This window comes from Lotus japonicus, chromosome 4 (genome assembly GCF_012489685.1).
Source record: "Lotus japonicus ecotype B-129 chromosome 4, LjGifu_v1.2".
Classification (NCBI taxonomy): domain Eukaryota; kingdom Viridiplantae; phylum Streptophyta; class Magnoliopsida; order Fabales; family Fabaceae; genus Lotus; species Lotus japonicus.
In genome coordinates this window covers 61845205-61906152 of record NC_080044.1, presented here as the reverse complement: position 1 = coordinate 61906152, position 60948 = coordinate 61845205, and the positions used below count along the sequence as shown (strand labels likewise).

At 37.5% G+C, this 60948-nt stretch overlaps 5 protein-coding genes and 1 long non-coding RNA gene across 11 annotated transcripts; 4 read left to right on the top strand and 2 right to left on the bottom strand.

Moving 5' to 3' along the window:
• The first annotated feature begins 16323 nt into the window (after nt 1-16323).
• LOC130713370 (uncharacterized) lies at nt 16324-22170 on the top strand. Its single transcript, XR_009010917.1, has 3 exons — nt 16324-20471; nt 21195-21261; nt 21352-22170. It is a non-coding gene; the product is annotated as an uncharacterized LOC130713370 (long non-coding RNA).
• Nucleotides 22171-35730: 13560 nt separating this feature from the next.
• LOC130712145 (ethylene-responsive transcription factor ERN3-like) lies at nt 35731-36621 on the bottom strand. Its single transcript, XM_057561985.1, has one exon. It carries the CDS (start codon nt 36571-36573, stop codon nt 35875-35877), a length of 699 nt encoding a protein of 232 aa, XP_057417968.1. The 5' UTR covers nt 36574-36621; the 3' UTR covers nt 35731-35874.
• A 4699-nt stretch (nt 36622-41320) lies between these two features.
• LOC130710786 (uncharacterized) lies at nt 41321-45743 on the bottom strand. 6 transcript variants are annotated; one of them, XM_057560144.1, is made up of 8 exons: nt 45333-45743; nt 44102-44180; nt 43741-43860; nt 43337-43651; nt 43151-43256; nt 42333-43061; nt 42129-42165; nt 41321-41693 (listed from the first exon to the last, which is right to left on the bottom strand). In XM_057560144.1, exons 3-6 carry the CDS (start codon nt 43821-43823, stop codon nt 42336-42338), a joined length of 1230 nt encoding a protein of 409 aa, XP_057416127.1. In that variant the 5' UTR covers nt 43824-43860; nt 44102-44180; nt 45333-45743; the 3' UTR covers nt 41321-41693; nt 42129-42165; nt 42333-42335. The 6 variants fall into 6 exon arrangements, with proteins under 6 accessions (XP_057416127.1, XP_057416131.1, XP_057416129.1 ...); XM_057560148.1 differs by having other exon boundaries at nt 43741-43777; XM_057560146.1 differs by having other exon boundaries at nt 43741-43923; nt 44051-44180; nt 45333-45742.
• A 2361-nt stretch (nt 45744-48104) lies between these two features.
• Nucleotides 48105-51847, top strand: LOC130710812 (calcium sensing receptor, chloroplastic). Its single transcript, XM_057560183.1, has 6 exons — nt 48105-49082; nt 49194-49439; nt 50250-50442; nt 50576-50717; nt 51040-51171; nt 51532-51847. The coding sequence occupies exons 1-6, from the start codon at nt 48870-48872 to the stop codon at nt 51764-51766; spliced, it is 1161 nt and encodes a 386-aa protein (XP_057416166.1). The 5' UTR covers nt 48105-48869; the 3' UTR covers nt 51767-51847.
• A 968-nt stretch (nt 51848-52815) lies between these two features.
• LOC130710813 (protein CHAPERONE-LIKE PROTEIN OF POR1, chloroplastic) lies at nt 52816-57089 on the top strand. Its single transcript, XM_057560184.1, has 5 exons — nt 52816-53029; nt 53158-53234; nt 55415-55797; nt 56513-56589; nt 56675-57089. Exons 1-5 carry the CDS (start codon nt 52971-52973, stop codon nt 56823-56825), a joined length of 747 nt encoding a protein of 248 aa, XP_057416167.1. The 5' UTR covers nt 52816-52970; the 3' UTR covers nt 56826-57089.
• A 1927-nt stretch (nt 57090-59016) lies between these two features.
• Nucleotides 59017-59838, top strand: LOC130713114 (putative F-box protein At1g67623). Its single transcript, XM_057562914.1, has one exon. It carries the CDS (start codon nt 59017-59019, stop codon nt 59836-59838), a length of 822 nt encoding a protein of 273 aa, XP_057418897.1.
• The last annotated feature ends 1110 nt before the right edge of the window (nt 59839-60948 follow it).

The window sequence follows — 60948 nt, the reverse complement described above, 5'->3', positions numbered from 1 at the left end:
ATATCACTTCTATCTGTAAAGTACAATAAAATTGTTATATCAAAAGAATAAATCCAAAACATCAATTTGATAAACAAGGAAAAACAACACAAATAAAAAAGACAAGTACACTCATAAGAAATTCTACGAAAAAAAAACAATTTAAAAAACATGAATTAACACTTGGAAAAAAAACCTAATTATCACCAAAAAAATATTATTTTTTCTCCTTTTCATATGAATAAATAATTTTAAAAAAACATAAAAAACACAATACAATAATAAAGAATGTCCCCGTGCAACGCACGGGTAAAAAGTACTAGTGAAATAATATTTTTTCAATTTTAAATATTAATTTAACTTGGGATTATTTTTTAGTATTAATATATATATATATATATATATATATATATATATATATATATATATATATAAAACATGGTATACAAAAGTGTAATAAATGTGATACTTTTATAGGTTGATAGAAACCGAATTTAAAATTTCAGGTTGATTATTTCTTTTGTTGGCTTATTTTAATTTGAATTTCATTGAAGATTTAGTTGACTAATTTCAAGCTGGATTTTGAATGATATATAATAAGCACTAAAAGTATTTAAATGTACTAATTTATTTCATATATAATTACTTATAACTCTTCTAAAGTTTTAACATAATGAATCAAGGTTTCAAAAAAACATAATGAATTGGTTGGCTCTCAAATTTAACAAAAAATAAAAAATTCAAAATTCAAATTCAAATTCAAAACTTTATATAATTTGTAATTTATAGAGAAATCTCAACAATCATGAATCTTCAATTCTACGTGCCTTTTGAAATAGAAATTCATTCCTTTTCAACACATATTTATTATATAGATAGGGACTTTAACGTCATTTTATCAATCTTATACACATTTTTTTCCTCATGTTCTCCTTTTCTATGTTAAAATAACACTCAGTCCTTATCTTTTTTTTTTCAATTGCATTGTACACTTCGTTCTCTTACCCATGAGATAATGTGTTATATCTTCTAAATTTATATTTTCCCAGGTCCGCTACTTCTCTAGAGAAAGCAAAAATTTGTGCAAGTGCATTTGTGTTCTTCTTTTATTCTCTTTATCATAATATAATTAATAGTGTTATCTTTTTTCCACGATTTCATCTGATCTTCCTCTGTTCTGATTTTTTTTTCCGTATAGGTCTTCTACTTCTCCAGAGAAAGTACTCATCATTTGCGCAGGCATGTGTGCATTTCTTCTCTTTACTTTCTTGTGATATACTATGTGCTATCTTTTTCTTCATGATTCATTTTTCTATTTTCTTATTTTTTAACACGCCATGCATAATATTGTGAACGATGATTTCCATTAAATTATGCATGATTTGGTATTTGTTATAATTTATGTGGATTTCTTTTCTTCTATCTTCTATATTTTCCCATACTTTCACTTTGCTTTTGGTATTTTCCTCAGTCATTTTAGAGGCAAGGGGATCGATATAAGGGATCGCTCAGTCAAATGTTCCGAGATATTGAGGATGAGCATGTATTGAGACAAGTTCAAAGGAAGACATGAGGATGTTTTATTTCAACAAAGGAATGATGAGTTAGGCCAATGACAAACCTATCAAAGGATAATATTCAAGAGCTCCAAGATAGAAAGACATACACAAAATGAATCTGAAATGTGATCCAATTTTTTGTGAATTAAAACAAATTTTCATTTTATATTTTATATTTTTCACATAAAGGTTTAACTTTGATCCATACTTTTACACGTTTAAAGATCAATCACTTTGTAATTTTAATAATTTCCTTTTTACAAGAAAGAAGATTTAGTAACTCAGACGATCATTTTCTTAATTTGCTCAAAGCATTAACCTGCTAGATTTACAAATGTTTTCTAAGCAATATGCTTTGATGCACAGTTTGATTCTTATCTTTTGTATGCGGAAGGCGTGAAAAAATAACTTAAAAAAGTAAAATATGCAGCGGTCGTTGCATTTAGAACAAACAAATATTATTAATTTAATTTTTAGATCACCATTTCAATAATTTTATGGGTATATATATGTGTGTGTATATATATATATATATATATTAAATTAATGTATACTTTTTGTCCCTAATGAAAAATGAATTTTAAAGATATTAGTGATCTTAATATAAATATTAAATGCATTTTATATAATTTTTTTGTTACAAGCATTTTATATAATTCGTTTGCTTCATTATCTACGAGTACTTTTTAAAAATAATATTAAATATTTTATAAATTGATAATTATGAAAACAATAACAACAAATTGATCATTCTAAACCATTGATGTCACAATTTTTTTGGTTATAAAAATGGTAGAAGGAAGATAAAGTACCTCAAAACTATCGGGTAAGGCGCCAGTTGCATGCTGAGGAGGCCAGCAGCGGCTCACTCCTAGAAGGAGCGCTGAGGGATCTCCCTTAGGAGGGTTACTGCCAACTGGGACCTATGAGGAGGTGGAAGTTAAACTCGAAGCCAGATGTGTCGACCCATGTTGGCTTGATGTCACATTTTTTATTTTTTTATAAGGGTCACATTTTTTGGTATTATGGTTTTAAAATAAAACATCTTTTGTAAAATTTCTATTTGTCTCAATTGACATTAATATATATTTTTTTAAATCAATGTATAAAATTCATTAAATAATCTATTATATATATTTACCACACATTTATATATTTATGTAATTAAAAATTGTACAAAATTGCATAAATATAATATTACATAAATTGTAAATATTATATATATATATATAGTAAAGTAACTCGTGCAATGCACGGGTGATTCCGCTAGTTCAAATAGTAGTAGTGTCCCTGATTCTTCCCACAGTTAAATAGAAAATGAATGGAGTAATTACACAGATCAGTTAAGCTTCGGTCGGGTTTTGCTCAGCATCTTCAATATCTTTCTTACGCATTGGGCTCCATTTGCTATTGAAAAAAGCAAAGTAAAAGCAGCAACAACACAAACACCGATACCACTATAATGGCTACTTGATAATCTGAAATTTTTTACGAAGTTTATAAGTAATAAAATATTTAAACGCAATGCATTTTTTAGAACAAAACAATGCTCTTATCATTTTAAAATGTTTATTATGTAAAGTTATGCACACAGCTCATTAAACTGAAACGCCATATAATCAGACATTTTGAAAAAAATCTCTTTTCAAAAAGAAAAATCAAAAAGTTAAATGAAGGTTAGAAATGTTTTTATAAATTTAAACACCATCAATCATATTATTCACAAGTGAACAAATTAGAATTGGAATGTGAATGGATATTATTTTTTAAAGTTAGTAAATTGATAAATTAGATGAAATGAAATGAAAGATATATATGAAACATATACTCCCTCCGGTCCTATTTATAAGCAACAAAAAAAAAATTCACATAGTTTAAGAAATGTAGTTAAACTAGGTAAAATGCATTAAATATGTCTTGAATCAAAATAAACTTCCAAAATTACCCTTTGTTATTAATGTTGGAAAGTGAGAAAGAGAGAGAATAATTAATGAGACACATTTTACAAGTTAGAATTAATAAGGGCATCATTGGAAAAAAATAATTAATATAGCTCAAACTTTCATTTGGTTCTTATAAAAAGGACCAAGATTTTTCTTCTCTTTCATGCTTATAAATAGGACCGGAGGGAGTACCTTTTAATTTCATTGTCTTTGACGGATTTGATCGGTTTGAATGTGTTCGATAGTAACTCGATAAAATTACTCATTCCGTTCCTTATTAACGGTCTACTTTGAAGAATTTTTCTTGTTCTTATATAACTGTCCACTTAGAGTTTTAAGAGAGCATTAATTGATATTAATCTAAGAAATACCCTTACATAAACAATAAATGAAGAAAGATAAAATACATTCTAAAGGGTGATATAAGAAAACAAATAATACTTTTATAAAAATCAACACAATTAATTACTTTCCATAATTTGTGTGAACCTTCTCTTCCTGGACAGATAAATAGTGTTCTGGGAATGAACATTGAGGAAAGGTGTAGTACCTAAGGGTAGAGAGATTGTGCTAGAGAGAGGGAGTGAGAGAGAGAATGCTGAATTTCATGTGTTATTTCATCAAATGAGCCAAAAGTCCCTTACACTTGATAACTACCTCCTATTTATAAAGCTTGGGTACTACCTATTGGGCCAATTGGGCCTCCGAGGTCAAGGCCCATCTAAAGGCCAGGGCCGCCTCAGGGCGGGATACATGCTGGGCGTTGCCCCTCTAGGGGCTCGCCCAGTCCACTAGTCCACAAGACACCGAGCTCGAGGTACGAGAGCTAAGTGTGTCTTTTAAATGCTTTTACATATGTCTTACGGCACACCGGAATCTGCACTGCCAACATGGCTTGAGGAAAGAGAAATAAACTATATCGCCAACATGGCGTGAGCAAAAGGAAACTAGCATTTTCAATTACCCAGTCCACTGGCTTGACGAGCAACCCGAGCTGGCAAGTCCACAAGCCCACAAGCGGCGAGAACGATTACTTCGTACTGGCGATAAGTTGGAGCAAGTGTATGATCGTTCGCCGGCGGGAAAGGTGGCAGGCATGGGTCGTGTGCTGATCGTTCAATCATTGACTGGCGGTAGCCCCGGCGAGCGACTGAACTTTGTTGTTGGTGTCCCCTGTCAGGCGATGGTGTTTGATCTTTATAGTGGCGAGGCTTTTCGCGCTTTCCCTTATTTTAAAACCCTTTCAAATCCCTATCTGCCCCACGTGACTGCCCCACGCGACGCGTCGGTTACATCAATTTCCCTCTTTCTCCGGAACCGTCACCTCACCTTTCATAACCATCCCATCGTGCGCAGTAACTCCCCATTACACGCGACCCACCTTCCCAAAACCATCATGACTTCTAACCTTCCACACGCGTCCAACACGCGTCACCCTTCCAGACTCCCTCCTTTCCCTATAAAAACCCTTCTTCCCCACAATCATCCCTTTCCGAAACCCCTCTTCACCTCCCTAATCGCTTACCAGACTCCTTCTGCCAACTTCCGTTCCGGGGCCATCGCTTATCACCCCTTCCGCTACCCACTCTTCACATCTTACTCCGGTGAGTCCCACTGTCCTTATCTCTACATCATACACATACTCATCTTTTCCTTTCTTTCACTTCGCTGCCTTCTAAAAATGGCTTCAAACCCTACCTCCCCTAATCACTCCTCTTCCTCCTCCGAAAGCGACCCTGATTCCACCGCCGCCGGTGGCCTCCGTTTAGAGGTTCAGGAGATCCCAGCTTACCGACTAAAAACCTACGCCACTCTGCCCCTTCCAGTCCAAGTAGCCCCTAAACACGAGGCTATAGATCAACCTTCCATCTTCCAAGATAGCGATCCCATTGTGCAATTCATGAACTCCCTGGGTGGCTTGTCCAAAGACGATGAGTTTAACGCCAAACTCAGGATCTGGATTTGCAGTCCCAGGGATCGCCCCTGGCTTCACAAGCCAGACGGCGACGTAAAGAGATCCCATTTTTTCTTTGCGTATGAATACATGTTTAGCGAGCTTGGAATCAGGCTTCCTTTTTCGCCCTTTGTCCAAACCGTCCTCCGCGACATCAACGCGGCTCCCTGTCAACTCCACCCTAACGCCTGGGCCTTCATTCGGTGTTTTGAAATCTTAAGCGCCGCTGTCGGCATCGCCCCATCTCCCACCAGTTTCTTCTACCTCTACGACGTCGACCCCAAGTCCATCAAAAACAAAGGATGGATTTCCTTGAAGGCCCGAGCCGGCCGGAAGTGTTTGCATCCTCACAAAAGTAACGCGAAGTCCTCCTTCGCACGAAAGTACTTCCGTGTGGCGGTTCATCCCGCCTACCCAGAGGCATTCACCCTCAGAGACGGAACCGCCCTCTTTCCTCTTTACTGGACGGAGAAGCCCAATGGGATCACCGATCCTTCAGAGGAATCCTTGTCCGCCAACGACAAAGCCTTTCTTAATCTCCTTGCCCCACTTCCCATCCTTGACTGCACAACAGTCCTTGAGGGCGCTGACCTCTCAAGAACTCCCAAATACTTAGGTTGCCCATAGCTCACTTTTATTTTTATTGTTGACATTTCCTTTCTCGACTCCTATGTTGTCACTGATCGTGTTTTTTTTTTATTGTTACAGAAGATATGAATTTTACGAACGCCGAGCTCCTGAAGGCCCGCGAGAGGAGAATGGCTCGCTTTTCCCCAAAATTTAACACTGAGGGCGACGTGAAAAAACGGGGCGGTGCTGAGAACCAAGCCGAGAGCACCAAGGCTCCCAAAAGGAGAAGATTGGTCAAAGCCTCCCCCAGCGCCGGCACATCCAACCCTGGCGCTCAGCCCACCACTGCTGCTGCGCCTAAAGGCAAAAATGTCACTGAAGCCTCCGTCGCCGCGGCTATCGAGCCAACCACCGTACCAACTTCTACTCCTGCCACCGCCGGTGCGACCGCTGCTGTTGTCGCTGAGTCCTCTGTTGGCGCCACAGCCGCCTCCGTCGGTGCGACAACCACCAACATTTCTCAATCCTCAGCTGCCGAGGAACTCACCGGCGTCAACGCCACAAAAGCTGCTGCGTCTTCCGACACTCCTATTGGGGAGAAGGAAAAAGAAAATGAAACCCCGAAGTCTCCCTCTCGCCGAGATGCGCCTCCTAGCCCGCCCTCAACACATGATGCGGGCTCCGTGCCTTCCCCGCCTCACCAAGGGGAAAAATCCTGTCCTGGCGCTGCCACTACCTCTGAAGCGGCTCAAATTGAACAAGCCCCTGCTCCCGAGGTCGGTTCTTCAAGCTATTATAATATGCTCCCCCACGCCATTGAACCCTCAGAATTCTTACTTGCTGGTCTTAACCGTGACGCCATAGAAAAAGAAGTTTTGAGTCGGGGCCTTAAGGACACCAAGGAGGAGACTCTTGCTTGCCTCCTACGCGCTGGGTGCATCTTTGCCCATGCGTTTGAGAAGTTCAATGCCGCCACCGTTGAAGCTGAGCGGTTGAAGGCCGAAAGTGCTAAGCATCAAGAAGCCGCCGCCGCTTGGGAAAAGCGTTTCGACAAACTGGCGACGCAGGCAGGAAAAGACAAAGCCTATGCCGACAAGATGATTGGCACGGCGGGAATTAAAATCGGCGAGCTGGAGGATCAGCTGGCGCTGATGAAGGAAGAAGCAGATGAGCTTGATGCAAGCCTTCAAGCTTGCAGAAAGGAAAAAGAGCAAGCCGAGAAGGACTTGATCGCCCGAGGCGAGGCGCTGATTGCTAAGGAGTCAGAGCTTGCCATAATGCGCGCTGAGCTGGAGTTAGCGAAGAAGGCGTTGACGGAGCAAGAGAAAAGGGCAAGGTCTGACATGGAGGCGGTGATGCAGGCTACGTCCGAGGAGATCAAGAAAGCGACCGAAACTCATGCCGAGGCCCTCGCCACGAAAGATGCTGAGATTGCTTCCCAACTGGCAAAGATCAAAATGCTAGAGGACGAGCTGGCGATGGAGAAGGCCAAATCCACTGAGGCGAGGGAACAAGCCGCTGACATCGCCCTTGACAACCGCGAGCGCGGTTTCTACCTCGCCAAAGATCAAGCCCAACATTTGTACCCGAACTTTGACTTTAGCGCCATGGGAGTAATGAAAGAGATAACCGCCGCAGGACTGGTTGGTCCCGACGATCCTCCCCTGATTGACCAAAACCTCTGGACAGCGACTGAAGAAGAAGAGGAAGAAGAAGAACAGGAGAAAGAAAACAATGAATAATGTAATTTTAACATTACTTTTATCTTTTACTGTCACCTTGTAGTGTACTTTTCCGTCATTCGTCTATGTTTAAGCAACCCTTCGCCATAGCTTTTTATATCGCCATTGGATATTTTGTAAGTCATATTGGAATGCTTCCGCCGTACACTTTTTAGTCGCTGCCGTCTTATGGCTTAAAAAATTTAAGAATAAGTCTCATAGTTCAACCCCTCAACACGCCAGAGTAGTAAAATACTCAACATCCTGAGTGACCAAGCACTCGCCTTCCACCCTATTCCTTCGCCGACCATATATCTTGCGCTATTTTTCACGCGTCATATGATTGAATTACGCCTAACGATTTCGTGCCTTAATTTTAACTAGGACTTGTTGCTTGGTATTCCACCACCAAGACTTTAGACGTTTTCCCCAATAGGAAGAAACGGCCTCCATTCTCGAGGACTTCGCCCGGGGCTTTGCCCGCTCGGGGCTTACAATGCTTGGATCCCAATGGCCATTTGGGGGTCCCAAGACTTTTGCCTAGTTAACGGCGCTCGTCGTATTCTGGCGAGACTTACCCAGCACATCGTTTACGGGATCGGCGATCACGTCAGACTTTCCGGAGGGTGATTCCCAGGCGTCAAAGGCCATTTGTGGAATCGCCACAACCTTCAGGGTTCCAGCAAGCCCCTTTGGGGATCAAGCTTGTCCCACCTAGTGATCGCCGTAATTCTTTATGTCGATCGGCAATTCCGATCGTCAGGGAATCCCTGGAATTTTTGGACACGAGTTTCGTGAATTTTCGTTTTATTTTATTGATGGAGCGCCTCATTAAAAAACTCCTTTCGGAGAAAAAGAGCACGCCTTGTTATTGCAATGCATTGGAGAATTTGAAAACACTTCGGAAAATCTTAAAGATATCTGGCTCCGGCGATTCCGCCTTGTTCACTTTCTCGCCTGTGATCAACTATAAAAGTAGCGCAAGCTCAAACCATTGAACGATCGAGGTAACCGCCTCCCATCAAGCTCTTCTAAGTGATAGGCCCCATTACCAAGAACTTTAATAATGCGGTAGGGCCCTTCCCAGTTAGGAGTAAGCTTGTTCCCCGGGGCTCCCGATCGCCACTTGAGGACCAGGTCGCCGACCTGCATATCTCGGACGCGAACCCTGCTGTTGAACTTTGCCGCCACGCGCTGCTTCATCGCTGTTTCCCGAATGTGCGCCTCGTCGCGCGTTTCCGACAAAAGGTCCAGCTCCACCGCCATGTTGGCCTGATTTTCCCCTTCAAAACCTGGTCGAGTCCGCCATGTAAAGTTGTCAATCTCCACCGGCAACATGGCATCTACCCCGTAGGTCATTCTAAAGGGGGTTTCCCTTGTAGTAGATTGCTCGGTGGTGTTGTACGACCACAGCACCGCCGGAAGTTCATCCAACCAAGCTTCCTTAGCCTCCGCAAGCCGTCGTCTTAGTCCTCGTAGGATTACCCTGTTTGCAGATTCCACCTGCCCGTTCGTCTGCGGATGCTCAACAGAGGCGAACCTCATATGTATGCCCATTTCCCTGCAGAACTCCCTTGTTTGGCTGCTTGAAAACTGGGTCCCGTTGTCAGATCTTGCGCTATTTTTCACGCGTCATATGATTGAATTACGCCTAACGATTTCGTGCCTTAATTTTAACTAGGACTTGTTGCTTGGTATTCCACCACCAAGACTTTAGACGTGCTCAACAGAGGCGAACCTCATCTGTATGCCCATTTCCCTGCAGAACTCCCTTGTTTGGCTGCTTGAAAACTGGGTCCCGTTGTCAGATACGATCGCCCTTGGGATCCCGAACCTGCAAACAATACGCTTCCAGTAGAAATTGACTATCTTTGCAGAAGTAATCTTGGCCAAGGGTTCAGCCTCAATCCACTTAGTGAAGTAGTCCACCGCCACCAATATAAACTTCATTTGTGCCCTGGCGGTCGGAAAAGGTCCGACTAAGTCCACACCCCACATGGCGAAAGGCCACGGGGCGCTCATCGTTACCAACTCTTTTGGCGGTGCCTTAGACAAATCCGCGAACACTTGACATTCCTTGCACTGCTTCACGAAGTCCATACAATCTTTCCTGAGGGTGGGCCAGTAAAAACCCGCCCTCAACACTTTGCAAGCCAAAGACCTTCCCCCGATGTGGCTCGCGCACACTCCTTCATGTACCTCAGACATTATCGCTTCGTACTTCTTTGGCGGTACGCATTTCAACAATGGCGTTGAGAAACCACGGCGATACAAGTGTCCGTCAATGAGAGTATAGTGACTCGCCTCCCGCTGCTGTTTACTCGCCCCTCGCCCCGGGGATCAAGATTTTCATCCGAAGCTTCGATTTCATAACATCTATGACCAACCAACGCACTCTTCTTGCCGTACAAGTTAAGGCAATTATTGTAACACTCCCTCGCCATCTTCTGGTCCACCTTCAGCTTTCCCACCTTTCCACTGCTTAGCGGATACTTGACCGCCAAATGGGCTGTTGAAATTACAGCACAAAGGCGATTCAATGTATTTCGCCCAATGATGACATTGTAAGATGCCACCACCTGGAGAACCAGATACCTTACCTTCAAAACCCTAGCACACTCATCTTCCCCGAATATTGTGTCTAGATCAATGTATCCCCGCACCATTACTTGTTCCCCCGCGAAACCTACCAAGGTTCCCGCATATGGAGTCAGATCATTGTCAGTTAGTCCCAACTTATCAAATGCATCACCATAGATAATATCAGCCGAACTACCCTGATCCAGGAGTACCCTTCTAACGTTGAAACTGTTTATCCTTAACTGCACCACAATCGGGTCGTCCTTATGAGGCTTTATCCCCTCAAAGTCCGCCATCGAAATTGTTATGTCAGGGTGTACGAATCCAAAAGCGACCTCATGAACGGAATTAACAGCACGAACATGGCGCTTACGCGCCGCATGAGTGTCGCCACCGCCGCCAAATCCCCCGGCGATGGTGTTGATGGTCCCGACGGGCGGGCCTGAGTGTTGAGCGAACGTGTCATCAGCCCCTTTTGTGGCGATAGCCGCTGATTCTTGCTTTTTCTTGCCCTTAGTGTCCGCTCGCTCCTCCTCCCGCTTGTGCGCTTTGTTTTGATCGCCACCGTTGCGCCACTGGCCTTGACGATTTCCTTGATATCCCGCCCGAATCAACTTATCAATCTCCCGCTGCAAAGTCCAACAGTCATCCGTATCATGCCCGGCGGACCGGTGGAACTCGCACCACTTCTTGGGATTGGCGTCCCGTGGCTGATACTTTGGGGCCTCCGGTTCATCCACTAGATTTGCGTCCCTCGCCCCTTGGAGCATATCCGATAAATCTGTGTTCATCACCATATCAGTTTCCTCCCGCTGGCGATGAGACTTAGATTGCCAAGGCCGACGTTGTTCATAATCATCGCGCCGTGGATACAACTGTTCCTTGGTCGGTTTGAATACCGACTTCCCCTTACCTGGTCTCTGCTGTTTGCCATCCCCCTTATCTTCGCCGCTCCTATCTTTTTTCACGCGCTTGGGCGACGTGTCGCCCTTTTCCAACTTCGCGCGCTTTCTTTTGAAAGCGTCGTCCTCCTCGTCGAGAATATAAGTGCTGGCACGAGCACGCATCTCTCCCATCGAGCGCGCCGGCTTACGTGTCAATTTGCTGTTCAACCCTCCCGGCAGCAAACCGTTTTTAAATGCTAAAGCACAAGCTCGAGGCTCCTCATCCTCTACCTTTACCGACGCCGCGCTATACCTTGCCATGTACTCTTTCAGTGACTCCCCTTCCTGCTGGCGAATATTGTATAGGTCATTGATCGTCACCGGCTGATTCTTATTTGCCGAGAATTGCACTAGAAACTTGGATGAGAAGTCTCTGAAATTTGAAATCGATCCACGCGGCAAAGTTGTGAACCACGCCATCGCCGTCGATTTGAACGTCGATGGAAACATCCTGCACTTCACCGCATCTGACGCCGCAATTATCACCATTTTCGTATTAAAATACAGAAGATGATCTTTCGGATCGGAATCTCCGCTGTAAGAATCCAGAACTAACGTTTTCATGTTATCCGGAATCGCCACACTCTCGACATCTTCCGAGAACGGACGGAACTCAGCCACGGAATCTGCTTCTCTGCTTCCATCATCTCGCTGCTCGCGACGGTAGAAATCTAACTGAGCCTGTAGATGCTCATTCCGCTGCTGGATGTTGCCAATGCTGCGCATCAAATGGCGCCATTGCTCCTGCGTCACCGCCGGTTGTTGTTCCGGAGCAGGTGAATTCCCTGGTGAGCGCTCCAGAGATCCCACCTGTGAAGGCGATGGAGGAGGCGGCGGTGATGGAGGAGGAGAGGGCGACTGTACTCCTGTCGTTCGTACCGGAGAATCCAGGTCCACACGATGAGGCCGCCGAGGCGGCGAAATCCGCTGTCGCATTGGTGAATGATGTTGCCTCCGGCGTCGAGTCTCCATCCAAACCAGAAACGATGCAAACTCGATCGGAAGACCAACACTAGTCACAGAATCAAAATCAGAAAACCAGAGAATTGCCTAATCACAATCAGAGGTAACTTCATGCACAATCAATCCACGTGAATGGGAGTAGAAAGTTTACGGTCCCCACAGACGGCGCCAAATGTTCTGGGAATGAACATTGAGGAAAGGTGTAGTACCTAAGGGTAGAGAGATTGTGCTAGAGAGAGGGAGTGAGAGAGAAAATGCTGAATTTCATGTGTTATTTCATCAAATGAGCCAAAAGTCCCTTACACTTGATAACTACCTCCTATTTATAGAGCTTGGGTACTACCTATTGGGCCAATTGGGCCTCCGAGGTCAAGGCCCATCTAAAGGCCAGGGCCCCGCCTCAGGGCGGGATACATGCTGGGCGTTGCCCCTCTAGGGGCTCGCCCAGTCCAAATAGGAATGGAGGAAGTATGTTTACTTCCTTCTCTTTGTAAGTTAGGCTTTGTTTGGTTGGGTGGAAGGAAAGTGGGATGGAAAGAAAACACGGAAACCGATGGATGAATTAACTCAACTCTCAAGAATTTGGACCCTGATTTTAAAGATTGGTCTCAATAATTTTTTACACGCATCATTCATGAAGAGTTATCATGGTTCATGCTTTATCACGAACTAGAATTTTCTACCCGTGCGTTGCACGGCAAATTTTACTATTGTATTTGAACATGAGAAAAAGGTTGATGCACCGACGGTATAAAGTTTTTTTTACACCGTCAACCAATCAGATTTTAAGGATGTGACACGTCAATTAATGAAATGAAATAAAAAGAGATTTTCTCACATTCTTGAAATCTGATTGGTTAACGTTGTAAAAAAACTTTACACCATCAGTGCATAGAAATTAAACTCTTTGAACATTAATCAATACTATATATTGATATAAAAATTTGAGATGCTAAGAATGAAAGTACAATCATCATAAGAATATAGATAATTCAAAAACATAAATTGAGTCACTCGACTATAGTAATTTAAACTCATACAACCATTTAACAAATATAAAGGTTCCGAAATAAAGAATTTAATTGGCCAAAATCATCATATTTGCACATAATATTATTTTCATGTTCATTTATTCCCGTGCAGTTTGTAACCATATAATTTAAACATAAATAAATATCAACAAATTAACATTTTCTAATCTATGGACGATATTTTTTCATTATCAAATTATCATATTTTTATATATATTAATTTCTAAAATTAGCTTGAAAAGTGAACGGAACTGAATTATATTAAATAAAATCTTTGACTTAAATATAAAATAAAATAAAATTATTTACATGTAAAATGTTAGTCCCAGTAGTTTATACATGAACAAATATATTGAATATCAATGATTCCTAATTTCATCATTAAATTATCGTACATTATAAATATCTATACATATTTAATTCTATAATTATTTAAAAAATTAAGAAAAATTAGTAATACATTTTTTTTTGATAAGCAGAAAAATTAGTAATACATACTCTCTCTGTTCTAAAATGGTTGTTGTTTTAACTTTTTACATTAGCCCGAGCTACAGGTGGAATTTAGACAATCTCCAAGTAATCCCTCAATAAATACTTCTATCCTTTTTTATATATAATTCCCCCATGCTAACAATTTAATATTAATTACTATCTAACTAACATACAATGGCCTACAAATGCTAAAATTCTTATAAAAGTGGTCAGAAGCCCAGAAGATACACATTCTAAAAAAAGGCATTACAGTAAAAATTAAGCAACAAAAACAACGCAATTAGCATTCAAAATAAGTTGCACTGATAAAGAAGACACATAACAGTTGAAACCAAGTGCATCTACCTGATATGAATCATCGGAAGAGTTATAGATTGAGGAAATTTTCTACTTTTATTACCTATAACAGTTGTTGCTGAAGTGTTTCCAACTTGTGTCATGCTTCATAGAAATGTTTAAAGATTCAGCACCCATAAACACTAATCTTAGAGACAGAACAAAAGCTCAAAAAATCAATCAGCTGAAAAGTAACTCATGCTTCTTCATAATTCAGTGCAGAATGAATAAATAAAATGAAATCTAATACTCAGTAAATTAAATTATAGGTAATCAAAGTAAGATCATCTGTTAGGTTTTTTAATTTTAAATTATTCTGGGAATGAAAGGGTAAATTGAACAAAAAGTAAAGAAGAAAGACCAATAAATACAAAATGAATAAGAAGAAAATGGGGAAAGGTTTCTCCAGCCTTAAAAAAAACACCTAGAAAGAACCAATTGTTCCCAAAATGACCTAAATGTCCGATATGACATCTATCCGAACACAAAGTTATAGCAAACTCAGCAAACTATGAGTTCTACAGAGAGATAGAGAGATGAAAAGGAATCAAATGAAGAAAACTCTGGAAAATAAAAGGGGGAGGGGAGGGAAGAGGGGATTACTTCCGAAGAGCCTAGATCATGAGATCGCCGACCTTGGAGAGTAAGTACTCCACTGCATTTGAAACGCCAGTCAGAGAGGAAGCCGAAGGGGGCGGTGGCAGGGCGGATCGCAAGTTCTGGCTCGGGTTGGGACTTGGGAGCAGAAGAAGTTGAAGAAGGAGGACTCGAGTTCCTCAGAGTGGTAGAGAGACCTAGGTGAGGAAGGAGAGCGCGAAGGAGATGAGACCTGTGAAGCAAGACTGGGAAATTTGAGTTGGTAGTGAGAATGAGAATAATAAAACAATAAATATAGATAGTAAATTTGAAATTTGAAAACTTTTGGAGATGCAGATGAAACCTCGACCACCGAAAAAGTTTAGAGATTTGGTTCCCAATGTGTCATCTTGGGGAGATTTGAATAAGGATTCTTGAGGAAGGATGTTGATGGCGGCGCAGGGTATATGATTGGTCAGAAATATGATAATGGTGGCCATTGATGGAAGAGATTAATTGGAATGGTGAAAATATAATTATGAAGGCTTGCATGTTTTTGTGGTATGTGTGAAGCATTTAAAAAAGGAATTGGAAGATGCACTCTTTGGGAGAGAGAATGAGTTCTTAATAATTAAGGAAGATAGTGGGAGAGAGAATGATGTGTGGAGCTTGATAAAAAAACAGAAAAAAGAAGGAAATGTCATGTGTACAGTAAAAAGGAGAGAAGAGCTTGTAGAATGCCATGTAGAATTCCACTAAGTCTAAGATTGCATGAGAGAGCAGAATGCTTATGGTTGCGACACATCAGCATTTGGTCCTTTGAACATTTGCTCTTTTAATAGTATTATTGATTCGCACTATTCAAAACATTTATAGTATAATTTTCAATATCCCTGAAATGAATACTTCGTGACATGTGAAAAAAAAAATGTTCAAGCCAATTTACACCCTTTTATGAGAGAATAGAGATTGTGTAAAATTCTTCAACATGTGCATTCAATTGATTTATGTGGGCGTGGCATAATGTAACCGAAAAATTCAATTGATTTATGTGACATAATCTAAGTGAATGTTAGTGTAAAACTCGTTTATATTGTGCATATCTTTTTTTAAACATTTTGCCGTGCAAGTTGCTTGAGCATCTTCACATCTTTCTTTTTCATAATTCTTGAGTTCTATGTAACATAATGTGAGTTGACATTAGTGCAAAAAAAAATTTAAACGATTCCGTAGGATAGTTTAAGGAGTTATGATATGTACACACCTTTTCACATCTTTTTTACCTTCATTTTCTATCTATTTCTCTTTTTTTATCAATCAAATCACATATCACATCGTTACTTTCTCTTTCCTTTCTTTCTATCTCTCTCTTCTTCCACTTCTCCACATCTCAAAAGTGAGGTGTGAAGATATAATTATTCATAGTTTAAGTGGTAGAAGTTGAGGGACATATGAGTTGGGAGGTTCAGAGATCAATTTTTGGCTGATGAAATTTATCTTTCCGATGTAAAAAAAAAATTAACTGAAAGTTTATATCAATTAATCTATTTTATGCTTATAAAAAAATCTATTTTTTATAATTTATACACTTGTGTTTTGCCGTGCAAGCCACGTCAGCATCTACACCTATTTATTCGCCAATATTTATAGTGTATAAAATTTAATTGGTCCAGCGTGACGAAGGGCATATGATTTGAGTTTGGAAAACAAGGGTAAAATAGTAGTTTCAGTGCTACGAAAGAAAAGAAAAGAAAAACCTAAAATGCAGAATGATTGGGCTTGAAAAGTCACTGTGGATCTGTGACTCATTCACAGTGAAGAGAGAGAGAAATCAAATACCCTTGCGGCAATGTTGATGACTCCATAGATTCCTGGTTCATATAAGATACTCTCTCTCTCTTTTTCTCTTCATCAGATTCTTCTGTTTTCGCTATTTGTACTATTTTTCAGATCAATGTTGTGTTGCGTGCGTGGATTGTGAATTTTGTGACGGAAGAGAAGTAACTGCCATTACACTTTCTGTTTCTGTTCAGATCTGTGTTTTCCGCATCATCGATTCGTCTTTGCTGTTTATAGCTTTCTGTTTCTTACATTTTTCTGTGATAATCTATTTCGGGTTGTGGTTTTCGATTATTTTAATTTAAGAGAGGCGACAAAGTCGCTGGACGCAGCGGTTCATCGATCTCTTCCTGAATTTGGCTGTGGAAGAACACAAAACAAGAATCGGTCGATAAACCTCTGCATCCAGCGCTCATCTCGCCTCTCTCTCTCTCTTTTGATGGTTTCATGTTTAATTCCTCTTGTTTTCATATATAGATTAATTCTCTGGTTTTCGATAAAGCTGATCTAGATGCATCTGGTTGTTGTGGCTTACTTGTGAATTGCGATTTAGTAATTATTTTCCATCCATTTCTATGATGCGTATTGCTGGTGAGGCTTAGTGAATGAATTCACCTTCCAATAGAATGAGAATGCCTCTAGTGTTGCAGGTGCTGTCAATTTCCCGATTTGGGATAAAGGGGATAAAAAAGTCTTTAGGAATATTTCGATAAGGACGGACCAATTCCCTTAAAAATGTTGTGTATTCGATTCTCGTTGCGACGTTGCCTCATGCTCATATGGAGTGCGTTGGTACTTGGTAGACGATCTGTAGGTACTTTGTAAGCGAACTATGATCTTGAGAGCATGTCCTAACCCAAGGTGGTGACCTGACACGCCTCTTTTCTTCACCAATTTTTTTTTGTCTTGAGGAATATTTTGGTGTTTCCTTTTATTTTCTTTCCTTTTTATTACTCTATCTTCACTGTTCTTACTCTTATGTTTAATCACTCTAAAATTGAAGTGTCCTTGGTTTTTCTTCTAAACCTATTTGCCCCAAATAGGAATGCTTCCTGCTAGCCTCAAATCTCCACCTTTATGTAAAGTAATGATAATCTTGCTTGTTGGTTTTCATTTTGTTTTGGTGCAGAATTAGTATAATTTGTTTGTTCTGGTTTTAATCCATCAATTTTTAGTGCTCCTATGGAATTTCAGATCTTAGTATTCATGGCATAATTAATGGTTGTTGTGATTATAGTTCCTACTGTCCACTCTTGAAAAAACTCATGTTTTGGTTGTTTGGACTTTGTTTGTGGATCAGATACTTAAAATGGTCATGCAGATGCAGTCACCTTTCCATTGATTCTGATTCCCCAAATACATGTTTCACATGTTATGGAACAAAACGGGAAGAAATGTCCACATTCATTTATAAATTTCTGAGTGTCTTTATTAAGGAACTGGAGCTTCTTTTTCAAGATGCTCAAGGGCAGTACTATAAATGTGTCATTTTCATTTCTTCACCGTATGGGTTAAAGGTCTCTGCTTGTTTCTTTCTTGTTATGGAAAAAGGTATCTCTGTGATGTAGGCTTCTAATTGGTATGCCACACACTGCACGCTACCTAGTTTTACTGCATCTAGGTCTTGGCTAGCTGAATGAAAGTCATTTAATGGTGACGGTCGCAGTGGTTAGGAATGGTTCAAAGTGGCTGTGTGAACTCCTGAGGTTGAAAGTTTCATCATTAAGAAACACATTTTTAAAGAGACTTTTGACCTTTAGCACACCGGATCGAATAGGATTATTTCAATGGAGGATTACCTAAAAGGGTGTCCCAACTTGCAAGAGAATCAATCATGTAGCTGATGCTCATAGGAATGTGGTATCGAATAAGTTCTTGTATACATGTTAGAATGAAAATGGAAGTAAAGCAGGGTAGGTACTTAAGACAAATCGGGCCGTTATGTCTGCCATATATTTGGATTCTAAAAGAGCATGTACATATTAAGCAGAGGAATAATATTGTGAAGCTCATCTATTTAAGGATATCCTTACATTTTATTCCTGGGTTCGTATTCCCCAATTCAAAGTTTTTAGTTTTCTGATGCTCTGCCTTAAAAGAAAAAGTTTTTCTATATTGGTAGAACTTTAATACATGTGCTCTTACATCCTATTTCCATTCACTCTCTTTCTATCCCTTTTTCCTTTTTCTGTCATATAACTCATGAGGTCATGCTTGTTTGCAATTTTTAAAGACTTTTATTTTCTGTTTTTTAAAAACTGAAAAATTAAAAAATTAGTTTGTGTATTTAAGAACTGTTTTTGATTAAAAAAAAAGAACTGCTTCTAAGAACAGTTTATTTTTTATTTTTAAAACTAAAATCTTTAAAATCAGCTAATCAGCCAAAATAAAATTTAAATTGATATCAATGTGATATGGTCTTGTGTGTTTTAAGAAAATCTTATGGTCTTATGGATGGAAATTATTAGATTTGACTCTAAAGTCCTAGAGTGATTATATTTTAGTAAGTAATCACAATTATATATAGTGATTATGTATTTTGAAAAGTTAATAAAACAACTTAATCGAAAGTTGTAATTTTTTTATAGGCAAATGTTAGTTGTTAATGTTAGTAAATTAGTCATCTTCAGGGTTTAAACCATGAACCTTTCACCCTGCATTCTACCCACCTCTTATGTCCATAACTCTTTCTCGAGTATCATTTAAGCTATCATTTAGGGACTCGAAAGTTGTAATTAACTAATTATTTACTTTAAAGTGAGAGACTCTTTTTTAGAGTAGCTGGACCCGCTTTAGGCCTTGATTCTATGGATATTGTTTAATTTCATGATCGCACGCTAATCGCGTCTTCTTGGATTGGGCAATGTATAAGTCCAAGGCTGTGATCATTGTGAGGACGAAAGTAACAAGGATTTAAATTTCAAGGAGATGAAAATTTGCGGTTGAGATGGCTACCAAAGAAAATGACCATTATAAGATGCCAAACTCCATGACAATGACCTTTTTGTCGTTTGTAAGATGGCCTTATGAGAACTTGTAACTTAGGTACAATGGAATCCAGAGATATTATTTAATAGATTCATCATGTGAATAATGCAGAAAACATATTATCTTGTTCTGTCTTTTGTGCTTTAGTGGGAACAAAGATAAAGCATTCATAGAAGGGAGGTGAAAGCTACCATACCATGTTGGACAATAGTACAAAGATCTTATGGGTTCATGTGAGAAGTATGGAGAAGAAAGATCTTAATTTTTTTTAGTCTTCATAAGTGCATATGTTTGTGGAGTAGTAGTACTAACCTCTATTCATATGTGTGATTGATTTTTTTGATGACTTTGTAGAACATCATTTAATAATGAACAAGCTCTTCTATCTTTTTCTCGTACTTTTTAATTATGCTCTTCTTTCGTAATAGCAGTTATATAAAAGTAATATTTATGAGCAGGAAGATATGGACAATATTCAAGTCAATTATCATCATTATCATTATAATGCTTTTATCAAGCAATATATATAAACTATCTTACAAGAGTCACATTATTTCATACAAAGAGTTAGGCATGTCAAAAAACTATCGAACTGAACCGAACTTGAGCAATCAGCTAGTCTTTTTACCGAATAGGTTTGTTCGACCGCAAGTTTAACCAATCCAATTTTATGGGTTCATATGGGTTTGGCCGGTTGATTTCGGTTTTGGGGTCTAGCCTGACCGAACCAGCGATTAGAAAAAAAAACGTTCAGCATTGACCCAATATCCCACTAACCTTAGTCTCATTTAGACCATATAAATACTCTCCTAACCATTAGCCTCTCAACCTCAGCTGCCACCCCACCACTATATCAGAATCAGAAGGAAACTCACTCTGTCGCATGTTCCACCGTCATGGAGTTCGTAGAAGCTTTAGTGCATGTGCTCAGAATCGCATCCTCACCTATGATATGCTCAATTAGACTTGAAATGTTAGCAACCACGTCCGATCTCGGTAAAGTGCCACTTCTCACCCATCAACAAGTTCATCCTCTGTGCTTGCATCCTCCATGGCTTCGGATAAAGTTTTTTTTTTTTCTATTGAGATTTATATATTTATGTATTTATATATATATATATATATATATAATATATATTTTCTATGTTATGATGCATTTGAATCTAAAACTTTGTATTGAAAACTATCTCCACTTCTTGATTTTTCTTAACTTCTTCCTTCTATCATCTCAACACCGTTATATGTATATATTTTTTAATTTTTTATGGATGTTCAAACCGAATGAACACACTTATATCACCTATCGAAAATAATTCTATCAATAGGATCAACTACTATCAAGTATCAAGACATGTTAATTCATAAGTTATGTAATGCCAAAAGTAATTGTGGTTACTTCACCAATGAACTTATACTAAAAATCAATTTAAATTGAACTTAAGGAAATATATAGAGCAAAGTAAGATATGTCACCCAATTGGCGTACTAAAACATGATTGATTATATGGATAGAATTATTTTTAATAGGGGAATTATGAGTTTGGATGAGAGAATTATTTTGTTCTTTTCTCACATATATGGATAATATTTTGGGGTGTTCACATGAGGGGCATTACATTATTTTTTTGTTTCACTTGACTGAAATGTGCCTTTGATTTTTGTAACTTATGATGTGAATCCGATTTACTCGATTTGATTAGTAGCACAATTGTACTCCAGTGCTGAATATTACACATCAGAGCAAATATCAGAAGTGTTTTATGCAGATAGGCCCCGTCAAAATTTGGTACCAAATGCAGTCTTACTTCTTATTTCTTATCATTCTTATACATGTGCTAAGTAAAAGCTTGAGCATTTTCTTATTTTTGCGTTTCAGGCTGGGTTCATATCAGAAATCTCTAGATTAGAGTCTCTTCCGAGTTCCGAGAGACACTTCTTCGAACAGTGTGAGAAGGAATGCTTGAGAAACTGCTCTCATACAACCCATGCAGTTGCTGGTGGAAACTACGTAGATTGGACACAGTTCATGAATTGAAGATTGGAGTTTTTGTCTAATTGTGAATTTTTCTTAATTTAAGGATTTTTGTGAATTGATTATTCGAATCTTTACTGTTATGTTTTTCTATTTATGTATTAGTTAGTTTGCTTTGAGTTTTTTGTTATTGTAATATACTGTGATAAGTGTTCCCAGGCCTGGATTTTCTATTTGTTTTCTGTTGTAGTTTAAAGAGCTCGATACAAGGATTTGAATATGTGGGTGGTGGCGCTGGCCATGAACCACTTGACTGAAGTACGTTTTTTTGGTATGTCTATTTTACTTTAAAACAAGGGGCCTCTTTACTTGTGATTTTGTAATGTGTGATTTTTCTCACGAAGAAGTAGTGCATCTTTGAACAAGTTGTAGAAAGTGAGGACGGATGCAATATGTGGTTCTCCCTCTGTATTTCTCTTTTGATGACCTCTACTCGCTGTGATTTGCAGAAGTTCTTTAGATATACAATTCTTCCTTTTTTCTAACTGTATGAGAAAATAGATTTTGTTGGATTTTTTTTTGTTTTTTCTGAGTGAGTTTGTTCGATTTTGTATGAAACCATATGGATTTGATTCACATTTTGTTTGAGGAAAGCATATTGAAAACTGAATTTGATTTTAGTTTTTGTTTAGTCCAACTACTCTGGCTTTGCAGACTTGAAGAAATATTCTTAGTTTATTTGAGAGATGATTCCAATGCTGGTTTTGTTGCAGGAACTCTATCAACTGGTCTAGATGTCCGCTAGATGTGATAGAACCTCGAATGCAATAGTTGTTTGTTTCTGTAGATTTGGTGGGATCTGCTTTGTTCAAGTTTTTTTTTACTTTTACGAATATCTAAAATCTCCTCATATTTTCTATCTTTTAGAACTCACTCATCTTAAGAGCAAACACTAGGAGTATTTATTTCTTTGAAGAAGGTCAAAGGACAAAGTAGAAGAAGCATAAGAGAAAACTTGCATTAACCAAAGGAGAAGCACACCATTCCTCAGTGCTAGCGAAGAGTTGGTCATGTTCCATTCTATCTTACATCTGGCGGTAAAGAAGCATGTTGAGGTGAAAGAGAGCAAGTGGAGCTGTGATTGAGATGAGACAAGAAGTGGGAAGGTTGTGGGGAAATATTTCTTTTATTAATATAAGTGGAAGTGAAATTTAGGATCTCAGATGATATATTTTGGTCAATTTTGGTTTGTCATTGTCTGTAGATTTGGTATATGTACAAACATTGACTTGGCTGGGATTTGTGGAGAATTATGATTCACTGGATTTTTGAGGCATTCTTTGTAATGAAAATATGTTGAATTATAGGCGTAGGGAAATTTATTGATTTAGGTTGTTTAATTATTTTGGGGAAATAAAACAATTATTATTTGATGGATACGGGAAGATTACAATATTTGATTTGATTAGTTTCCAAATGTTTAAGAAAATGAAAGGTTTTAATAATCATTCTAGAAATAAAAAATTATTATAGAAAAATAAATGGGGGAAAGGGAAATTTGAAAGAAGAGATGAGGGGAGAGAGGGGGGGGGGGGGGGAGAAGGACAATTAATGGGAAAATAGGAAAATGATATAGGGAAACCGAAAATTTAAAATGTCAGATGAGAGGAACGAAATTTGGGGAGAAAGAGAGAATTAATAGGGAAATATGAGATCATATATTGGGAACAACTTAAAAAAAACATAGATAAGTTAGAATTTAAAAAATAATAACAGAAAACGAACTCGCATAATCATGTTCATTATTAATTGATGTATCAAATACAATAGACATATTCCCCGTGCAACGCGCAGGTAAAAAAACACTAGTGTTCCTTCATTCAAATATCAAAGAATATATCTCTTTATTTAATTATTAAATTATCTTTTAATACATCACATCAAATATTTCTTACATACAAGCCGGTAAAAATCAGTTAGTTCTGATATTAAAAAGTTAAAACTTATATCAAGTTATATACATCCTGGATCTTTTTTTTTTTGGTAGATTACATCCTGAATCTATATCCTTTTCATTAAGTTCTCTAATTTTATACTTTAAAAAAATTTAATAATAAATTCTTAATGAGTGTCATTTAATTTTGAAATAATATTTCATGTCATTACTTGAATTAATAAAATTTTCTTGTCACTATTTGAATTAACAACTTAATGTAAAAAATATATGAAACTTAGTTTTCCTTAAAATTATACAAGCCGAAAAAATATAGTAAGTTATTGTAAAAGATAATTCAAGTTTTCCGAAACACAAAAAAAAAAAATTCAAGTTGTTTTTTTTTAAATGATTCAAGTTGTTAAAAATGTGATTTATGACTAATAAATAATCAATGGTGGAGATTAAAAAATTATATAATTTTATTTTAGTTATTTTAAATTTGAGTTTAATGATATGCACAATTGGTATAAAGAAGTTTTACAATACATCTAACTATTCTGTGCCACATAGGACAAACTATTACAATTATATTTTATTTAAATTAAATTAAAATTGTATTTTTTTTGATGTGAATGAAAACAATTGGATGGATGACTGTGGAAAAAACAGTGTTTCTATCCTTTTTTGTTTAAATTTTAATGAATTTTAAACTTATAATAGACAATTTAAATTGAAATCATTTAACTATATACGATTCACCATGGACCATATTATTTTGTGTTCTATCGGTATACCAATATCAATATGTAACCTATTATAACATGTTACGTCTAAGTTACGCATCACAAGAAAAACCACTCTTACGGATGAAACACATTTTCGACAGCACAAGACTGGAGATAAACCTTTTGTCAACTATAGTCGTTAACAACGCTTTTATAAAGTATTTTATTGTAGAACAAGGTCTTGAGAAACTGAAAGACCCAAGTTTTTTAAGCTTATGCCAAGTAAATAGAATCCTATTCACGATTAGGGTTGATGTATCGTGAAGGGAAACCTGAACTAGAGTTTACCAAATGAAATAAATTTATGAAGGAGAAAGTTCATGAAAAGTCTAAGGATTGTACCAAAATCGATAAAAGGTATAGCACGATCGTTATACGCTTAAACCTAGGTCAGAAACCCTAGTATATAGCTAGTTTTCACTTAAAGTCACGATGGAAATTAATTCCAAAAATCTTCAGAGAAATGTTAGAACTTCTCTTTTTCCATATATCACAATCGTTTCGAGGCGAAACTCTAGGATATACGAACGTCCGATTCCAATCATCGGAAGTTTGCCGAAACTGAAACCCTGGTATTTCAAAACCCTAGAATCAACCGACGATGAAGACTTTTTCTATCCGGAGCTTCAAATGAAGATTCTACACGCGTACACCCATTTCTCTCGATGATTTCAATCTTTCTTCAGAAGGAAGTTTTCTATTCCGACATCCGATGCAAAAAGCAACTTATCGGGTAAAATAGTTTTACACCGACTTTGCATTAGTTACCAAAAATACAAGGAAACCTTTTCTTAGTTTTGGATTTATGTCGCCAAAACCTATCTTAGAATTCATGGAGAATGAAGCCGGAAAAATCAGATTCGCGAAACTTTCATTTTCCCGCGTTTTGCCAACCTCAATATATAGCATTAAAAACAAGCCTCGAAAACCAAAAATCATACCGATATTTCTTTGAAGAATTAGAAGATTCAGCGGGGAGAATATCGTGTCTAAAATACGTTGGAATCAGTAGGAAGAATCGGAAATCGCTCTCATATTTTTATCTTAACTCTATGAGCAAAATCCTCCGATATCTAAACAAATCTGTACCGGTTTACAAAATATCTTCTCAAAATATCTGTTCATACTTATCCAATCTTGATAAATATCTATTCATACCTATCCAATCTTGATAAATATCTATTCATACTTATCCGATCCTTGCTAAATATCTTCCATTTCATTCCCTATATATATATGTTGAAGCTTGAGACAAAACCTCACAAACACACACACACAAGCCGCGGCCAAGAGGAGAGGAGGAGAAGAAGATTTTCTTGATTTCTTGCTTGATCGTTGATCCGACAGTTGCTACTTCAAGGTGTCGAGGTATAGTCGCTAATCCTTACCTCTGATCGTCTTTTCCATAGCTTTTCTCTATGTCCTTCTGTACTCTTAGTTTTGAGGTTTTTGCAAAACTATCCTGAATACTTCATTTTTTATTCTAAACATCTTCCTTACGTGCCCAAGAGCACTTCTGTCGGATTAGTTTTTCCGTTATGTCGCCGGAACTCCGCCGGAATCAATTTCTGCTTAAAATACCCATTTTTAAGCAAAGTCTCAACCTTTGGACTGAAAACTATCGCCTTAGCTTAGTGCTAGTAGTATTAGTTGTCATAAACGTCGTTGGTGACGTCCCTATCCAATTTGCTTTTCGAAATTTCAGTTTTGAATTTCTGAGCTAAAATATTGACCAAAATACCCCTGCGACAGTTTTCGATCCGATAATTTTTCCGAGTTTAGAATACCCTTAGTTACGGCTAATGATAGCATAGGAACCAAGTTTGATCGAAGAAAAATCGAACCCCACAATTACCAAAAGTGGCCGAGCCCTATAAGGGGGGGAGGAGGAAAATTTCCTTTTTCGAAAACTTGTCCTTTCGCGCTAGATTATCATACCTCGGAGTACATACTACTTCGTGTAACCTTAGTGAGTATTGATAGCTTAAGTTTTCGATAGATTTTGATAGAATTCTGTGGTTTTACTCTAAAGGTTCGTTGAGGAATTTCCCGAAGAACAAGGAACTTTGTGGATTCGAGGGGGGAGATTGTGAAGGAAAGATTGAGGAGCTGATTGTGAAGGAGCGTTTGAAGAGAACCCTGGAAATTGGCTAAGGTGAGGTCTACTCTCTGAATTACTAGATAATGTTTTAGGTGTCGACGAATTCGACTTGATTTATGTGTTATGCACTTAATTGCTAAATGTCTGAAATGATTTCTGAGGCTTCGGCCGAGCTTGTTGATTTCATGATGCCTTGATATTGTGTGCTAAATGATTCACATGTTATGTGCTAAATGGTTAATCTAGGATGTGTTGGAATATGCTGTTTATGCTTATTGGATTGCACTAATTTAACTATATTATTTCACATATATCTGTGGTACTGAGGAGTGAGAATAACGGGCAAGTCATGCCGATTTTATTTTGAGAGTTTGAGAAAGTTTGACGGGACGAACGGAGTTCGAGCCTTGTTATGGTTATGACGGATCGAGACATTCTCGGGGAGTTAATTGGGATTTTGGTGGATGTTGAAGACTCATAAGATTTGCGATAAGACTAAAAGGATATTATTTTATAAGGAAAATTCATAAGACATTAAACAACCTCTAAACCTTTAAATAATGATAACAATCTCGAGTGCAAGTTGAGGATTGAATCTTAGTTGTGGAAAGCGAGAAGTGTCGTCGGATCCAAGGGTTGAGAAAGATTGTGAGTTCTGAGTATGTTGATACTCATTCGCTCTGGGAGCAGTTTGTTTAGCCATCCAAGGGATGTGCCGAGAAGCTTCACTGAGGCGTAAGACCTTGTGAATGCGTGATACTCCACTGAGGCGTGAGACCTTGTGGAAAGCATGGATCTTCACTGAGGCGTGAGACCTCGTGAACAGCATGAAGCTTCACTGAGGCGTGAGACCTTGTGAATGCGGGATACTCCACTGAGGCGTGAGACCTTGTGGAAAGCATGGATCTTCACTGAGGCGTGAGACCTCGTGAATAGCATGGAACTCCACTGAAGCGTGAGACTTCGTGCAAGTGTGTAAATTCACTGGGGCGTGAGACCCCGTGAAAGCATAAAACTTCACTGAAGCGTGAGACTTTGTGAATGTGTGAGACTCCACTGAAGCGTGAGACTTCGTGAGAGCATTGATGACTCGAAGAGTTATCGTGAGTGGTTGCACTCATTTTATGATTATTGTATTTTGTCGCAGAAATCGACTTTTACCTTAGGGTATTCTTTATAGAGACATTAAGTTAGCTAGAACACGTGGCGACGTGTCGAGTGAGGTCGGAGACGTTGTTTGGCTAATCACATTGCACTCATGCATACATAGGAGGTTAATACACGGCGTGATACCGGACCTCGGTGGATTCCAAAATGGTCATAAGACCCGGATTTCCGCGTAAGAGCGCTGTTAGGTGACTCTTAGTAGCAGATCTGGCTACCTTTGTGTGGTGTAAGAGGCACGCGGGCGGAAATGGTCCCACCGTTGCTGGTGCTAGGATTGATCCGTTGATGTCCATCCGTTTCCGGAATGCATTTGGTTAACTGGGTTAACCGTCATTTGCATTTCATGCAACATGCATACTGACTTAGTTGTTGAGTGCGATTGATAATTGTTAATCCTATTTGATACATGCTATCTGTTATTACTGCGTTTATATTCATTGTGAAATATACAACCCTAGAATGTTATCCCTAGCTATAAGCCTAAGTGGCTATTCTCTTATCTATATCTATTGGTGGTATTATTTATATAATTCTTTGGAGTTGACCCTCGCGTCTTCTGTGAGTGCTTTGGCGGACAAACGCCCTTTGTCAGATGTCTATGACGGACTGATTCACGATGGTTCACCCTTCGGGGGGAACTAGATTTGAGATGCCGGAACCGGAGCGCATCGCGGTCGCGAGAGGAGGACGGAGTGTGTACATAGACTAGGTCGTTCTGAATTTCGAATTCGGACGACGATCATACTAGCATGTAGGTTTTAGTGCTGGTGTGAGCTCCTTGAGATGGGATTAGAGTAGGAGTAGAGTCTTAGCTCTGAACATCATTTGTTTCTTTGGGGACAGGGTAGTTTCCCACCTATAGCTTTTTGTGTGGTTTCTTTACGAGAATCACAGAGAGTTGGTTGGACTTAGGAGGTCTTGTTTTAGGCCGATGGGCCAGCTTATTCTCATTTTGAAAGATAGTGTTGCGAACACTTGACCTTTCTTTTGGTCTGTACCTTTTGCCTACGGGCGCTACTTTTCTCATTACCCGTCACTGGAGGTTTACTCGTGACGAGGCTAGCTACTTACAGCGGGGGCTGTATTTATAATATATATTAGTTCTGTTATCTTTTGTTGGGAGTTTACTTCTTTCAGTCTTTGGTTCTATTATCATTATAAAAAAAATATTCACGTTTTTCCGCATTAAGTTTCTTTTGGTTACTAAAGTGACGCCACCGAAATCGGGGTGTTACACTGTGGTATCAGAGCTTGTCGAGTCTTTCGGGAGTCTTTGGGGAATAGGTCTTCTGTGCTAGGTTGTGTGACTCTGCAAAGAGTGAAAATTGATTGTCTGCACGCGATTTTTCGCTTAGAATTGATTGAAGTTAGTGCTTAATCATATTGTATAGTTATGCTAGATGCTATCTTATGATGAGTACTAACTGTTTGCTTAACTTAACAGAACATGGTGAACACTAACCAGTTAGCTGAGATGATGGCCACTATGGCCCAAGCTGTGACAGCACAGGCGAATGACAATGCTATGAGGCGTGCTACTGAGGAGGCACGTGATCAGCATCAGCGTCAGAGGGAAGTGACACTGGACCAGAACAAGGGCCTGAATGACTTCAGGAGACAAGATCCACCAAAGTTCTCGGGTGGTACTGACCCGGACAAAGCGGATCTCTGGATCCAGGAGATTGAGAAGATATTCGGTGTATTACAAACTGTTGAGGGTGCCAAGGTAGGCATGGCAACTTACCTGCTGCTGGGTGATGCTGAGTACTGGTGGAAGGGCACTAGGGGGATCATGGAAGCTAACCATGAAGAGATCAACTGGAACTCTTTCCGGACCGCATTCTTGGAAAAGTATTTTCCAACAAGTGCCCGGGATGAGAGGGAGGCACAGTTTCTGACACTCCGTCAGGGAGGTATGTCTGTACCGGAATTTGCTTCGAAGCTGGAATCTTTGGCGAAGCATTTTCAATTCTTCAATGATCACGTGGATGAGCGCTACATGTTCAAGCGCTTTGTTAATGGACTGAGGCCTGATATTGAGGACTCAGTGAGGCCATTGGGAATTATGCGCTTTCAGTCGTTGGTGGAGAAAGCCACAGAAGTGGAGCTGATGAAGAATAGGAGGTTGAACCGTGCTGGAACTGGAGGGCCGATGAGATCAGGTTCCCAAAATTTTCAAGACAAAGGGAAATTTCAGAGCGGGAGGCCATATCAGCATCCTGCTGAAAAAGGGTTTACTTCCGGATCTTACAGACCCATGACGGGTACTGCTGGTGGTTCTGGAGGTCAGACTTTGAACAGGGAGATGACCTGTTTCAGATGTGGGAAGCCGGGACACTATGCTAATGCTTGTCCCGACACGAGGCCCAAATGCTTTAATTGTAACAAAATGGGGCATACTGCCGGTCAGTGCAGAGTACCCAAGACGGAACCAACTGTCAACACTGCTCGTGGAAAGCGTCCTGCTGCAGACGCAAGAGTCTACACCATGGATGGTGAAGATGCTGAAGGAGAAGATCCAAGAACAATATCCGGAGCTTTTACTGAACCTTAAGTTTCGAGGACGAAACTTTCTTTTTGGAGGGTAGTAATGTAAGACCCAAGTTTTTTAAGCTTATGCCAAGTAAATAGAATCCTATTCACGATTAGGGTTGATGTATCGTGAAGGGAAACCTGAACTAGAGTTTACCAAATGAAATAAATTTATGAAGGAGAAAGTTCAGGAAAAGTCTAAGGATTGTACCAAAATCGATAAAAGGTATAGCACGATCGTTATACGCTTAAACCTAGGTCAGAAACCCTAGTATATAGCTAGTTTTCACTTAAAGTCACGATGGAAATTAATTCCAAAAATCTTCAGAGAAATGTTAGAACTTCTCTTTTTCCATATATCACAATCGTTTCGAGGCGAAACTCTAGGATATACGAACGTCCGATTCCAATCATCGGAAGTTTGCCGAAACTGAAACCCTGGTATTTCAAAACCCTAGAATCAACCGACGATGAAGATTTTTTCTATCCGGAGCTTCAAATGAAGATTCTACACGCGTACACCCATTTCTCTCGATGATTTCAATCTTTCTTCAGAAGGAAGTTTTCTATTCCGACATCCGATGCAAAAAGCAACTTATCGGGTAAAATAGTTTTACACCGACTTTGCATTAGTTACCAAAAATACAAGGAAACCTTTTCTTAGTTTTGGATTTATGTCGCCAAAACCTATCTTAGAATTCATGGAGAATGAAGCCGGAAAAATCAAATTCGCGAAACTTTCATTTTCCCGCGTTTTGCCAACCTCAATATATAGCATTAAAAACAAGCCTCGAAAACCAAAAATCATACCGATATTTCTTTGAAGAATTAGAAGATTCAGCGGGGAGAATATCGTGTCTAAAATACGTTGGAATCAGTAGGAAGAATCGGAAATCGCTCTCATATTTTTATCTTAACTCTATGAGCAAAATCCTCCGATATCTAAACAAATCTGTACCGGTTTACAAAATATCTTCTCAAAATATCTGTTCATACTTATCCAATCTTGATAAATATCTATTCATACCTATCCAATCTTGATAAATATCTATTCATACTTATCCGATCCTTGCTAAATATCTTCCATTTCATTCCCTATATATATATGTTGAAGCTTGAGACAAAACCTCACAAACACACACACACAAGCCGCGGCCAAGAGGAGAGGAGGAGAAGAAGATTTTCTTGATTTCTTGCTTGATCGTTGATCCGACAGTTGCTACTTCAAGGTGTCGAGGTATAGTCGCTAATCCTTACCTCTGATCGTCTTTTCCATAGCTTTTCTCTATGTCCTTCTGTACTCTTAGTTTTGAGGTTTTTGCAAAACTATCCTGAATACTTCATTTTTTATTCTAAACATCTTCCTTACGTGCCCAAGAGCACTTCTGTCGGATTAGTTTTTCCGTTATGTCGCCGGAACTCCGCCGGAATCAATTTCTGCTTAAAATACCCATTTTTAAGCAAAGTCTCAACCTTTGGACTGAAAACTATCGCCTTAGCTTAGTGCTAGTAGGATTAGTTGTCATAAACGTCGTTGGTGACGTCCCTATCCAATTTGCTTTTCGAAATTTCAGTTTTGAATTTCTGAGCTAAAATATTGACCAAAATACCCCTGCGACAGTTTTCGATCCGATAATTTTTCCGAGTTTAGAATACCCTTAGTTACGGCTAATGATAGCATAGGAACCAAGTTTGATCGAAGAAAAATCGAACCCCACAATTACCAAAAGTGGCCGAGCCCTATAAGGGGGGGAGGAGGAAAATTTCCTTTTTCGAAAACTTGTCCTTTCGCGCTAGATTATCATACCTCGGAGTACATACTACTTCGTGTAACCTTAGTGAGTATTGATAGCTTAAGTTTTCGATAGATTTTGATAGAATTCTGTGGTTTTACTCTAAAGGTTCGTTGAGGAATTTCCCGAAGAACAAGGAACTTTGTGGATTCGAGGGGGGAGATTGTGAAGGAAAGATTGAGGAGCTGATTGTGAAGGAGCGTTTGAAGAGAACCCTGGAAATTGGCTAAGGTGAGGGCTACTCTCTGAATTACTAGATAATGTTTTAGGTGTCGACGAATTCGACTTGATTTATGTGTTATGCACTTAATTGCTAAATGTCTGAAATGATTTCTGAGGCTTCGGCCGAGCTTGTTGATTTCATGATGCCTTGATATTGTGTGCTAAATGATTCACATGTTATGTGCTAAATGGTTAATCTAGGATGTGTTGGAATATGCTGTTTATGCTTATTGGATTGCACTAATTTAACTATATTATTTCACATATATCTGTGGTACTGAGGAGTGAGAATAACGGGCAAGTCATGCCGATTTTATTTTGAGAGTTTGAGAAAGTTTGACGGGACGAACGGAGTTCGAGCCTTGTTATGGTTATGACGGATCGAGACATTCTCGGGGAGTTAATTGGGATTTTGGTGGATGTTGAAGACTCATAAGATTTGCGATAAGACTAAAAGGATATTATTTTATAAGGAAAATTCATAAGACATTAAACAACCTCTAAACCTTTAAATAATGATAACAATCTCGAGTGCAAGTTGAGGATTGAATCTTAGTTGTGGAAAGCGAGAAGTGTCGTCGGATCCAAGGGTTGAGAAAGATTGTGAGTTCTGAGTATGTTGATACTCATTCGCTCTGGGAGCAGTTTGTTTAGCCATCCAAGGGATGTGCCGAGAAGCTTCACTGAGGCGTGAGACCTTGTGAATGCGTGATACTCCACTGAGGCGTGAGACCTTGTGGAAAGCATGGATCTTCACTGAGGTGTGAGACCTCGTGAACAGCATGAAGCTTCACTGAGGCGTGAGACCTTGTGAATGCGGGATACTCCACTGAGGCGTGAGACCTTGTGGAAAGCATGGATCTTCACTGAGGCGTGAGACCTTGTGAATAGCATGGAACTTCACTGAAGCGTGAGACTTCGTGCAAGTGTGTATATTCACTGGGGCGTGAGACCCCGTGAAAGCATAAAACTTCACTGAAGCGTGAGACTTTGTGAATGTGTGAGACTCCACTGAAGCGTGAGACTTCGTGAGAGCATTGATGACTCGAAGAGTTATCGTGAGTGGTTGCACTCATTTTATGATTATTGTATTTTGTCGCAGAAATCGACTTTTACCTTAGGGTATTCTTTATAGAGACATTAAGTTAGCTAGAACACGTGGCGACGTGTCGAGTGAGGTCGGAGACGTTGTTTGGCTAATCACATTGCACTCATGCATACATAGGAGGTTAATACACGGCGTGATACCGGACCTCGGTGGATTCCAAAATGGTCATAAGACCCGGATTTCCGCGTAAGAGCGCTGTTAGGTGACTCTTAGTAGCAGATCTGGCTAGCTTTGTGTGGTGTAAGAGGCACGCGGGCGGAAATGGTCCCACCGTTGCTGGTGCTAGGATTGATCCGTTGATGTCCATCCGTTTCCGGAATGCATTTGGTTAACTGGGTTAACCGTCATTTGCATTTCATGCAACATGCATACTGACTTAGTTGTTGAGTGCAATTGATAATTGTTAATCCTATTTGATACATGCTATCTGTTATTACTGCGTTTATATTCATTGTGAAATATACAACCCTAGGATGTTATCCCTAGCTATAAGCCTAAGTGGCTATTCTCTTATCTATATCTATTGGTGGTATTATTTATATAATTCTTTGGAGTTGACCCTCGCGTCTTCTGTGTGTGCTTTGGCGGACAAACGCCCTTTGTCAGATGTCTATGACGGACTGATTCACGATGGTTCACCCTTCGGGGGGAACTAGATTTGAGATGCCGGAACCGGAGCGCATCGCGGTCGCGAGAGGAGGACGGAGTGTGTACATAGACTAGGTCGTTCTGAATTTCGAATTCGGACGACGATCATACTAGCATGTAGGTTTTAGTGCTGGTGTGAGCTCCTTGAGATGGGATTAGAGTAGGAGTAGAGTCTTAGCTCTGAACATCATTTGTTTCTTTGGGGACAGGGTAGTTTCCCACCTATAGCTTTTTGTGTGGTTTCTTTACGAGAATCACAGAGAGTTGGTTGGACTTAGGAGGTCTTGTTTTAGGCCGATGGGCCAGCTTATTCTCATTTTGAGAGATAGTGTTGCGAACACTTGACCTTTCTTTTGGTCTGTACCTTTTGCCTACGGGCGCTACTTTTCTCATTACCCGTCACTGGAGGTTTACTCGTGACGAGGCTAGCTACTTACAGCGGGGGCTGTATTTATAATATATATTAGTTCTGTTATCTTTTGTTGGGAGTTTACTTCTTTCAGTCTTTGGTTCTATTATCATTATAAAAAAAAATATTCACGTTTTTCCGCATTAAGTTTCTTTTGGTTACTAAAGTGACGCCACCGAAATCGGGGTGTTACAGAAACTTAGCGACGATTCTATCCATTAGTAATTCATCGCTAAGTAGAAGATGATCGTCAAATTTTATTGTACTCTTTTAGATTCTTACTGTGGGAGAGTTTTATTCCCTTGTTTATTCTCTTCTCTATAAATCCTTACAAGAACAACTTCAAATACAAATGAAAATACCACCTTTCAAATAACTTCCACCTTTAAATCTATTGTGCTCTTTAAGACAATATTGTGATCAACATTTATTTAACTTACATGTATATAGAAATAAGAAGAGAGTTTTCAGGTGTACCAAAAAAAAGAAATAAGAAGAGAATTTGGTGTGTGTATATCAGAGTTGAGAATCTTGTAACCAAACCCTATGAGTGCTACTATAACTGCAAATCCGCCTAGCTACTGCACGTGATTTATGTCCCTGCGCTTATTTTTACGTTGCTTTTCCGATTCTGCATCTCACCCTCTCTTTCTTGTCTTATAGGAATGAGAAGACTCATACCCCATTCAATAATGTACCCATCATCTCCCCGACACCACCAAGAGAAAAAGAGTCACACATGTAAGAGAAAACAAGATGAGAATACTACATCTAGTTCAAAAAGGATAAATACAAAGATTATTGAAATATGACCAATCTTATGAAACTATTCAAATCTCACCTTTACAAAAGATATTCCTAAAATAATACTTATATATTCAATCTTAATCTCTCGTGTTAGTTTTTGGTTAGAGTTTTGCATTTTAAATACATTGATTAGTGGTATGACCAAGATAACCAATGAGAAGAGAATCCTCAACTCTTAAAGCAAACTTTTGAGGTAGAAGGTAGTGTTATGTTCTTAAACTGATAGATACATATAATGACATATCTAGAAATTGTGAGGACATTATATACTTATAAATTCGTAATTAAACAAAAATTAACATAAACGCGCTATTAGACAGGAGAGTATTTTTTTATTAAAGAGGACATAAGTGATGACATTTTTTATCAAAGGAGTCATAAAAAACCACATACTTTTACTACTCAAGTAAACGCATTTAGCAATGTGAGACACAAGTGAGAACATGCATTTTTTACCAAAAGAGTCATCTAAAATCACATACTTTTTCTAATAATTATTTTCAAAATTAAGTGAGGGCATCTGCACTCATGCCTCCTACCATAGATCCGTCATAGATCCGTCCCTGGATTCAAAGACAGACACAAACACAAGATAGTACTTGATCAAACAATTGAAAGTATAAAAATTTTCCGCTTCATATTTGATAACTCTTTTAAAATCGATTCTAAAGCTCATATGAGTTGTTTTTGAGTTTTAAATTTGATTTTTTTAAAAAAAGTTGATGCAAACATCCTATCAATAGACACTATAGAGGGCAGATCATGTCATGCATCATATAGTGGAAGCATGCATGTAGCAGATATCATTACATAACTGGAGTTTGATATCAGTTTTTCAGTCTTGCAAACAACTTTGATTTCCCGAGGCAAAATAGGAATGGGAATACAATACAAAAGACATAGTTAACAGTTAAGCTTATCATGTTTGACACTGCGAGGCACTAAAAGAAGGAGCTACAACAACAGAAGAGTAAACCTTTGAACTTCCAAATGAAATTCCACTACTCCCTGTAGACCCTTCTTCAGGATTAACAGAGGCAACAGAGCAAACAATAGTTTCCTCAACAAGTGCATCATGTTCTTCTCCTCTCATCATGATCTGATTTTTCCAAGGGATGGAAGAAAAAACAGATGAGGAAATTAGTGCATGGTGGTTCTTCTTCATGACTGCATGCTGATGAAGAAGCTGGTAAGCCCTTGGATTCTTCCCCAAAATGCTGCTGCAGTAGTAATCTTCCTCATGATGAGTGTTTGGAAAGTTTGTTTTGGCATTTTTTCCTCTGAGAAGCCTTGCTGCAGAGTCATAAGCCAGAGCAGCTTCCACTGCTCTGTCAAAGGTTCCTAACCACACCCTTAGCTTCTGTGATGAGGAGTCTTTGATTTCAGCAATCCATCTTCCTGAAGGCCTTTGTCTCACCCCTAGAAACTTTTTCTGCTGACACTTGTTTTCTGTTTGGGGAATCTTCTTCTTCTCTCTATTCTCATAGGATCTATCTATTTCATTAGGCATCAAAGGGAGATTCTTGTTTTGATTTTCAGATTGGGGTGGAGATGTTGATTTGTCTTTGTTTTCCATGAGAGTAGGAGAAAGGGGTTGGATTTTAGCATGGAGGAACATGAGATGATTAGTGGTTACTAATACTAACAAAGGTCTTTGATGTAGCAATAAGGGTTGATGATGAGGTAATAGCTAGTATGCTGTTTTGTCAGATTTGGGTTTGTTTGCTTCTTAAGGTATTATTATCTTATTCATGAAAAATTAAAGATGAATAAAAGATAAGACAATCTTATTAGATAGAGAATTTTTTAAGGCGTCTGATTTCAAATCAGGAAAAATGTCAGTTAAATGTAATATGAATAAACTTGCATTATAATTCTTAATTAAGAAGATTTCATTATTTTTAATTTGTCTTAAAATGAGTGCTAATATTAATTTACACTCTGTAATGCCTACACATAGGTACAATTATGCTTCTCTTTTTAAACTGTGATAAACATAACTAAAATGTGGTTTCTAAGTAGAATGGATGGCTCAAGTATCCCAAAAAAATTAACAAAAAGCTTTATAGTAAGGTTCTTTTGTTGTATTCTAAGGAAATAAAAAAACAAGACACGTCTTTCTTTAAACTTCTACCTACTCTAGAGAAATTTCAGAGCAATACTTTCATAACATAACATTCATTGAGCATAACAAATAAAGAACTCCAGATACAACAAGATAAAGTATTAGAAAAGATATAAAAGGTCATGATCGAAATTGTCTTAATATTTATTTTAAACGTTTGATTCCATGTGCTGAGGGACTTATCTAGAAACAATGAGTATAAATTGAGCCAAAATTTAACCCATTAATATAATGACTAACTTCTATTAGTAATAATTATCTAAAGTTTAATTTTAATGATAAAATATTATATATCCTATACTTGTAAATATGAATATTTTGAATCTAATTTTTATAAATTGTTACTACAAAACTTATTTACATTAGTATCCAATCATTTCATGTCACACTAGTTTAAATAATATAATGAGGCTGTATTTAATTAAAACTAAAATTTACATTTTTGATGTGCCATATAACCATGATTTTGATTTTATGACGGTGAGAAACCACATATGTTATTTAGGTGTCCGTCAGATGAGTGTTTATTGATCACCGACTACTTATACTATAAATGTTACATATTGGGTAAAGGGAGTGACCGCCCCCTATTGACACACACCTAGTTAACTACTTAAATAATTCTTATATGGAAGAGTTTTTTGAAATTTTAAGACGCTTTTAGAGTAATACTCTCAATGGATATAAGAGTGATTTATAACTTTTTGAATAATTCTAAAAAATTAGTCCAAACACATGTTTGAATATGCAGTTCACTTACTATGCATGTTTTTACAAGACTGAGTGTATGTAGTACTTTATGACTTCCATATCCATTGAAGCATTGCACTTATGCATTTGTGTATTCATTTATGGAGTTCCCTGAGGGTATAGTTTGACACCTGTTGCTCTGGAGCTATGTGACTCCAGTTGCTGAAGAAAAATCCAAAGGAATGAGCTGCTGATGTAATCATCTTTTATTCTAATTAATATTATATTTGAAAATCAACTGTTTGCATAACTAGTAGTACCCAGAGGCAAAATTCCAACAGCCTACAAACAAATTTCACACCTCAAAAGCCAGGAAACAAACAGAGCCCACATGTTTCTTTTAACATCACTCTCAAATTAAGAAATAATACTGGACATTTGTCATGTAATGGGTGTCTTTGCTGGCATTGTTGGTTTCTCCAAGTATGCTCTTGATCACCATTATAAAAATGAATATATAACATCTCAATTCCAGTGCACTGCAAATTCTCATATGAATCAGTGGTAGCTTTCTTGTTGGATTATCTGAAGTTCTGTTTATTTTCTTTTGGAACTTTTTGCCAAACTAGTTTATAGGATAGAATTGCAGAGTTTTTGTTTTGACTCTGGTTAAATGAACGACAGGAATTCTATGGCAATTATATGGGAATATCCCAAAAAGAAAGCATAATAAGCCTTTTATGAGGTATGCATAGTAAAGATTCATGTACATCACACCACACGCAGAGTGAGAAAGAAAAATAAAAGATAGAAGTAAAAGATGTACTATATGATGTGATGTGCTAACAAAAAAGATTGAAAAAAAAAGGTGTCCAAGATGTTTATATTGTTTTGGTGTATGAGTTTCATCATCATAATATTGGTGAAGAAATCTTATAGTACAGACACGAGAAAGGGTGCCAATAAGGACATAATTGATATGAGTTGGTGCCAAGATTTTCAGTCCACAGCAAAGTAGCTTTGTCCTGTTTCCTTAAGGATATGAAATTTGCTGGGGCAGTGACTTGATATGGGGAGATAACAAGTGGATTCACAATCTAAATTGCCCAATGTTTATATATTGAACTCTGTTTATATAATGAACCTCACATTTCTTACAGCTAAACTCTGTTTATATACTGAACAAATTATTTCTTGCTACAAGAAGAATCATTCATAGAAAAAGTACAATTCCTCGTAAAGGAGTCCTAGAGCTAATCCACACAAGAAACTATAAAAATAATCAAATGGAAATTTGAGGTAAGCCAATCTCAAAAATCTAGTTACAGCCTAAGATTCTTAAGCCATTTTATGTTGAATTGTTGCTTAATCATTCTAATGATAAGACACCCATAAGGAGTATGAAAATCTCTCCACACACCATATTGGACTAATAAAGAAGACTATCAAAGAACTCTGATACCATAGTAAAGAAATCTAATACTAGAGTTGCATCATGACTCGTGAGGAGGCATGACATGAACGTCTCTCCACACACCATATTGATCTAATCATAAGGCCGGCCCAAGGGCCAAGCCACCTAAGCAAGGGCTTTAGGCCTCCAAAAAAATTTATTTTTTACTAAGTGAAAAAGGCCTCCAAATTTTTTTTACTAAGTAAAAAAAGGCCCCAAAAATTTTAATAAATAAATATTTCTTTAGATAAAAATGCCTCACTTTAAAATTTGCTTTAGGTCTTATCTAGTGTTGGGTCGGCCCTGCCTAACCAATAAGACAATCAAAAGACAGAACACCACATTTTTATCCAAATACTTACGGAATTGAATTTAGGGGTCTTATTTCATATATACTATTCAACACTTTCACTTTCATCTAATGTGAGACTTCAAACTCACACTTAACTTTCTAAAAAAGATTGATAAGACATTGCTTACCAATTCGTTTAGATTGAGTTCTGTGTGCTTAGTCGTGGATGATGTTTCCTCTTGTTGGGTAATTATTATCCATCTTTAGAAATTGCATGAAGATGCATCATGCACCATAAATGCGGGTTCTCTCTTGAGATAGACAGATATAATCTAAAGAAATTAAAATGTGATACAAACTTGGCTAGCTACTTTTCTAAATAAGAAGTATCTATATTGTGTTATTAAAGCTAGTCACCATACTTTGATGTATTTAGAGATTGTCCCCAAATAATAACTCAAGTGATAAGAGCTGATGTCATATGGATTAAGGAATGAAATGTCCAGGAATCGATTCTTAATTAGTGCAATTTATCTTTATGATATGTACTAAAACTAAAAGAGATTGTTGTAGAATTCTATGAAATAATCAATAACCTTGTTACACATATAATTACCTCTCACTTCTGTTTTTTTATTTTAATTGAAATATTTACCGTCGGACAACCGGGATTAATTCACTCGTCTCAGTACTCACACTCTGTAGTAACTATTAACTACAAAATGTGCTTCATTCTCATGAACGACGATTAAATTCTTAATCTCATAATTAATAGATTAAAGGACGAGGTGAGTAAGTATCACACCGCATCTTCCAATTCTCTCACACGCTCTTTGACATGGTGGAATGCAAACCTAAGTTATATACGACAGTAAATGACAAAAGGTTAAATAAGATATTTTTTTATTTCAAGTTTGTCATTGAGACCATAACTCAAAAATTTATGACTTCAGAATCTAATTAGCATTGCCAAACTATTTCAAGTTACATTATAGTTTATACTCCCTCAAGAAATGGTATATTTTAATTTTTTTAATCCCTTGGATAAAGTGAAAAGATAGTATACTTTAATGTGGAAAAATTAAAGAACAAATCCAACTATAATTAACATGCATTTGTGCCACCCTCTCGAGTATCCACAAAAGAATCATTTCTTCTATATGAGAATTTCGTCGAATGTTGCAATTCTTTTTCTAAGCTAGTGGAGGCTAGAAGAGTCCACTGCCTGTACAGTTGATATATGGGACTATATGTGAAGATCCTAATCCTCAACAAAATACTAAAACTATATTAATGGTGTTATGTTCAGCTTCATTCGTATGATTGACTTAGTCTCCTGGATGAGTTGTTGGATTGAGCCTCAAGCTTTTGTTCGTTGGAATCACTACAGGAAAAAGCGTTTTTACCGGCAATAAATATTGTCTTTAGCGGCAATAAAAATGGCCGCTAAAGGTATTACCGGCTGTCACACTTGAGCTGCTATACCGGGGGTCGGTAAAAGCTTTACCAGCCTTTGTTACAGGCGCCGGTAAAGACCACAAGAATTGCCGGGAAATATTATCAGTTTTTAGCAGCAATAATTGCCGGCTTTAGTTATTGCCACTATGACATAATTTTATTGTCTCATTCAACCCACTTCACTGGCTGTAGTTATTGCCGCTAAAGGTATGATGGATATTTGTCCCATTTGACAAATTTCACACAGTTTTCTAAGGTTCTTATAGTTATCACAAGCTTGATTTCTTATAGATAGACAACATACAATATATCAATATCTCATACATCTAAGTGATACAACTCATGAGTTTTTTATGGAAATAAAATTTTAATTGAATTTTTTTACAAATAAACCATTGTAGGTCTTAAATCCTTACTAAAATATCAAGTACATCTAAGTGATACAACTCATGAGTTTTTTTTCCCCGAAAAGAGAAGAATATATTTAAAAAGACTAGTCTGAGAACAACCTACTCAGAGATAGGTAAAAAAAGGAAACATACAAGAAAAACAAGGAGGATACAAAGGGAAACAATAAGTTCAGAGGCAAAAATTAAGCAAAACAAAGCAGCACACATCATAGAAATCAGGATCATGACCCGTCCTCATCTGGTGAGATTCCACTCCAGCAACATCAAACAAGCCTAAAAGCAAATCAACACACATCACAAAAATCATCACCTGCACAAGCCAAGAACCAGAAATAATGAGTTATCAGTCAGCGTAACAACACAACCAAATCAGAAATTTAACACTCAATCAAAACACCCTTAAATATCAGGAATAGCATTACCAACATGCCCCTCAATACTTGGACATGGATCAGCTCAGAGATTGCATTATAGCCATGAGTTACCTCGACTCATTACCAATGCATGAATAAGTTCCACTGAATCAAAAATAAACCTGGCAAATAGCTATGTCTTCTGTCTTACCAAAACCCCATGAATCAATTTTATATCCCATTGAAACAGTATAATTTGTAACAGAAAAATAACATCAGGCTTGCTACAAGTGATATTGCTAATAAAAATGAATTGCTGCTTACAGAACAGTTGAGTACTATCAGCTTGACTAATTTAAAATCATATGAACATGCACAGTCTAATTACAGACCTTGGATTGCCTTGGCAAGGAAAGGATTAGACAAGTCCTGAAAAACAATTCCAGAGGAAATAAATGTAGTCAGTAGTCACACTTATCATGAGGCCACAAATCACCAGCGACTATGAACACCTTCAGAAAATGCTTATAGTACTAGCATACTAGTTAAAATGAATAAAGCAATGAAAAGGTACACTTTTTTTTTTTAAGTATTACCTGTTATTCGGAATCACTACCATATTCATTTTCATTTCCTTCATCATTGTCAGCTTCATCTCCACTAGAAGAAGAGTTTTCAATTTCTACACCATCCACATCATTTCTTACCCAATCAATGTGGTCATCTTCTGATTGACAAATATTTTCTACCATCATAGTATCATTTTGCAATGATGCCGAAAATTGCATCTTGTGTACTTCTCCCATATCAAAAGTATCTCGTGGTTTCATTAGCCTAGGTACAAACCAATGATGATCATGAGGATCTTGCACAAATATCACTTGTTGGGCTTGGTTTGCAAATACAAAAGGTTCATGACTTTCACGATCTCCAGAATGTATTAGGTGAGAGAAGTTCACAAGTGTAAAACCCCATTCATCTACTTTAAGACCTCTACCTCGGGTTACATCAACCCAATCACATTTAAATAAGACAACCTTAAATTCTTCAAAGTAATCTAACTCTATTATATCACTCAATCTTCCATAATAGACTACATTTGCTGACTTTGGAGCATTATCACTTGTACTTGCATAACTTTCTGTCTTAGAAACAACCATGACGCCACTATTTTGCGTCTTCCTGAACTCTTCATATTTTTTTGTTCTAAATCGATACCCATTATTTACATCAAATGCTTTGAATCTTCTTGCTATGTAGCTTGGTCCTTGTGCAAGGGCTTTTAGGTCTTTTGAGATATCAAATGTAGACTCTAACTCATTAACCTAAACATTAAGGATTTAAGGATTAAACAGTTATCAAAGACAATCTAAGCACTATATATGTTTAACATTAGATACTTCCTAGTACTTACTTGATCTTTGAACCATTCATGAAATGAATCAAAATGCAAGCGATCAAGTTGATGTTGTGTAAGGCGACGCTTACGATATGATCTCTTGATGTCATTAATGTGTTCCCTGCACATGTAAATAATATGAATTAATAATGATTTTAATTGAGTTATATATAGTCAGTAAAATAAAGATTGACCATTTACCTTTTATAATTTTCAACCACATTAGATTCACAGTTGAAAAGCACATATCGATGTGCTTGCACCCATGTTTTATCATCCATTAAAAATGCTTCTACTTTTCCATATGGATTCCCTACATTAGGGAAAAGACTTCCTTCTTTATCAAAGGAATAATCAATCTCACTCTCATTTTTTCTTGACCAATAAGACCTTGAATGTCCACCTTCCATATAACAAGAGCAAAATGTCACACACTCATTTGCAAGATATCCTTCTGCTATTGAACCTTCTAGGCATGCACGATTACCAATCCATGATTTTAAAGTACCTAAGTACCTGCGACATAAATTAAGGTTACTAATATACTATTTCATTAATTAAATACAACTTATGATATTCAAAAAGACTAATGTGATTCTTCATACCTCTCAATAGGGTACATCCAACGATAATGTACCGGCCCTGCAGTTTTAGCCTCAGTTGCTAGGTGGAAAACCAAATGTACCATGACTGTAAAAAATGATGGGAGGAAAACTTTCTCCAAACTGCATAATGTTATTGCAATTTTTTCTTCAAGTAACTATAACTCTTTCATTTTAAGCACTTTGCTACAAAGCATTCGAAAGAACATGCATAGTAAGAAGCAAGAACTGAGGTTGAACATACATCATACATAATTTATCAGAGTTGCAACCATGATTAAGCAGTAGCTTACACTATAAGGTCAGTACTCACATTAATCATTATCTGCAAGACAATTCCATTTACAAAGATTAGACAACTAACCTGCAACCAATACAAAGAGAATCACCCTACAAGACCACAAGTATGTAGTGGCCTCATCATAGCCTTTATCATTAAGGACCTACATAACAAGAGTATGTAGTTAGAACTTAGAAGAGTGACTAGAAAATATATGATGTAGCATGACAGGGCCCTCACAAACTTGCAGCCAACCACAAATTTCCTCCCTGAAAGTATCCTGCCAAAGTTAAAGGTTTAACTTACAGGCAACCACAAAGCAGTTATAATTAGGAGAACAATTAGTGGTCGGAAAGCGATTAAATTAGCATTTTTATCTTGCCAACAACCTCCATTTCTTTCATGAAACTCATTAGTCTTAATATCTGTCAAAGTCAGTATGTAAAGTTCAGTATACCACTCTTACAAAAGATTTTTAGAACTCAAAGACTGTATCAAAAGTGCAGTTCACTACTTTAATATTCAGCAATATTTACTTACTACACTTTTGCATTCAATAGTGCCACTGTCTTTCTTTTTGGAATGGCTTAAATTTTAGGCCAAGTTGCATTATGGAAGCAGATAACATTGATAATGCTTTACATACCTTTTGAATTGACTTAAATTTTTTTAGTTGGGTTGGCCATAAATTTGACATCATGCAAGTTAACATGGCCTTGAAAACTTTGCTTTCCATTTGGTATTTCTAGTGGGGTTGTGCAATTCAATATGTAGTTTTCATATGCTTGCCAACCAAACAGAGTGAATTGAAATATGCTAATATCTATGATGGCACACTCAGCAGTTGGCTTCAAATGACTTTTAGTACTCAGCTTTCATTACCAAAAAGCTCTATGCAGCAAAAATGTTACTTAAAGGTATCTGAACTGTTGATCTCAGTACAGTTCACACCAACCTATATTACCCTAGCTAGCTTAACAAAAATAATGCAAACCGCGCCAGACAAAGGCTAGTAAAAAGGCTAAAATGCAGACAAAGGCTAAAATGTTAGTCTTGAAATCACTAAAAGGAACCCTTAGCCCAAATTTACAAAAGAGGAATTACCACCCAAGCTTGCAGAGGCTAAAAGAGATGCATACTTCTGATGACCCATTATGAACGAATAACTAGAATTCAAATCAGACAAATCAGTAGAAGAGCATTTGCTATGAACAAATTCATGAGAATCAAAACGCATTAAGCTTCTACACATGTTAAATTTCTCACCGATAATCAAGTAAAAGCAATGGATCAAAAAACATGTTAAATTTCTCACCGATAATCCCCAAATCGTTGATCAACATAGCTTGAACATATAATCCCACAGCTTCACTTCACACTGTTTCAGATTCAGTTCAAAACTCAAAACCCTAGCTCAGAATGAGAAGAAAAATCACAGCCTATCAATGTTGTGGAGAGAATCAAAGCTTCGAGTGGAGATTCCAGATCGAGAAAGGGAGAGAACCTTCGTGCGATCTCCTTGTCGTTCTCGCCTTCACACGAACAGGTTTCAGGGGACGGTGGTGGCTTCGGTGAGAGAGGGGACGGTGGTGGCTTCGGTGAGAGGGGACAGTGGTGGCTTCGAGTGGAAATGTGAGCTATTCATTCTGCTCGTGAGAGTGGGTCTTTCATTGGTGGCTTTAGTCCCCAATTACCGTTAAACATGAGATTATTACCGACTACTCATTGTTAAGCACAAATTTTTTTATTTTTTTATTAAAGTAGCGGCAATAGTGTTATTGCCTCAAAAAAAGTGTCGCTAAAAGTGTTTTTTCTTGTAGTGAATGGTAAGAGTTCCCTAGAAAAGGAGTTCTTACGCTTAAGTCAGTTTACGATCGAGCAAAGAGTAATGGTAGTGCATATCTCAATTGTAGTTGGTCATCCCATATTTATAAATAATGTTATTTTTCTCTCTATCTAGGAAGTACGAGATATTCAGAGAGTGATTTGAGGGGAAGTAGATCCTCTTTTATATATCTCTTTAATTTAAGATGAAGTTCGTTGCAGCTGGATGGTCCAACTTCGTCCTAGCCTAATTTGCATTTTCCAAATCTGCTTTAACCTCATGATCAGCCTGAGCTTCTCACTTGTTATTTGAGTTTGGAATTCGTAAAGTTGCAGCACATTTTTATTTGCTTCTTAGGCACGCCAACTTTTACATTACATTACTTGTCTTTTTGCCTGCTGAACGCGATGTTAGTGGGGCACGTGGCTTGGGATCAATGGCGAGATTGCATCGTGAAGACATGTGCAATTAATGTGTAGTTACTCGCCATCATTATGTGATTGGTTATTTACTGAAAATCTCCATTACATCCCATTGTAAATATGTTAGTCAATTACTCCTTAGAAGATGTTTTTGGTTTGTCACTTGGGTGCTTGTGCCCATTCTACATATTACCTCTCCCAATAAAGTATTTTCATACATATATCCAATGCTCAAACTTTTGTAGTTTTTTTGGTCAAAGATCATTTAAACCTAACAAGCTAACATCATTTACATCCATTAAAGGGAATAAACAAAACTCTAAAGAAAGATTAAACACTGCTACAACATAACACATAACAAAATGAAGCACGCTCACTCAATATTGTAGAAATAAAAAACGAACGCAAAAGTAAAACAGCTTTATCTCCACAATCCACGTCTTGGGGTCACCACCGAGTTGAAGTCCAAACTTACGATGCAAAAATTTGTTTTTTTCTTGGCTTATTTGCACTTTTGGTCTTTGATGTATCACCTTTGTGCGATTTTCGTCTCGGATCTTTAAAACGAGCGATTTTAATCTCAAACGTTTACATAATGTGCAATTTTGGTCTTGCCGTCAATTGAAGACGAAAAAAGCTGATGTGGCCCTTTTAAATGATGTGGCACCTCTAATTAATTTTAAAAAAATATCAAATAAAAAAGTAAAATGTTTTTTTTTAAATAATTTTCTTCTTTCTTCTTCATCTGCTCTCTTCTTTCTTCTTCTTCCTCCTCCTCCATCTCACCACCCTGCCACCATCTCCTCCTCCTTCTCTGAAACCCATAAAATCAGAGAAGAAGATGTCACTGAGAAGAACCAGCAAACACAAATTAAACCCAGAAAAAAAGACATGGAAACAAAGGAAAAACCCAGAAACAAACCCAGACTTCATCTTCTTCCCATCATCATCTAAAACACACTTGAAACTAACCCCCAAAACCAAAAAACATCGAACCCCCAAAAACTTAAACTTCATCTTCGTCCTAGAATCAAATTCATGTTTTTCCCAAACCAAAAACCTAGAAACATCGAACCCCCATAAAGCCAGAAACACAACCTGAGAAATCTTCTACAAATCTCAGATTGATGTTGAGTCCAGGAAAAAAAAAGAAATCGAAACAGAGAGAAAGAAGAGGAAGAAGAAGAGGGAATAAAAAGAGAGATAGAAAGAAGAAGAATAAACCGAAAGAAAGAAAGAAAGAAGAAGAAGGGTGGTGTGGTGGCTGCGAGGGGTGGAGGAAGAGCCAGACTCAGAGAGGATATGGGGAGCTTCGGAGGCGGATTCAGGAACGTAGATGAAGAAAAAAAAGTATTGCAGAAGATTCTTTTTGTTAAAAAACATTTAGTTTGTTATTTTTTAAATTTTTACTGGCGCCACGTCATCTTTTTCCGTTTCCAATTAACGGAAAAAAGACGGAAGGACCAAAATTGCACATTATGAAAATATTTGAGATTAAAATCGCTCGTTTTAAAGATCTAGGACGAAAATCACACAAAGACGATACATCAGGGACTAAAGTGCAATTAAGCCTTTCTTCTTCGCTTCTTATTTTTTCCAAATTCAATCGACTCTGCCGAAACTAAAATTATAGTAAGGTGCAAAATTAGGCATCAATAAAAACAAACATACGTGTTGGCAAAGATGTTGATAGACTGATGTAGGTTGTAACCATAGACACGTGAAGGAAGAGATATTGTGTTAAAAAACGGGTGGGAGAAGAAGAGAGAAGGAAAGTGGAGGTTAAGAGACGCAGATGAGAGGACAAACATGAAACAAGAAGATGTGGAGGTAGGGGTGTGATGGAGAGGTAAATGTGGCAACCAACAAGGTTGAAGAGAAGAAAGACAAACTCGTACTAGAAAGAAGAATACAATTGATTTCGTCCAATTTGTGGAATGATTTTTTTTCCTCTCACACTAGAAGAGAGGGCAATGTCGTCCTTGCAGCCTTCCTTGCCAATCATGGTACCTTCGATCCGGGAATTCACTTCCTCCATGAATCACCACCAGGTTGTAATCTCCTCTTGTTGGGAGACAGTTCGGAAGTTTCCTTTGCTAGGCTTGTCTTAGTTTAGTTCTTGGGCTTGCCCCACATTGTCACTAATAAAAAGATGCTTAAACAATACATACATTAAATGGGATGGATTTATTAAGTTCTGATGACTGCATGGAGTTTTTTTGCAGGTTTGGGCTTCAGCTTGTTGTCCTAATAAAAGGAAGCCCAATTTATAGCTACGCCTCATTGCCCAAATGGCCTTAACTCTTGAGACCTACATTATCACCCCTTCATGGCCCCCTTCATGCTATTGAAGTTTGGAACACCTATGAGCATGTTAGAATTTCTGGTCAAAACAACAAAGAACATGCCACGTAGAGTTGTGGAAGTGTTGTTGGGGCCTCAAGTATTAGATGCTGCATTGCTGGACATAAAGTGAAGCTGTTCTTTGGATTTCAGCCACACATCTTCACTGATCACACAAGTCCACTTCGTTGTTCTATCATCACTTCATCATTCATCACTCCAACCACCACTCACTAGAGCCGAGAGGAAGGAGCCACTGGCAATGGAGATTTCCGCCATGGCTTCACCATCTCCAAGACCTTCTCTTCCAACCACCACTCCTCACAGAGTCAGCACCTTCTGCATGCTTCCTCAGCTGAGACGCTCCCACATATCACTACCAACCTCAACCACCATTTCACTCCTCGCTCTCTTCGCCCCTCCCAATGAAGCCAAAGCAATTTCCAAGGACCAGATTGTCTCTTCACTCACCCAAGTAAGTTAACTCTCCGCATTGACAGTTCTCATTGTAAAGTTGAAAACCTTCAGCAAGTTCCTTCAATTTCAACACATGCCCACTAACTGGAATTGCATTTTTTTGTTATAGGTGGAGAAAACATTCGATCAGGTTCAGGAGGTGGGTTCAGGTTTCTTTGACACGGCTCAGCGTGTTGCTGAAACGGTAGGGAATGCTTTGAAGCCAGGCTTCGACACAGCGTTGCCGATTGTGCAGCAGGCCGGGGAAGAGGCCTTGAAATTTGCTTCTCCTGCCTTCTCTGAAGCTTCAAAGAAGGCCCAAGAAGCACTTCAAAGCACTGGTGTTGATACAGAACCTGTTTTCAGTGCTGCTAAGGTTTGCTTAATTGAGCCTTTCTAGCCAATTTCTGCTGTTAAGCTTTGAACCCGTTTGTATGCAGACCAAAGAATATTTATTGGTGATTATCTAGTTTAACTTTTAGTAGAGACTTCCCCATAAATGTTCTTTGTTCTGTATCCAAATAGGGGTTTTATTTGATAGTGACATTTTCTAGTTGCTACTACTTAATTGTGGCAATGTAAGTTAACATTTGATGGGATGTAGTTTTTGCAATGTTGATTTTGGTTCCAATTTGAGCTATATGTGCTAATAAATTTTTGGGGTTACAAAGACATTCCCTTTTATCTCCCTTGCTTTGCTATGTGGTAAGTGGTTACTGTTTGATGGAAACCAATGGTGGGGTTTGAGGTCCATCTTTCTATTTTAAGTTGTACCACAATCACTTCCTAAATGAGGATAAATGGTAATAAAATTTTGTTAAAATATTGTTCAACCTCTAGATTAATAGGACTGTGTTTGGTTCTGCGGTTGGGAACGCCATAACCACTTCTAAGAAGAAGCTATGAAGATTGCTTTCCGTCGCTGCCTAACACGCTATAAATGCATTTTGGAGACATTTGAGTTGACTAGTGTTCCTTTGAACTGGACAAGTTCTTTTGGATACTAAATTCTTTATAGAACATATTGAACTTGCTTTGGCCAAGTACCTAATACAATAATTTCTATTTTAGATTTTAAGGATGTGGTGTTTTTTTTCTTTCCAGTTTTTTAACCATTTTGGTAATTTGCTTGATATTTGAAGAAGCAAGTTTATCAAGCTGATTGGGATACTCTCTTTGATTTCAGACAGTGGCAGATGCTGCACAACAAACTACCAAGGTGATTGAAGGTGCCAAGCCAATAGCTTCATCCACCATGGAAACCATATCTTCTTCAGATCCGATTGTGATTGCTGGAACAGCTGGAGCTCTAGTTATTGCATACCTCCTGCTTCCTCCTATATTCTCTGCCATCTCCTACAATTTTCGTGGCTACAAAGGTACCCTTGACAACGTGTTCTGACCCAAATTACTTTCTGTTTTCATGCTTACACAAACAAATTGCATTGATGAAGTTTAAGTTCAATTACCACAATATGGGGTAATTTACTTTCTTCTTCTGTTACTTTGTAGGAGACCTGACAGCAGCTCAAACACTTGATCTGGTATCTACACAAAACTTCATTATCATTGACATTAGGTCAGAGAAGGATAAGGACAAGGCCGGTATCCCTCGCCTTCCCTCTAGTGCTAAAAACAAGATGGTTGCCATTCCGTAAGTGATAGATAGGATTGAGATTTGCTGCAGTTCAATTTTCCTAAATTCACTTCAGGCATGGGTTTATAATCGTTTGATTATCAAAGGGCTTAGATTTCAAGTGACTGATTATACACTTGAAATCAGGTTCTAAGTTTGAACCGCTTGAGCTTGATCAGATGGCTATGTACCTATGAGTGCAGGGATTTAGGAAAAATTGTCTGCAGGGAAGCCGGATCCACTTTTGAGTATCATAGGCTAATTATCTGATTAAAAGGGGGGGGGGGGGGAGCATCAAAACTTTATCATGATTAAATTTTGTCAAATGGATTTGTGTCAGTTTGGAAGAACTGCCAAGCAAGCTCAGAGGACTGGTCAGGAATGTGAAGAAAGTGGAAGCTGAAATAGCAGCTTTGAAGATTTCATATCTCAAGAAGATCAACAGAGGCACCAATATTGTGATCTTGGACTCGTGAGTTTCCTTCCAAGAACATCTTATTTGAACTATTTAATAGCTTCTCCTCGGAATTGATTTTGACTTTAGAAAATCATAGCATGTTTGGACCAGCTTCTTTTTCCTGAGAATCAATTCTGAAATCCAGATGCTACTAACAGAAGCTTCTTCGCAAAATTAATTTGGGCTTGAAATTCAATTGTAGAAGGATTTTCAAACATGCACTTAATTGTAGAAATATTTCCAAACATGCACTATGGTTTTCAACCGCATAACCAAATACGCTATAATTCCAATTCTGCAATTATGCTTTATCATTTTCACTCTATGGTGGATTCTATTTGTTATAATTAGCTTTTGCTTTCTGGATAATACTAGGTACTCAGACTTGGCAAAAATAGTTGCAAGGACACTTACCAATCAAGGTTTTAAGAACACATGGATCGTTGCTGATGGTTTTTCTGGAGGCAAAGGGTGGTTACAGAGTAGATTAGGAACAGATTCATATAACTTTTCGTTTGCAGAGGTTCTGTCACCATCCAGAGTCATCCCTGCAGCTGTCAGAAGTTTTGGGACAACATCTAGCAGGAAACTTCTTCCTGGGGCTGAATGACATTTTCTTTCTGCACTGAACTTTCATCACCAATATATATAAATCATCCAAATTATTAATTTGATTGTTTTTGTGAAATTACTTCATCAGTGTCAAATCCTCTTTAACCTCTTCCCTCTGTGCATGTATTGGGTCTCTAGTTCTACTTCCCCTTGGTTGCTATGACAGTGGAGAATGCAAGAAAGTATAGTACATGTTACAGGAGTCAAATAACCTGTCTCAATGGAAAGATATACACACCTCACTGGAAAAAAAAATAACAATTAAGAGAAAATTTTAGTTTTGATGAGAGACAATATTTTGCTGAATTGTTGTATTTGAGTTAGGGGATGTTGGATTTCAATCTCATGTTATTATTAGATCCATTGAGCAAGGATGGGGTCAATTTAAGGGAAAAAAATTATCCAATTTAATCTAATAATTTTTCATTTTATTATTATACAATCATTTTGGTCTTAAACTCAAATTTGTTCTAATAATTCAATATAATCTAGTTGCAACAATATCGGAGGGAGTGGATCTAACCATGGTGCAGTTGATTGGGGCCTCAGATTGTTGGCGTGGGGAATGGTTTGGTTGACGAGGAGAGAGACTTGGCACGGGTTTGATATCGAAACATGGTGGTTTTACGAATCAAGTGATGGACTTGGTACAGGTTTGATACCGAAACATGGTTTTTTACGAATCGGGTGATGGTATAGTGCATTGATATTGGTCATTTGGGTGAGGGTGAGGGTTTTGTTGTGGTTTGGTGTGATGATGATTGGAAGAAGAGTTTTTGGATGTAATTGGAAGAAAAAGATGAAGGAGAAGAGTTTGTTCTATGTTAATTAATTCAAAAAAGCCGAAACAAATTTTGCCTTCCAGGATTGATCCCTAAACCCCCCTCCCTAAGACCCTAACCCATATTTCAATCGACTCTAATCACTTGAGCTATCATTCGAGGATACGACATTTGATATGACACTTGAGAGTCTTCAATCCTTATAAAATAAAAACATTTTGGTTTTAGTCCCTTTGTTAGCCAAGTCCAATGTTTTCATAACGAAATTATAAAAATAAGAAGGCTTTGTAGTCTGCGCACGGGTGCGTACCCTATCAGGAAGTGGGTGACAAATACAGAAGCCTATCGATATTCCTCTTCCACTTGCTCCGCCCTTCAACCGCGCCATTCAACTAGGGCTCCGCCTACCCTCCCTTAATCATGGTCGCTCTTTCGCTTTCAGCTCCCAATTTCGCCACCGCGTACCTCGCCAAAAAACTGTACCTCTCTCTCTTCCTCTCCGTTTCTCTATGCGTGTTTTTCCTATCAAAAATTGAAAATCTGGCTTCAATTTTCATTTTCACCTTCATCTTTAATGGTTTACCCTCCTCAATTTTGGTTTCACCAGGCCACTCCGGGAAAATACGAAGAGGCTGCCAAATGTTTCGTTTCGCACGAGATGCGCGGTCGACTCGCCGTATGAAGGTATCATCATTCAATTCATGTTGGTATGTGAATTTGTGCTTGGATGAAAACCCTATAAAGACTAGTTAATCATTGGGCATAACCTTATCCTATCATATGTATGAACAATTTGGACAATATTGGTAAAATTTGTTATCTAAATGACCAATTGATTGGGTATTAGCTTTCACAGAGTGCCTATTAATACTGTAATCTCCCTCCAAAGGGTTCTTGTATGCTACTGTTATTTATTATAGTTCCTTTGCTTCCTTACTTTGATTGAATGAAGGGTTTGCAGTTAGTAACAATTGAGTGTATGAGTTTAGAATTCTAGGCTTTTGTTTAAAATGTATTGGTCTTTCATTTTGCACTAGTTGCAAGTAAAAGGGTGAAGGTCTATTATGGGCATCTGCTGCCACTTTGGTATATGTGGGTAAAGGTGGAAATGATTTGGGTTATTAATTAGCTACTTGGGTCTAGCACGCAAAAGCCAGTTTTTTTTTTTATAAAATCCAACCCAAGCCTTGAGAGCTGGACTTGATTCTAAGTCAGAGCTTTATATGCTTCACCTATTTTTCCCCAAAATATTTCATCATTAACATGGTCATAAAGTGGTGAAACTTCTTTCTTTGTAATATTTGTTGAGGATGCAAGATACAACCGCCGTGCCTTATAGCATAGTAGTCAATCCCGGATAGCGGCGCGTAGCGGCCGGCCCCAAAAGTGGGATAGCGTGATAGCGCATAGCGGGATGGCCGCTATTCTGAATTTTTTTTATGTAATTTTATATCATTAATAGTTTAATACTATATACATATAAATAGCAAACAATGTCAAATATTGCCTAAAATTCATAACATTCATAATAGAAATAAAAATCATAAGTCTTGAACAATAACACACAACTAATAACTTCTCAAAAGCAAGGTAAAGAAGTCGAATTTGCAAATCTGAATGAAGAATGAAGCTTAATTGTTTCAATTTTGACCTATAATGGCCCTGAGAAGTCCTAACATGCCCATAAAAAGGTTCCCCAACGATTTAAAACGAAGGGGCTTGAGTCATTTTCTCCTTCGTTCATATAGCGCCGCTATTTCCCGCTATTGGCCGCGATCTGCCGCTATTTTGGCCGCTATTCGCGCCGCTACAGCCGCTATTGTGAAGTTGGCCGCTATTTCATCTCAATAGCGGCAGGGAGCCGCTCCGCTCCGCTACGCCGCTATAGCGCCGCTATTTCCCGCTATTGACTACTATGCCTTATAGTTTAGGTATGGTTGATTTCGTATTTCCATATGGTCAGTATCTGATTATATAATGTGACACCGGTCCTTGTGATCTAAAAGTTCATGTTTAGTGTGTCTTTGAGACCTATTTATGCTGTATATCTTGGAAATAAGTATACTGTTTCCCTACTATACGTCATAACCTTTTTATTAGTTTATCTTATTTTAGCTTCACTTGGTTTTTCAAGCTTGATTTTCTACCCCATGCTCAAGCTTCTGATCTTTTGGCTCAAGTCAAGCTCCATTTTCTAGATAAGTAAAGAAAGACAAAGCCCTTAGTAAGCCTTGCTTGGCTTTGGTTGGACTTGGGACTGGGGAATTTGAGATGGATTGTATTCCACTGTTCCTACATAAAGGACCTCAATGATGAGTTATCCCGGGGTCTTCCCCTTCTGATGTAAGAGTTGTCCCTCAATCTTGGGCTTGGGCATCTAATTTATGGTTAAGTAGATTGACAGCATTCACATTCCTTTCTTGAGAATAGTATTGGGAACCCAGTGTCCCAGTGACAAAACTTCAACTTCAGTATTTGATCCAATGTACGACATTGTGTTTACTAGTTTGATTTCCTTTTTTAGTAGCTCGTGGGGTAGGCTTAAGTAGATTGTCAGCATTCATATTCCTTTCTTAGGAGGTAATACTGGGAACTCAGTGACAAAACTTCAACTTCAGTATTTGATCCAATGTACAACATTGTGTTTACTAGTTTTATTTCCTTTTCTAGTAGCTCGTTGAGTGGTTTCAAAAATCTTTAGCTTAAACATGATTTTTGGATAATTGTCTGATAGCTGATTGGGATTCATTTTGAATCATATAAGTCTGCATTTCAGCTACATAGCTGCTTTCCTCTGTCTTCTATTTTCCTCCTTATGGATTAAATAATTTGATATATTATTTTTATATACTTCTTCTCCACAGGTAATGTCCAAAAATTCCCTCGAGTCAATGTTTGGGATCCTTACCGACGACTTGGTGTTGGCCGTGATGCTTCTGAAGAAGAAATTTGGGGTTCAAGAAATTTTCTGTTGCAACAATATGCTGGACATGAGAGGAGTGAAGAATCAATAGAAGCTGCCTTTGAAAAAATATTGACGGCTAGTTTTCTACAGAGGAAGAAAACAAAAATTAATTTGAAAAGCAGGTTGAAAAAGAAAGTAGAGGAGTCTCCACCATGGGTCAAGAGCTTACTAAACTTTGTTGAACTTCCACCAACTGAAATTATCCTCCGAAGATTGTTTCTTTTTGCCTTCATGGGTGCTTGGAGCATTATGAATTCTGCTGAAACTGGACCTGCCTTTCAGGTTTGCTTTGATTTTCTTATATTAGTTATTAGTGTGTGGTTTACAATCAAATGCACAATTCTTTAAAAAACAGAGATGTCTTTATTTTTCAAGTATAGAGTTAGGAAATCACAACTATGACATAAGGAAGTGTTACACCCAAAATTTTAAAGAAAGAAAACAGAATTGTATGTTCATCTAGTTCTTACCTTCTCAAGCCCCCGGTTTATTTTATCAATACTACATGGTTTAGTCAACTGCCAGTCTCTGGTTAGTGGTTACTCTTTCTTCCGAGGCTGTAGGATGCGGTATACTAATGTTATGCTTTGATAGTGAGATTTTAGTGACTGTTTGCTGTCTTTGGCTATTGTTGAAGCCTGGGCTGATCATGTGTTGTGACTAGTGATTACCAGACTTTCAGGGTTTTTCACTTTGATCTTCAAACATACTTTCAATTTCGATTTGAAGTAGTGCCTCACATTTTTAAGGCTTTCAGACATTTGGACAAAATTTAATACATACCTACTTATCCTTTCATGTGTTCGCCAGTGTATGAAGGCATATTAAGGTTAATATGTTATAAGTTTTAACTATTTTATCCAAGGTTCATGTATTTGGAGTTTACATCAGTGGATAGTTGTTTATGTTCTGTCTCTCTCTGTCTGCCTCTCCCCTTCCTGCTTCCACCATGTGCATGAATACTTGTATGTTGACAGTACCCATTCTTTTGCTACAGGTGGCTATCTCTTTGGCGGCTTGCATATATTTCCTTAACGAAAAGACGAAGAGCTTGTCTAGAGCGTTCATTATTGGGTAAGTGGTAAAACTTGCTTCAACTTATGATTTTCCTTTGATTTCTATTTATTCATCATCTGCTTTGTTTATTGCAAAATCATAGGTTTGGAGCTCTTGTGGCTGGATGGGTCGGCGGTTCTGTGCTGGTACCCAGTATTCCATCTATGTTGCTGCGCCCTGAATGGACACTTGAACTCTTAACATCATTAGTAGTTTATGTCTTCTTGTTCATTGCTTGTACTTTCCTCAAGTGAAGTGGCAACTATTTTTCCATAGTTTCAGTCAGTATCCTGTACTCTTAATTGAGTTTATAGGTGGTCAAACTTACCATATCTTGAGTGAGCCAAGATGTCTACTGCTGTGCTTGCTGCTAACCCATCCTTGTGACCAACTTACTTTGATCTTGATTCAGGTCGAGATTAAGTTATCTTGTTTTTGGATCAAAGGAGGGAAGATATTTTAATTTTTACTATATATGGTTATTAGGAGGGGAAATAATTCTCTCCTTGTTTTGTTAATTAGGGAAGGAGATAAATTTAAAATAAATTTACTTTTATGTTCATACATTGAAAACACAATTTCGAGGTTCAAACTATGAGTAAATCATACTGGTTACAAGGTTATCTCGATCCCCTTTAAGTGTCTCATTTATGAAGGTGAGCAAAAATTGATTAGAGTGAATGGTAGAAAGAGTAATTTCAACCTTCATGTGGTATCTGGAAAGGTGATCCTATCTGACCTTATTTTGTGTAATGTGTAAATCTTGAGAAGATTAGACTTAAGAATGTGTGTGTAAAAAAGAATCATGAGTTCAATTATTGCACTTTGTAGTCTGGGAGCAATTCAATCAATTAAAAAATGATCCTTTATAATTTGAAAAGAAATATGTGCTCCGTGGAGTTTTTGTCCAATAGGAAGGATTGGAGGTGGAATGGACAGGATGCTGAAATAAACTCAAATTTTGGACAAACTCATTGCTCAAATCAGGAATTAAATTTTCAAAATAAGTAAAAGTTGATGAAATTTATCTTTTTATTTTCAATTCAAGAATTGAAAAACAATTTTATATAGAGCTCTCGGGTTCGATCCCAACACAATACACTATGGGGAGCTCACAATAAATGTTCTTTTTATAAGAATTCTATTATTTTATTCCTTTTTTCAAATTATTTTTTAATTCAAAGTATACGATGTATTAATTAAATAATTATGATGTATGGCAGTATAGAACGAAACACATACATGACATGGCTTCTTGTTATTTTTTTTACATATAAAAATAGTTTTTAATGAAAGAAACAAAGGGGTTTCACACAAATGCTTTAATTGGATGATGATTTTTTCATGTGAAAAATAAAAAAATATTGCACATAACATTATCATGTTAAAAATTTAAGCCCATCTCTAACTTCACATGTATTAAATAGGTGGGACATGTGAAATTTTTTACCCAACATTGTTATTTTACAATTTTGTGTAAAAAAATCCTCCGTTTTCATTAATTAAAAGTTAATATATATAATGTATTTTATGATATTGGTGTTTTTATATGAGAAAGTAAGAATAAAAAGTTTTTTTTTTAAATTACGTGAGAATAAAAAGTTGTTTAGATATGATAAATCCTCCGTTTTCAAAAAAATCATATGATTTTTTATTTTAGGTTAAAAATCCTCCGTTTTCATTAATTAAAAAAATCATATGATTCAGAATTAAATCATATCGTGCCAATAACATTTATAGAATCTTAATCTTAAGTGATATTACTTTCAAAAAAATCTTAAGTGATATTACTTTTATAAATAGTTTTAATTTGTTAACATTAACCTAAAATAAAAAATCAGATGATTTTTTTGAAAGTAATATCACTTAAGATTAAGATTCTATAAATGTTATTGGCACGATATGATTTAATTATGAATCACCTCAATTACCGCATGAAAGATATGTGTTAGCCCTCATGAAAGATGACGATTTCCTTTAGATTCCCCAAATTTTTTGATATCCATTGAGATTATGTCCTTATATTAGGTTTCTACTTTCTATGATAATTGTTCAAAGTTAAGGTGAAACTATAATTGCCCGTTGCAGGTGATTGATTATGTTCTTATATTATGTTCTCATGGTACTTTCTCCTTACTTATTCAATAAAGTCTCTTTTTTTCTGACAAAAATAATTAATAGAATAAGATTTATTTTGATTCGTTCCCGATATGTATAAGATATCTAAATCTTTTTTTGAATGAAGGATATCTAAATCTTAATCTATTACATTGGTGAACTAATCAATCTTCTCTTAATAACAGATATACTTGTTAAATTTAACAACACCGCATATATAAAGGGAAGCAGCTTCCTATTTACAAAAACATTTAGCCCTTTTCTAAAACATACCGTTCTTCTTCTCTTTATCCAGAGTTTATTAATTTCAAACTCAACATCACAACCATGACTGGTTCAAGAGTAATGAAGAAGGCAAAGGCAAAACTCAACATCACAACCATGACCGGTTCAAGAATAAAGAAGAAGGCAAAGAACAAGAGACGACACACTCCAAATAATGAAAGCCACTCTTCTTCTGCAGCCATAAAATCACTTCCAAGAGATTTGTTAGTAGAAGTGATTGCAAATGTAGCCTCTCATTCTTTCATTGACCTTCACAACCTGAAGAAGTGTTCTAAAGATTTTCTTAATGCTACGGAGGATAACTATGTTTGGCAACAAGTTTCTTTGGAGACTTTTCCTTTTATCGAGTGGTATCCAATGGAAAAAAAGTCATCTTTCTTGGAGCGCTGCAGGAAAAGTGGAAACATTGAAAGCTTGTATAGAGAAGGGTTGCGAGAATATTTTAATCATGATCCAAGTGGAAATATTAATCATGGTCTTGAGTTCTTGAAGGTAGCAACTCAAAAGGGTCACAAGGAAGCAAAATATGTGTACGGCATGATTTTATTATGCTCCAAAGATGATGACTTGAGAAAACAAGGACTCGAGCACATGCGTTTTTTAAGGAAGTCTAAGTGTGTTATAAGCTGCAGGAAGAAAGTGCAACGGTTCTTGCGCTCTATGTGGACCAATAATTCAATGGTGGAGCACAATCTGAGCACTCTATGCAACTGCAAGAGCACATGCAATGGATGGAGAGTGAAAAGGGGTAGATGGTTTCTACTAGATGATGATGATGATGATTATGATACTAGCTTATGTGAATATTGTAGATGGGATCATGAGATTAAGTATTTTTATAACCGGTTGTTGAATGCTTATTAGTTTGTTTGAATTTTCTTCTCAGTTGATCAGCCAATTATAGAATGAACTATATCAGGATGTGAGTTCTTTTTTTGTAGCATATAACTGATGCAGTTTTTTAATAGATGAATTGATGGTTACAATATTTGTGCTTTTCTTTATCTTCATCATTAGCTGTTTTCTCTCTATTTGCACATATATAATTATTAGAATTGAACATTCATATGCTTTTGATAGATAGAAGTGCTGATAGTATCCAGAAGCGTTTTTATGAGTCTATTCTGCCATGTCATGGCATGCAGGGGATCTTTATCAGGTTGTTCATATTTTTGTCTTTCCTTTAATGTGTGCATCTTGCACTCAAACTTCTATATATCAATTCAATTTATTGTTTATTCTAAAAAGAAGATAAAAGTGGTGATACAGATTAAACTTTCATTAACGAGTGGAATAATTGAACCAGCTTTATTTTATTAGGTTAATTTTAAATTAAATAAGAACTAAAGTAAATTTGATCCAGTGGAACTCTAATGCAGAGTTTAAAGGTGCATATGGTAATGGATTGAGTTAAGGGGGGGGGGGGGGGGCAGAGATACTGAGAAAATTAAATGTGTAATAGAAAGGTGCAAAACGATGAGGTGGATGTGGAAAAACCATGATTACATTTGTTTAGGTGTTAATGCCATATCTCAATGACAGTCAATTAATATGTCCAAATGATTGATTTAACTTACACTTAAACTTGACTTGATTTTTAGGTATTTATAAATGAAAGATATACGCAGGGGATATGATGGTTGAAAAACTATAACCAACTTATCAAAGGTTAAATGGAACTGCAGAATTAATAAATTCAACAAGCACAGAACAAATTTTGCAAATCCAAATGCTAGCTAGCTACCAATTTGATATTCCATAATAAATGTTTTTTTCTTTTCGGTAAGCCAAAGTAGTAGTATGTTATAATGGAAGTACTAAAGGTACTTCAACCCAAAGAAAAGAATAGAAAAAAGGAGAAGGAAAAAAAGAATGTACAAAGGTATGACTATGAGCCAAGGAGGCACAGTCCCAAAAAAACAAAACAGAGAAAGGAGAAACAGAGCATAGGCAAAAACGAACAGGACCTCAAGC

Bases quoted from the DNA above. Each gene is read 5' to 3' on its own strand.
- LOC130712145 (XM_057561985.1), bottom strand. From the start codon at position 36,573: ATGTTCCTCCATGCTAAAATCCAACCCCTTTCTCCTACTCTCATGGAA.
- LOC130710786 (XM_057560144.1), bottom strand. From the start codon at position 43,823: ATGGTACATTTGGTTTTCCACCTAGCAACTGAGGCTAAAACTGCAGGG. The intron at 43,652-43,740 runs GTATGAAGAATC...TTTATGTCGCAG, and splicing joins TGGATGTACCCTATTGAGAG to GTACTTAGGTACTTTAAAAT. The intron at 43,062-43,150 runs GTAAGTACTAGG...CTTAATGTTTAG, and splicing joins ATGAATGGTTCAAAGATCAA to GTTAATGAGTTAGAGTCTAC.
- LOC130710812 (XM_057560183.1), top strand. From the start codon at position 48,870: ATGGAGATTTCCGCCATGGCTTCACCATCTCCAAGACCTTCTCTTCCA. The intron at 49,083-49,193 runs GTAAGTTAACTC...TTTTTGTTATAG, and splicing joins TTGTCTCTTCACTCACCCAA to GTGGAGAAAACATTCGATCA. The intron at 50,443-50,575 runs GTACCCTTGACA...GTTACTTTGTAG, and splicing joins CAATTTTCGTGGCTACAAAG to GAGACCTGACAGCAGCTCAA.
- LOC130710813 (XM_057560184.1), top strand. From the start codon at position 52,971: ATGGTCGCTCTTTCGCTTTCAGCTCCCAATTTCGCCACCGCGTACCTC. The intron at 53,235-55,414 runs GTATCATCATTC...TCTTCTCCACAG, and splicing joins GGTCGACTCGCCGTATGAAG to GTAATGTCCAAAAATTCCCT. The intron at 56,590-56,674 runs GTAAGTGGTAAA...GCAAAATCATAG, and splicing joins TCTAGAGCGTTCATTATTGG to GTTTGGAGCTCTTGTGGCTG.
- LOC130713114 (XM_057562914.1), top strand. From the start codon at position 59,017: ATGACTGGTTCAAGAGTAATGAAGAAGGCAAAGGCAAAACTCAACATC.